The sequence below is a fragment of the Schistocerca cancellata genome, chromosome 1 (genome assembly GCF_023864275.1).
Source record: "Schistocerca cancellata isolate TAMUIC-IGC-003103 chromosome 1, iqSchCanc2.1, whole genome shotgun sequence".
In the NCBI taxonomy this organism is placed as follows: domain Eukaryota; kingdom Metazoa; phylum Arthropoda; class Insecta; order Orthoptera; family Acrididae; genus Schistocerca; species Schistocerca cancellata.
In genome coordinates, this window is record NC_064626.1 from 129678052 (window position 1) to 129750140 (window position 72089).

Sequence of the window (72089 nt, forward strand, 5' to 3'; positions counted from 1 at the left end):
TGTACAGAAACCAGATGGCAGTTATAAGAGTCGAGGGACATGAAAGGGAAGCAGTGGTTGGGAAGGGAGTAAGACAGGGTTGTAGCCTCTCCCCGATGTTATTCAATCTGTATATTGAGCAAGCAGTAAAGGAAACAAAAGAAAAATTCTGAGTAGGTATTAAAATCCATGGAGAAGAAATAAAAACTTTGAGGTTTGCCGATGACATTGTAATTCTGTCAGAGCAAAGGACTTGGAAGAGCAGTTGAATGGAATGGACAGTGTCTTGAGAGGAGTATATAAGATGAACATCAACAAAAGCAAAACGAGGATAATGGAATGTAGTCGAATTAAGTCGGGTGATGCTGACGGAATTACATTAGGAAATGAGACACTTAAAGTAGTAAAGGAGTTTTGCTATTTGGGGAGCAAAATAACTGATGATGGTCGAAGTAGAGAGGATATGAAATGTAGACTGGCAATGGCAAGGAAAGCGTTTCTGAAGAAGAGAAATTTGTTAACATCGAGTATAGATTTAAGTGTCAGGAAGTCTTTTCTGAAAGTATTTGTATGGAGTGTAGCCAGGTATGGAAGTGAAACATGGACGATAAATAGTTTGGACAAGAAGAGAATAGAAGCTTTCGAAATGTGGTGCTACAGAAGAATGCTGAAGATTAGATGGGTAGATCACATAACTAATGAAGAAGTATTGAATAGGATTGGGGAGAAGAGAAGTTTGTGGCACAACTTGACCAGAAGAAGGGATCGGTAGGTAGGACATGTTCTGAGGCATCAAGGGATCACCAATTTAGTATTGGAGGGCAGCGTGGAGGGTAAAAATCGTAGAGGGAGACCAAGAGATGAATACACTAAGCAGATTCAGAAGGATGTAGGTTGCAGTAGGTACTGGGAGATGAAGAACCTTGCCCAGGATAGAGTAGCATGGAGAGCTGCAACAAACCAGTCTCAGGACTGAAGACCACAACAACAACAACCCTGCTTGCAGCCAGCTAGCGACGCCATCAGAGGTGACACACCAAGTCGCTACAACCGTTTACGCGGCGCGTCAACTTTGCAGCGATAAAAAACACACTCAGAATTCACTTAGAAGGGTGAAACTTGTTTTATTCAGAAAACTCCAAATAATTTCATAATGAAAAACCAAAAAACGTTAATTTTGTCATTTTTATCGATCCGGCTCCCCTTAAGCAATCCAATAATCGAGTAATCCAATTATAGCTAGAGTCAAAGAAATGGCGATCGAGTTTAGGCTCGTTCTGCGCATCTACGTCACGTACCCTCCGGCAATAATGTTGTGAGTGCTCTGCCTAAAGCGAGAATTAAAGCTGATAGTAGCGAGTTATTTAGTGAATTTTTTTCCATCTGGTGCGAGTTGTTATGGCTGATGGTGGAGGTGAGCGACAAATTCTACTCAAGAAAGTGTGAGATATAATAAAGCGCGTACTGATAACTGTCGCTGGGAACCGGCAGCAATGCAATCCCCGTTCATTTTTCGATCTGCACAAACCGCTATCGTTCGTAGATCGGGCTATAAAAAGAATGGCATAAATACTTACCAGATGCAGCGTTCAGCGAAAGATAAATACTACTGTCGAACGCAATGTGTGTATCATGTTCAAAATTGTTTGCACTGCGATTGCGCGAACTTGACCATCCAAACTGTGAAGTGCACTGTCAGTTATACGTAGTCAATTGCAGCTAATTTTCAGAAGTCTGTAGTCACATTCAAGGTAATCTTGGAGGAATTTAAATGGAAGTTGTTTCTAGTTAAAAAAAATGAGATCGGCCTATGTTTGTATGAGCATAGGAAGTTGAATAACGTTTCAGGACATGGGTAGGTGAAAATTGTGGTGTCACCGCCAGACACCACACTTGCTAGGTGGTAGCTTAAATCGGCCGCGGTCCATTAGTACATGTCGGACCCGCGTGTCGCCGCCATCAGTACTTGCAGACCTAGCGCCACCACATGGCAGGTCTAGAAAGACGGACTAGCACTCGCCCCAGTTGTACGGACGACATTGCTAGCGACTAGACGTACGAGGCCTTCCTCTCATTTGCCGAGAGACAGACAGAATAGCCTTCAGCTAAGCACATGACTACGACCTAGCAAGGCGCCATTAGCCTTACCTACTTTGAGAGTTATAGTATAAATGTCTCAAGAAGAACGCTGTATTCATCAGAGAATAAAAGTTAAGTATAAAGCAACTACGTACTTTTCTTGCTACCATTCAATAGTTATCCTGTTTCAGACTTCACGCCCGTCTGCATTAGTTAGCGTGCCTTTCGGCTACCTCCGAGTGGTGTGGCTGTCTTGCTACGCCACAACAAAACTGTGTTCCGTTTGAGTTGTTTTTAGGAAGTTCTATAGAGCTCTGTTCGTTATTAAATATTTCCATAATTTTCTATTCTACTGAACTCGGGCATATCGCTAATTGACCGAGAAACTCAGAAAATTGTGGATAACGTTAACATCGGTCGTTCTCTATACATATAAGCCCTGTCCCATAGACAATTCCGCATTCGATATGTGTTTTAATACACATTTCAGTTCAACGTTCTAATTTTGTTTAAGAAATGACGAAATCAACGATGCTGTCCGAGTTCATTAAATAAAAGTCTGCTGATCCTATGTAAAATTGCTAAGGGGGTATAAGGCTTCCATTCAGTCGCCTGTTAACAAGACTGGTGTGGCAGCTGAAGATAGCAAAACGAAAGCCGAAGTTTTAAACTTCACATTCAAGAGATCGTTCACAAAGGAGAATCGTCCCGACGACGCAGCTAATAATCAATGGCATAGGGAAACTGAGAGGACAAGTTACTCTCTCACCTATTCTTCGCATACGGAAAATTATTAAACATTTTATTACATGAAGTTCGTTTTAGTTTAGCACATCAAACCAATCATTCTTGCCGGGATACTACTAGAATTAATCGCAATGTGGGTATCATAAATTAATCATTTTCAGAACAAAATGTAGAGTGCAAAAACTTGTATAAATATGAAGTAAGCAATGTCAGATTCTACTCTACATGTAATTTCGAGATTGGCAGAACATGTGTCTGACCTTTAGATTGCACCCTCCTCGTTTTTTTGACGGTCACAAGTTGGCTGATACTGATTAGCGGCTAGAAACAGAAGTCCTACACTCTAACTGGCTCTTTCAGAACACATTCAGTGGACAATAAAACGGAACTCAACGCATTTACTGTGACTCTTTTCATATCTGCCACACCGGAATGTGCATGTCACCTATTGAAGTGCACACAGCAGTCTGTACTGTACCGGTGATACGCTCGCTGGGCCGTTGACCACTGTGCATATGATATGTATGGCGTATCTGGAATTCTCTGCCTATAGAATGGACACAAATGCCGTCCGCAAAGTCCTACGGCTGAAATAGCTCACTGCAAGACAGGACCGAAGTCAAGATTTCTGTTTGCTCACTAGCCAGGAACAGAAATTCGACACAAGTATTCTCCCATAAAGAAAGACTTCAATCTGCATGAGTCTCCGCAGAGAGCTAAAGAATCATAACTCAAGTATACAGAATAACAACCCTGTCACAGATAAAAGACTTCACGTACTCCTTTTTTCGAACCCAGCACTTTGCAAAATTTAACCACCAGATGCTCCGCTTGGCTCTCGCCAGCAGTTTCTCTAGATCGATCCCTGGAGCAAACTGCCTTCGGTCGATCACAGCAGAGAAGTGCCCTCGATCGATCCCTGGAAGGCAGGGTTCTCTCCACGGTACACCTTGCTCCCTCCTAGACATGCAGTGCCTACGTTTGCAATCAGGCGACGAATCCCTTTGGCCATTACAAAAATATTACTTCCAACTGCATTGGTCATGAGTCTACCAGTCAATCATCTGGAGCTCATACTTCTTTCAGAAGATTTTCTGGAAGTTTCCATTTTCCCTTCCACATGTTTAGCACTCCATCAATCAAAAATGCGTCTCTGCTTTTCAGTGGGAAATGTGCCCTAGCGCTTTCCTTGAGAATATTCTTCAGAGGTCAGCACCCAACCATCGTTTGCGACCCCATTCATTCCTTTACACTAAAAGGCTGTCCTTTTCCCATTGTTCCAACTCAAACGCTTTTTCCCCAGGTATGCTATTTTGAAATTTTTTCCGTCCCACCTGCTCTGTCTGTGATACAGGGTTTCTTCACCCTTCAGCGTTGTAAACCGCCGCCTTTATGCTCTGCTTCCTCCCAGGGCAGTAAATGTCCTCCCCTGCAGAAAACAAATCTCTTCTCAACCCCTCTTTAGCTGATAGCTGCTTCTGAGCAAACCGTGCCAACTTAGCATTTTCTGTCAGTGCTCAACCCTAATTAACTCCCACACATATAATACTACAGAAGTTGTTACTACATGGTGCTAGCCAGTATCAACCAATGAAACGATTAACAGTCCAATAGTGCATTACAAATAGTGATCTAACATAAACACAAATTTTGCCACGTTACATATGTTTTGCTTCCATTGTAATCCAGACATATAGTTTCAGAATTCTCGTCTTCTATTCTCTGTCAGTGTTTTAGTCCTCTGCGGAAACTTTTCTATATCAACGTAATTTTAAAAAACGTTCTACATCTGCATCCTCTTTGTTTCTAGAGTATCTCTAACTTCAGTCATTTCATGCAACGTTCTTTCTTGGGGACCAGCTGTACAAGCAGAAGTTACCAAGTTATTGAATGTGGACATAATTTATAACAAATATCTAATTGCATACTCAATTAGACTGCCTGATGCATCTTAACACTTGCCATGAGCAGGTCTTTGAGACTACGAGTAGCAGACTGAGATACGTCTTTAGTGTGGTGGGTTATTTGCAATGAGCACAGAGTCGTAAACATTCCTAAATGGGTAGGAAAGTTGTTCAGATAATAAAGAAACTGACAGACTGACGTGAAGGCGAAATTCTGTAGTTACTGCTGTTGAGGACAGGAGCAACAAACCAAATCCTTAAGTGTTGGAAGTTTAATCTTTGCTGTTTCAGAAAAACTAATCAACAAAATACGATACTGCATGCATGTCTAAAGCGTCTACAGCCGTTGTGAAATACATTTAATGTATTAGCAATTGCGAATGAGGAAACCATCAGCTGTAGAATGGAATGACGACAATGACAATTTGTGCCGCACCGGGACTCGAACCCAGATTTCCCGCTTATCGCGAACAGTCGTCGCCTTACCTTTTGTCTATCCGCTCCCGATTCGTGGCCAGACCCAAACTTCCATATGTTGTCAACCACACGCATGGCTGACGACGACTGACGACATATGGAAGTGTTCGAGTCCCGCCCGCTTTGGCACAAATTTTCACTGTCATCATTCCATTCAACAGCTGATGGCTGTCCTTATACGCAATTGCGAATCCATTTAATGTTAATGAACAAGATTGAATTATTATCTGGTCCAGCAGTTATCTCCAGCACACAAAGAAGCTAAAGTAAAATGTTATTGATAAGGAAGAAGCAGATGCCGCTTCTATCGGAAAATGAGTCATTGATCTACACTCCTGGAAATGGAAAAAAGGAACACATTGACACCGGTGTGTCAGACCCACCATACTTGCTCCGGACACTGCGAGAGGGCTGTACAAGCAATGATCACACGCACGGCACAGCGGACACACCAGGAACCGCGGTGTTGGCCGTCGAATGGCGCTAGCTGCGCAGCATTTGTGCACCGCCGCCGTCATTGTCAGCCAGTTTGCCGTGGCATACGGGGCTCCATCGCAGTCTTTAACACTGGTAGCATGCAGCGACAGCGTGGACGTGAACCGTATGTGCAGTTGACGGAGTTTGAGCGAGGGCGTATAGTGGGCATGCGGGAGGCCGGGTGGACGTACCGCCGAATTGCTCAACACGTGGGGCGTGAGGTCTCCACAGTACATCGATGTTGTCGCCAGTGGTCGGCGGAAGGTGCACGTGCCCGTCGACCTGGGACCGGACCGCAGCGACGCACGGATGCACGCCAAGACCGTAGGATCCTACGCAGTGCCGTAGGGGACCGCACCGCCACTTCCCAGCAAATTAGGGACACTGTTGCTCCTGGGGTATCGGTGAGGACCATTCGCAACCGTCTCCATGAAGCTGGGCTACGGTCCCGCACACCGTTAGGCCGTCTTCCGCTCACGCCCCAACATCGTGCAGCCCGCCTCCAGTGGTGTCGCGACAGGCGTGAATGGAGGGACGAATGGAGACGTGTCGTCTTCAGCGATGAGAGTCGCTTCTGCCTTGGTGCCAATGATGGTCGTATGCGTGTTTGGCGCCGTGCAGGTGAGCGCCACAATCAGGACTGCATACGACCGAGGCACACAGGGCCAACACCCGGCATCATGGTGTGGGGAGCAATCTCCTACACTGGCCATACACCACTGGTGATCGTCGAGGGGACACTGAATAGTGCACGGTACATCCAAACCGTCATCGAACCCATCGTTCTACCATTCCTAGGCCGGCAAGGGAACTTGCTGTTCCAACAGGACAATGCACGTCCGCATGTATCCCGTGCCACCCAACGTGCTCTAGAAGGTGTAAGTCAACTACCCTGGCCAGCAAGATCTCCGGATCTGTCCCCCATTGAGCATGTTTGGGACTGGATGAAGCGTCGTCTCACGCGGTCTGCACGTCCAGCACGAACGCTGGTCCAACTGAGGCGCCAGGTGGAAATGGCATGGCAAGCCGTTCCACAGGACTACATCCAGCATCTCTACGATCGTCTCCATGGGAGAATAGCAGCCTGCATTGCTGCGAAAGGTGGATATACACTGTACTAGTGCCGACATTGTGCATGCTCTGTTGCCTGTGTCTATGTGCCTGTGGTTCTGTCAGTGTGATCATGTGATGTATCTGACCCCAGGAATGTGTCAATAAAGTTTCCCCTTCCTGGGACAATGAATTCACGGTGTTCTTATTTCAATTTCCAGGAGTGTATTTCACAATGGAGCTAGCAGAACTATTTGAAACATGAATATGTTGTTTCACGTCTACGACTGCCATCTCTAGGAATTACACTGCTAACAGAGAACCTGCTGACGTACTCCAAGTGTTAATTAGTGCTCCCAGGACAAGGAAGAGAAGGATGACGTCTAATTAACGAAGTCTATGGAAATTAAGGAGTGTCGCTCTACTTATCGCGAGCAGGAAACCAGAAACCGAGTGGTCGCGTACTAACGAATTAGCTTGTGTGCCTTGCCTAACGTAGTTGTTTTTTAAAAAAATAGTTAAGCTAATTTGCTTGTGGAAAGTATCGCATGATTATCAACAGATTGGACCTGCAAGCACATTTAAAAAATCTATATAAATGAATAAAATATAAAAGAATTTAAAAACAATGGCTCCTGTAATGCACCAAACCATCTTCAGCCAGAGAAAGCACGTCACATGTTCGTATCGCCTCAACTTACTAACGATTTTTATGCGCTAGGAGACTGAAGAGTTTGTTAAGTTATTTGTATAGTTTTCTTATATTTTGTGTTGAAATGTAGTAAATATGTGACGCCTGATACTCGAGAAAAACTGTCGTGTCAAATCAGCGAGTTTGCTACGTCTAGCCGACCGCTGAATTGCGGCAAAGATGGCAACTACAGAGCAGCTGCACGCTACCAAGGTTTGCCGGCGACTACTAAGGAGAAACACTGTTGATGAGAGAATTAGCGTGATATGTTTGTTCTTGGCTTGTCCTTTTAGAATTTCAGTTCAGTATCCGAGCATTGAGTCTCGAGACAGATTATCTCAAGAGTGTGATGTGACTGACTCTCACGTCCGATACATGAATTAGTCTGCAACGGGTATAGAACTCAAACGTGTTCAAAGCAGTTCTAAGTCGCTTGGAGAGATATTCTGAGAAGATTATCGAATTGTGTAGAAGATGGTTATTTCACCGGTTTTGGTAGAGTGTAGACTCGCCACGTATAGGAAAAGCTCCGATTCATTGAAGAGTGAGGTTAGCTCCTCTGTTTGTGATTAATAGTGCGTTGTGCTGCTTAATACCTACGCGGTGATAACCGAACCGTGTTTCAATATTTTTGTGAGATTTTCCAATGGTTAGTGTATGTAAAGAGACAGGTTCACTCGAAGTCGCTTAGTTATTTTGTGGTTGAGGATTAACGCACGCTCTAAGTGGTAGTAGCGTTGCATTGCATTAGTGTGATACATTTGTAGGCAAACATTGAGGAATAGTGACTTGTAATATTTGGTTAGGATTTATTGTGTAACTTCGGCGTGAGCGTCGTAATACAGTAAATTCCGAAAATCTCGTTGGATGCACTGAATATGTAATCTATATTAAAGAGAACGGTCGTCCTACGTAACAGTTATTTAGTGAGAAATAATCGAAAGTTTATTGAGGATCTGGTAGCTTTTCCCCTTGTCCCTAAAAGACAAATCAAGAACGGTTTATTAGAGAACACACAAATTCTTTCTAAACGAGGTCACCGAATGCTGTGTTTTGACTTTTAAATATTAGTAAATGGCGGAAGCCAACTCCTGTAGTGACTGAGCTACAGTATGTTTGATTATTTAAAGTTCCTATAGGTGGAAAGTGGGTGACACTCAGGTTTTTTGCTTTGTTTATTACCTTTCTGCTTAGTAGGGTTTTGAACAGAGAATAGCACTCGTAAGGTAAAACGCTGACTTGTCCAGTAAACGAATTAATTGCAGGAAATAAAGGATTAATAGTTTTAAACTAAAAAAGTCAGTACCCGATTTATCCTTTATACCTAAACTATTATGCTAAAATATTTAAAAGTTTATTTCAAAGCAGACTAATATCTCGAATATATCTTTTTGAATCAAAGTAAATCCAATGCCCATATCGGTAAAAGCGAAGTTCAAAGAAATTAAAGCCCTAAATAGAAGGTATAGTATTTTTCAGTGAATACCTTGTTACGAAAAGAAAAATAATTAATTTTTATTTAGACAGGAGAATCAAGTTTACGCTGTAAAACGTTGCTACAACAAATATTGCCTATGTTCGTCTGCGAAACTGCACTCGATAAGCAACCTGAGCTATCAGTAAATGGAATCTAACCTGCATAGCACTGTGTGTGTGTTATATGAGTGTCAGTTTCACTGTTCTTTAAGCCCTCAACAGATGGTTAGATGAAAAGCTTAAAACCAACATTTGGATAACCTGACTGCGTCTTTGAATATGAAAACGACAGGAACAAATGAATCTCTAAAAATGAATACCTAAGCTATCTGACTGCGTTTTTGAACAAAAATTTTCAAGTGATACAGAGTCTGACTTGTCCAACGGAATTTACAGGATTAGAGTACATGACATGTTGGGGTGTCTCAGTGTCTCTGTTTTGATCCCAAGTTTTGCACTCACCTCTTTAGATGGCTGCCTTTTTCCATGTGGTTTACAGCAACTCGCAGCAGCACCGGCTAAAGCTTATTATTACTAAGAATGAATTTAATAAAAAGTAGTTCGCTTGGGTCCTGTTAACTACTAAATTACTTGTGAGAAGGGATTTCATAAATTAAGTCTATTTAAAAACTTTAGAATCATCATAACCCATAACTAACAATAGACAATGACAATTACAATGACATAGGTATCGATAATGGCTGAGTGCCAGATTAACAAATTATTTCCAAGTTACGTTAACATTCAGTAACCACAGCATCTATTTATTAATTAGATGTGGAGGTAATTATTATTTTTTGGAGGATAATGAGGCTCCTTTCAAAATGTTCTTATTAAGGAAATCGTTTATTGTTATCGAACCAAAACAGTCGGCTGAATACCTGTTCTAGCTGTGATTGGCCGGTTGGAAAAGATTAAACAAGGAACGCAGATCGGTAAAAGAAGAGTAATGTAACACCGCCACTAATATTGAGTGTGGGAATTACACCGTGCATCTGGACTAGTGACCGGAAATTCACAACTCCCAAAGTTACTCAGGCCTTCTATATGATACTAGTCAGTAGCTCGCTTCCATTTGTCATCGATTTACGGGTCAGCACTCTGTTAACAACTCGCTTTGTACGTTATTGTAATCCCTATACTGCTTTTCAACGACTGCAAAGCCATTGTAAATAACTGCGAAAACAATGTAAATACGACGCTCTGATTTGAACTTTATATTTCTCTTTCAGACAACGGACGGCACTGTTAATTTTATGATATATTGGTTTTCACTGAGATCACATATCGACGGTACGCAATAGGAACCTCGTAACTCCATTCTGTCAAACTTTACAGGTGAAGCAAAAAAAGTTTCTTTAAAAAATACTATAAAGTAATAGAGAAAGCTGGTTCATGTGTAACTGTATAGTAGCAGCCTAGTTGCTGACAAATAAGACAAATCCATGCACTTAGAAATGCCTCTCTGATTACCGAATTGCTGGTTACTGGAATTACGGGTTTTTACAGACACGTGGAGTTACGAGGTGTTCATTACTTACCATCCATATGAAAGAAAGGGTGCATAGATCCAGTTGTCTTGTGCGTAATATCACGTTACATTGGCTTGGAGTATAAGTTAGTAGCGTTTTTCCGTAAAATTAATGAACACAACAGAGACACACAACAGAGACTTTAGTCATCAACAATACATTCTCCGTCACTGTTTACAACAATCTGCCAACACTGGGGTAGCTTTCCGAGTCCGCGACTGCAGAAATCATGTCGTTTTGTGACAAAGAACTCGTTGAGCCATGTTCGAAGCGTATTTTCATTTGGAAAGAAGTTCCTTGAAGGTTGTTCGACAGAGCGGGAAAGGTGGAAAATTGACGGCGCAAGATCAGTTGAATAAGATGGGGGCGGAGTTTACTTCCCAACCTAACTCCTGTATAGTGTTTTTTGTCAGTATAGCAGAATGTGAGCGGGTGATAACGTATAGTAGCATCACTTCAAGCAGTTTTCCTGCGTCTGCAAGAAGTCTCAGTTGTTGACAAAAATGTCAGCAGTGACGGCTAGACCTCGGGAATGCAATTGGTAGTACAACCCACCGTCGATATTCCACGAGGTGCGTAACATCATTTTGGTAGTGGGAGTTTCTGCTTTGTTCGGGATTGACTATTCCTCTTTTTTCCTTATTTTACCATAAAGACACCGTTTTTCGTCAGTAGTAACGATACGGGATAACAATGGTCGGCGTTGTTCACGAGCCAATCGGTGACTAGCGAGTACAAATTCACATATAGCCGCCCGATGAGTTTTGTGATTTTGTCTTTGAGCAAGAGGTACCTATTTACCCGATATGTGACCCTATCCAATTGCTTGCAAATCCCACACGATGGTGGAACGATCACAGTTCATCATATTTGGTAGTTATCGAGTTCACTGACAAGTGTCATTGTGGATCAATGCGTTAAAACGATCTTCATCAAACCTGGAAGGTCTTCCAGAACCTGAAGTGTCACACATTGTCAAAATTATCCTCCTCAAAACGAGTTGCTCTGTCCAGCGGCATCATCTCCACGCACTACACAAATATTTCTGGCTGCCCCCGCTGCTGTCAACCCTCTATTGAACTGAAACAGATGAATACGTCGGAAATATTCCGATTTCTCCTAGTGGCATTCCGTTTTCTAACGTCCACAGCTCCTCTCACTATCTCCAAATCACAGAATGACAATACGTAAATTCAAGTAACAACAGTGAACTACAAATAAAGAATGGCAATCGATAAATAAACCCATAGCAACCGGAACACCAACAGGCAAAACGAAAACGCTACGAATTTATCAACGGTCTTCATATAAAGCAATGACAAAAGGGCATACTTAAATGAAATTCAATATTTGTTTGTTGAACGAAGTAAGTAGATGAAACCTTGGTCTAAATACACGGCGCTTTCAAATGAAAACGCAACAGATGGAAAAATTAAGTAAACCGTGTATTATATCAAATGCAATTTCCATAACTGTAATAACAGGTTATTATGAAAAGGTCAAAAGTCCATAAGACATGATTTTGAGATATTCAAAGAAAACTGTTTTATGCTTCAGTGGTAGAAGATATGAAGTACTCGGACTTTTATACTATGGTGTACTCGAAAACCATTAAATCTACATATTTAAATCATCAATTTTTATTTTCACATTCTTCAAATTAAATTTTTTATCTTGGACTCATGGACTTTTTGAACCAATTTAAAATAAATAATAGTAAAACTATAGAATTTTGAGAATTTATTAATAAACACAAATTAAAAATAGATTTTAACATAATCACTATTACAGATAAGCATTGTTGCAACATTTTCTGTAGGTTTCATGCATTTTCGTCTTCTTCAGCTATTGTAGGCCAAGTGACTAAATCAATATAAAAGTTTTTTGCTCCTCTGGAAAGCACTGTTCCAATTTTTTTATATCCTTTATCTTAACTTTATACGACATTTCACTCCGTGTGCTAAGGTTGTTGGGAGTATGATATTTGCTACGGGTTTTAAAAGTCTGAAAAAGTTTTGAGTCAGTCCATCAATGAATGATCGAGCTACAAATAGTCCTGGGTTGTGGCTGTCATACTCAGACATATTGTACTGTGAAACACTGTTAACTTTCATTGAACTGTCTTCTCTCATTGTTTCCAAACCCTGGGAATTGCATTTAAAAAGATCTGGCCACCAATCCTTACAGTTCATAACAATGTTGTTATCCTCAATATAGTTGATAATGAATGAGTTGTTTTAGAATGAAGAATAAGTTCAATATATTCTTTCACAGTGTAAACTGTATCAGTTTTTCGTAACTTTCTTCTTACACCCCCAAACACACTACCACAAAGTAGGAAAGAGTGCCCCCAGACAGGAAAGCATTGAAATTTTTTTTCAAACATAATGAACTCTTCTCCTCATAATCTAGCCTTCTTTATTATGATGTGTTTGTATTTATCATAATGCTGTATGCCTTTCGATTCTTATGGCTGTTACCTTCTTCATTTCAGTCCACACTCTCTTTTCTTATTAAATTAGCACTACTAATGAAAGATTAGACAACAACCATTCAGTATTTGTCTTACAAAGTGGTGCCAACAATAGATCATGAAATCAGCACTGGTAAAATTTGATTGTTGTTAATGTAGGATCATAAACGGTTGGCTACTTCCGGCGATTTAAAAAAAATATTACATTAAAATAATGAGAAATGTAGTATGGAAACGTCATGAGTCCTGGACTCATGACATTTACATACCATCTAAAAATTTTGGCATAGATTTTCCAGGCTTTAAAGGCAGAAGCTCATGACGTTCTCAACACAGATACATGCGTCTACAAATGGAGAATGCAAAAGTACTGAAATCTGAATTTATGAAAAATTGGACTCATGACCTTTTCATAATAACTGATTCTTTTTATTGCCCCACTGTGAGACTAGAGAGTTAATGTCTTCATGGAATGCTGCTGTCTACCGAATCACGGTTGTACCCAGGTGTGCACTCTTCATTTAGAAATCACATCAGCGGAGATCAGGACTGTATGAAAGATATGCCAGGACTTCTGAGCGAAACTTTTGCAGCGTACTCGAAACAACCTCGGCAATGTGTGGGTGGGATCCCGGTCTCTCCTCATGCAATTTCCACATTTTTGGAGCCCCGAAGTAATACATTCGTGGCCATCGATTCGCTTCGGGTGAAGAGGCGCGCGCCTGGGCGCAATCGAGTTTCTGCAAGGAACTGCAAACAATTTTCCTTGAAGGCGCTGGCTGTCTTGCCTCGCAGTAAGACAAATGCATTAACAATTATGGTGATTACTTTTGAAATAATAAACTGTATACTTATTTGACTCTCCCTTATATTACACAGGGTTCACTACACTTACCTGATGCACCCTGTTGAAAAGATGAACGATAGTTACTGCAGACAAGAAGAGACCGGAAGCTTTTAAAATTTTGGGGTTAGTGGAATAGATCGAGTCAGTAATGAGGTCAGAAAGGAGCCATATGACGATGTAACTAAGGAAGAGATAAGTTGATAGGACAGTTACTGAGGTATCAAGGAATAATTTGTGAATAGAGAGAAGAGTGAGTAGTAAAAATTGTAGAGGAAGACTAAAGCTTGGAAAACAGATTCAGATTGATGTAGGTTGCAGCACTAACGTGAAAAGTCACAAATTTTGTTTGACATGTAAATAAAATTTTACCTTTGTATATTAACACTGAGGATAATTTAAACGTGTTTAAAGCTCTCTTACAATGCTATCATCTTTAGTGAAATTGTCAGCAGCCTTGTAGGAGATCTGGTGGTACTGGACTCATTAGTAAATAGGTTGGCTTGGTTAGTGTGTACGCTTTTCAGCGAAGTTCATGAGTATGCTACCTGTTAAATTTTCGAATAGTACACTGCCGTGGTCTTTCGACAATGTGTGGTCCGCGCAGAATGTCATGACAGAGTGGTAGTGGTGGGGGCTGTAGGCAGGCGCTGTAGGGAAATGCCGAGCACTGGAGTGGAAATGCCGTTCAAAATTGAAGTCTACACTCACAATTTTTGTAAATATTAGGTAGAGCACCTCCGTGTCCACATTTGCATGGTGACCGTTGAAAAAGGTCTGCCACATCTGCTTTGATTAGTATGTAAAGAGAACTCCGCTGAAAATGCAGCTGTTCTTTTTTCACATAGCTTTGTAACTTCCATAGAAGTGTCACGAGTGACGAATTTTCAGAAAAACTTACACATTTCTCTTGTTGCCATGTTAATATTTGCTTCTTTTGGCAACACATAGCGGAGTTTATACAGTCTCACCTCACTAAAATGTTGTGCAGACACGTCTGTGGGAGAATTCTGAAACAGTGGTTTATTAAGTTTATTAAATGCAGAACGGGGGAAAAGTAAGGTCAGTATCTTCTCAAAAAGCACATCCTCAGTACAAAAAAAGCATGGAATGTCTTCATTTATGTTGTTCCAAAACCCATAGCATTTCTTGTTTCTATCGATGGGCCTTAATAATTACATTCTTTCATCGAAAAAATCTGTAGGTAGCGAAATAACACAGTAGATAATGAAGTTTTGCATAATAAGCAAGTGGCAAAATACTCTCCAATTTATGTGCTTTCATTTGCCAAAATGTCATTTCGATATATCAAACCGTTTATGAAATATGAGGAATGTTGCAGATCTTTCACTCTGGTTTTGTCGCTGGCGCGGCGCGATCGCAAATGAGTGTGCTACGTCAGATCAGTTTTCTCGAGATTGGTTACAGGTTGGGCCCTCCACTCATGTCTAAAGAAAAATTCACAACGTCCGCTATTTTTCATTGCAAACTTTCTCGAATTTCGCGCAGTGTCTTACTTCCACTAAATATAACAATAACTATAACCATTAACGAAGTATGGGCACGTCATCAGTGACCTTACATATAGAAGTACAAGCAGAGTAAAAATGAAAGATTTTTACCGAATATTTTTTGTAGAATCGTTTGAGAAAGGTTGCAGGGCGTGCACCTCGAATCTGTCCGAAAGGTGACACTGTCAGCCTCCCCTTCAAAACAGACGAATGAACTCAGCCTGCGCTCTGGACGAAAATTGGTCACTGCGCATTGCCCACCGTATCTTGTGCTGACTCTTACCTCCACGGGCGACGGAAGACCGCGAAATGCAAAAGGCTGCCATCAGTAATGACTGAAAACACGGATGTTGCGGAAATACTGAGAGCTTGCCGTAGAAATGTAAACAAAATTGACTTATGTGACCGATTGTACTAGACGAGGGTATCTTAAACTTCCTTAGCTGGTGTCTTCACCCCTACGTCCCTACCCCTACCATCAGGAACATTAATGCCTAACTACACTTCAAAATAAGAAAAAGTTTCTTTGAACACTTTGCGGCGGCGCGGTTCCTTTTCGTCCTTTCCCTGCACCTACCTGTGAACTCGTTGCAGCAGGTCGCCGGTAGGAAAGCCGAGCAGAAATCTACTGTACTGTAACCCGCACCAAGCTGCATACAACGCAACTATTCCAAAAATTGGGAAAAGGTTTTAATTTTGAATGAAAGGTGGAAGTACTGGCAAAATTTCGGTATATTCTGAAGTTGAGAATTACACGTTCACTGCCAAGCCCACGCTAATCCTAAGTCACGCACAAATCTTTCATTCACATTAGCTAGTTTATGGTAACGTATTTCCCTAAATCTGAACAGCTACTAAGCACGGATTGTTCTCTAATGAAAATGCACGCCACACTATTAAGGTTATCGGTGTCTAATGCACTCAGGTTTCTAGTCACCGATCTGCTCAATATGCCACGCGGAATTACTGTCTTTTCTCATACACAAAATTACTTAAAAAATCCGTATTTTCTAAAAAATAAAATAGAAACACACCGGAATAAACATGCCTTCACTTTAAATCAATTTTGAAGCTTGTAGCACAATTAAAACCGGCAAACCATAACCTTCTTCAGAGCTCATACTACACATGACCGTACCATTGAAAGGCTGGGCTCCGACCCCTTAGACTGCTGTAAGCATTCTCCATCTCCAAGAGCAAAGACGCGCGCGCGAATACTCCGTTCTGATTGGTCCGTTTTCTTTAAACCCAGTAGAAAATCGATATTCTTCCCAATCAACAAATAACACACTTTGGAACTGTACTTTATCCGGAAATAAATATTTAACATCCTGACAGTTTGTTTATACTTCACGTTATTAACTTCTTTCATTTGCACTCGAATTAGCTTTCCTTTTACCACAAACTTACTTAACAAATTATGATACTAAATTCCTCGTCGTCTGCATTCACACTGTCTTAAAATTTTCTCACGCTAGTTCGTACAGCGTTTATCAGTAGAACAATGATCTACATATTTACTTTACACCACATTCACGCATCATTCGCACTACTAAAAGGATATACAAAACGGTACAAACATAAATAAGCAAAAAAGCCTTCAAGAAATGAACTTAACAATTCACAAAAACGTTCTCTTGACCTGTTTCTTGAATGTGTCTCTGCACTACTGGACTCTGGTGGATGAAAATTAGAATTACGTACTCGACTGAACCCCTTTCAGACCATCTGTCACTGTGCACGCATGAGCCATTCTCCCGATATACAGGCTCTAGACAGGAACGATATTAAGGCGCCACGCCTCAACTTTTATTTTCAAAATGAAAGATAGATGATATTCAGTTTCTGTAAGAGTTTTAGTAAGTCACGAACTTAATGAATCAATCAAATATGTGGTACAGATTAGGCTTCACACTGTTTGGGGGGTTTTCTCAATCGGTGCACATTATAAAACATGCTCCAAGTCCATTCAGTTCCTTGTTACTCCATCACTGAACAGATAGCTAACTATCCACAATGAATGTAGACAGTTTCCACTGCACCACTCCTCTCCACTGCCTTAATCCTCACCCCACACTCCAATTTAAATTTCACGAAGTTAAAATGTGTGCACTATACTCACTCTTTGTGGACACTTGATTGCTGTGCTCCTTATTTCTGAATTGGCAGAAAGTAGAAGACGTCTGGTTGCCGTTACTTTGTATCTGACCACTGTCATTAATAATAACAATAATAATTATACTGTGTACACCACTATAGGAATTCTTTCGTAGTTAATGTTGTGCCATGCTGCCACTTAGTTCAGCTATCTCTTTCATAATGAGTAACGAAGAAATTTTTGGTCTATTGCAAGAACTATCTACAACTTGCAGAAGATATTTTCGTGAGATATTTAGCATCTGTCACGTACGTGTCCGCTTTTATGGTTACAGATGCGCGATACAAAGCGCAAAGTGTGTCTATAGTGCGTGGACAGTAAAAGGTGCACGGTGTTCATGCATTTGTCTCACAAACTGTAACCGCCACCATATCAGGCGTTAATGCTAATAATTGAAAAGCTGTTATTATTAATATCTTTTATGATCAGTGTTACAGTGTTACAAAATTCCCGAGACTGGTTTGATGCAGCTCTCCATGCTACTCTATCCTGTGCAAGCTTCTTCATCTCCCAGTACCTACTGCAACCTACATCCTTCTGAATCTGCTTAGTGTATTCATCTCTTGGTCTCCCTCTACGATTTTTACCCTCCACGCAGCCCTCCAATACTGAATTGGTGATCCCTTGATGCCTCAGAACATGTCCTACCAACCGATCCCTTCTTCTGGTCAAGTTGTGCCACAAACTTCTCTTCTCCCCAATCCTATTCAATACTTCCTCATGAGTTATGTGATCTACCCATCTAATCTTCAGCATTCTTCTGTAGCACCACATTTCGAAAGCTTCTATTCTCTTCTTGTCCAACCTATTTACCGTCCATGTTTCACTTCCATACATGGCTACACTCCACACAAATACTTTCAGAAATGACTTCCTGACACTTAAATCTGTACTCGATGTTAACAAATTTCTCTTCTTCAGAAACGCTTTCCTTGCCATTGCCAGTCTACATTTTATATCCTCTCTACTTCGACCATCATCAGTTATTTTGCTCCCCAAATAACAAAACTTCTTTACTACTTTAAGTGTCTCATTTCCTAATCTAATACCCTCAACATCACCCGACTTAATTCGACTACATTCCATTATCCTCGTTTTGCTTTTTTTTTATGTTCATCTTATATCCTCCCTTCAAGACACCATCCATTCCGTTCAACTGCTCTTCCAAGTCCTTTGCTGTCTCTGGCAGAATTACAATGACATCGGCGTACCTCAAAGTTTTTATTTCTTCTCCATGGATTTTAATACCTACTCCGAATTTTTCTTTTGTTTCGTTTACTGCTTGCTCAATATACAGATTGAATAACATCGGGGAGAGGCTACAACCCTGTCTTACTCCCTTCCCAACCACTGTTTCCCTTTCATGTCCCTCGACTCTTATAACTGCCATTTGGTTTCTGTACAAATTGTAAATAGCCTTTCGCTCCCTGTATTTTACCCCTGCCACCTTTAGAATTTGAAAGAGAGTATTCCAGTCAACATTGTCAAAAGCTTTCCCTAAGTCTACAAATGCTAGGAACGTAGGTTTGCCTTATCTTAATCTTTCTTCTAAGATAAGTCGTAAGGTCAGTATTGCCTCACGTGTTCCAGTATTTCTACAGAATCCAAACTGATCTTCCCCGAGGTCGGCTTCTACTAGTTTTTCCATTCGTCTGTAAAGAATTCGTGTTAGTATTTTGCAGCTGTGGCTTATTAAACTGATTGTTCGGTAATTTTCACATCTGTCAACACCTGCTTTCTTTGGCATTGGAATTATTATATTATTCTTGAATTCTGAAGGTATTTCGCCTGTTTCATACATCTTGCTCACCAGATGGTAGAGTTTTGTCATGACTGGCTCTCCCAAGGCCGTCAGTAGTTCCAATGGAATGTTGTCCACTCCGGGGGCCTTGTTTCGACTCAGGTCTTTCAGTGTTCTGTCATACTCTTCACGCAGTATCGTATCTCCCATTTCATCTTCATCTACCTCCTCTTCCATTTCCATAATATTGTTCTCAAGTACATCGCCCTTGCATAGACCCTCTATATACTCCTTCCACCTTTCTGCCTTCCCTTCTTTGCTTAGAACTGGGTTTCCATCTGAGCTCTTGATGTTCATACAAGTGTTTCTCTTATCTCCAAAGGTCTCTTTAATTTTCCGTTTGGCAGTATCTGTCTTACCCCTAGTGAGATAAGCCTCTACATCCCTACATTTGTCCTCTAGCCATGCCTGCTTAGCCATTTTGCACTTCCTGTCGATCTCGTTTTTGAGACGTTTGTATTCCTTTTTGCCTGCTTCATTTACTGCATTTTTATATTTTCTCCTTTCATCAATTAAATTCAATATTTCTTCTGTTACCCAAGGATTTCTACTAGCCCTCGTCTTTTTACCTACTTGATCCTCTGCTGCCTTCACTACTTCATCCCTCAAAGCTACCCATTCTTCTTCTACTGTATTTCTTTCCCCCATTCGTGTCAATTGTTCTCTTATGCTCTCCCTCAAATTCTGTACAACCTCTGGTTCTTTCAGTTTATCATAATACTAATATTCTTTTAAAAATAATTTAGTTTCACAACTGACCCCCAATAATACTAATATTCTTTTAAAAATAATTTAGTTTCACAACTGACCCCCAATTGAATCTATTTGGTTTCTGCCCCTCAGGGGGTAACTAATCGCTGGCTAGGAGGAAGCCTAGGAAAACCGTCTTCAGCTGTAGTTGATCTACTGTGGCCGAGCGGAGTTCGAGTATTACAATAGCGTGCAGTATCCTGTAAGTACGCTGGTGCGAGGAATCACATTGGCCGTATTCTTTTTTAAAGCGATGACGTCACGTACGTGGGGCGTTGGAAAATAAGTTTCCCCTGTCGACTTTGGTCAGAGCTGTGTGTGAAAGGAAAAAAAAAGAGGATGAGACATTGAAGATAAGACATTTCTTTATTTTTCTACATAATTTTCAAGTACAATGAGACATTTGTCATACCGCTTTATAAGCTTCAAAAAACCTTCCAGGAAAAAATCAGGGCGTTGCATACGGATGAAGCGTTGAACGGCTTGTTTGACGTCATCATTGCTGCCAAAGGGCCTTCCGCCGAGAGTCTTCTTCAAAGCATGAAACAGATGGAAGTCACTTGGTGCGAGATCCGGACTGTAAGGCGGATGGTGTAGGCGCTCCTAAGCAAGAGTTGCAATATGATTTTGCGTTGCCGTCGCCGTGTGTGGTCTCGCATTGTCATCCAACAGCAGAACGCCAGATCTGTGAAGGGCAGGACGTTTTTTCGGAATAACCTCTTTCAATTTCGACAGAGGGGAACAGAACCGCGCAGCATTGATGGTTGCATCCTCCAGAAAGTCCAGCAGCAAAACTCCTTTTGCGTCCCAGAAAACGGTGAGTAGCACTTTACCTGCAGACGGAGTGCTTTTGAACTTCTTTCAGATAGGTGATGACGGATGTTTCCACTCCATGGATGCGGCCTTCGATTCGGGCGTGTAATGGTGTACCCACGTTTCATCCCCCATCCGAAACAGAAGGTAATTGCCAGATTCATGGTGACGCACGAGCTGCTCGAGGCTGAACGCCATGCGTTGTTCCATGTGTGTCTGGGTCAATTGGAGGGGCACCCATCGTGCTGACACCTTCCTGTATCGAAGAATGTCGTGGATGATCTTGTAAGCTCGCTCACGTCCGATTCCACGTTCTGCCACTACTCCATCGATGATGATACGCCGGTTCACTTTAATCATGTCATCCACCTCCCCAACATTTGCATCTGTAGTAGCCGTGCGCGTCCGTCCAGGTCTCGGTGTGTCCTGCACTTGCTGACGTCCATCACTGAATTGCTGGCACCATCTCCGCACCATTTGTCTCGAGATCACACCTGACCCATACACCTCAACAACGCGATTATGAATTTCTGTGCCTGATTCTTCACGTGCCCACTCATAGAGGATAACAGCTCTCACATCCGCCTTTGACCACGACTGCAAAATGCACCTTCTCTCCAAAGCTCCAGAACAAAACCGAGTGGGTGGCCTCCGCTTTGCGCAGGCACTACGACAGCGCCATCTGCTTGATCGCGGTCGACCTCTACCCAATGGTGTATCGGTGTCTTTGCACGTGCGCGTTCCCCTGCCGTCTCGTCTTTCGGCCATATCACACAACTCTGCCCACAGTCGACAGGGGAAACTTATTTTCCAACTCCCCCTCGTCTTTTTAAATGCAAAGTAATAGTTGCGAAACTATGGCTGTAAGTGACGGTAGCTGTGAATTACTAGACAATAGACAGTAAAGTATTGAAAATTGTTGTTGTCATAAGAACGGGCCTAGAATTAGAATTACCATTTTTTTAAAATTACGAGCTAGAGACATCTACGCCTATGATCTGAAAACAATTGCGAAGTGCACAGCAGTTAGTACTTCCTACTGAAATGCGTATTATTTTATTTATTTATTTAAACTGAAATATTTAAGGGCATCAGGTTATCCCTTACAAGGGACCAGAGTTTCATAAATAAGGTACCTTCTTCGCATCGTAGTGCCTAAGAAACACCAATTTAAGTATGAGTAATAGTATTAAAATGATATGACTGTCTGAAGTTGAAATGACAGTAAATAATACTGACTATGAGTTAATAAACATAATACTAACGTTACTTGTGCTATTGCACTAACAGTGATAATAGAAGTAATAATAATAATAATAATAATAATAATAATAATAATAATAATGAAAGTAAGAGTAATAATTACGATAGCGGCAGACATACAAAGAATTTATAAGTGTACAAAACAGATGTGTTCTGATATAGCGATTTCTGGGGAAAGTAGTTAAAGAAGATTGCATCAGCTATTATGTTTCCATTCCCATACGGAGCTCGGGAAGTATGATTGATTAAATGCCTCGGTGCACGCTGTAATTAGCCTTATCTTGTTTTGGTAGTCAGTACATTAGCGATACATAGAGGGCTGTAGTATTCCTAGATCTTTCAGATAATACACTCCTGGAAATGGAAAAAAGAACACATTGACACCGGTGTGTCAGACCCACCATACTTGCTCCGGACACTGCGAGAGGGCTGTACAAGCAATGATCACACGCACGGCACAGCGGACACACCAGGAACCACGGTGTTGGCCGTCGAATGGCGCTAGCTGCGCAGCATTTGTGCACCGCCGCCGTCAGTGTCAGCCAGTTTGCCGTGGCATACGGAGCTCCATCGCAGTCTTTAACACTGGTAGCATGCCGCGACAGCGTGGACGTGAACCGTATGTGCAGTTGACGGACTTTGAGCGAGGGCGTATAGTGGGCATGCGGGAGGCCGGGTGGACGTACCGCCGAAATGCTCAACACGTGGGGCGTGAGGTCTCCACAGCACATCGATGTTGTCGCCAGTGGTCGGCGGAAGGTGCACGTGCCCGTCGACCTGGGACCGGACCGCAGCGACGCACGGATGCACGCCAAGACCGTAGGATCCTACGCAGTGCCGTAGGGGACCGCACCGCCACTTCCCAGCAAATTAGGGACACTGTTTATCCTGGGGTATCGGCGAGGACCATTCGCAACCGTCTCCATGAAGCTGGGCTACGGTCCCGCACACCGTTAGGCCGTCTTCCGCTCACGCCCCAACATCGTGCAGCCCGCCTCCAGTGGTGTCGCGACAGGCGTGAATGGAGGGACGAATGGAGACGTGTCGTCTTCAGCGATGAGAGTCGCTTCTGCCTTGGTGCCAATGATGGTCGTATGCGTGTTTGGCGCCGTGCAGGTGAGCGCCACAATCAGGACTGCATACGACCGAGGCACACAGGGCCAACACCCGGCATCATGGTGTGGGGAGCGATCTCCTACACCGGCCGTACACCACTGGTGATCGTCGAGGGGACACTGAATAGTGCACGGTACATCCAAACCGTCATCGAACCCATCGTTCTACCATTCCTAGACCGGCAAGGGAACTTGCTGTTCCAACAGGACAATGCACGTCCGCATGTATCCCGTGCCACCCAACGTGCTCTAGAAGGTGTAAGTCAACTACCCTGGCCAGCAAGATCTCCGGATCTGTTCCCCATTGAGCATGTTTGGGACTGGATGAAGCGTCGTCTCACGCGGTCTGCACGTCCAGCACGAACGCTGGTCCAACTGAGGCGCCAGGTGGAAATGGCATGGCAAGTCGTTCCACAGGACTACATCCAGCATCTCTACGATCGTCTCCATGGGATAATAGCAGCCTGCATTGCTGCGAAAGGTGGATATACACTGTACTAGTGCCGACATTGTGCATGCTCTGTTGCCTGTGTCTATGTGCCTGTGGTTCTGTCAGTTTGATCATGTGATGTATCTGACCCCAGGAATGTGTCAATAAAGTTTCCCCTTCCTGGGACAATGAATTCACGGTGTTCTTATTTCAATTTCCAGGAGTGTAATTGTGCTTCAAGTTTTCAATTGAGGGTCTATAAAGACATTGCGCAGAACTCGGTGCGAGATGCTTTTAATAGCTCCCACAACTCTGGCTTGAAGTATGCCAAAAAAGTATGTAAAGTACACCAGTGGCAAGACACCATCAGTACCTTCAATGTGTGATACCAGTGGTAACACTACTGATGAAAGCGGCACTAAAGCCGTTTTCCGAAATCCCTTCACCAAAGAAGACGCAGTAAGTATTCCAGAAACCGAATCAAGTACATGAGTAACTTAGATATCCTCGGTGTAGAGAAGCAGCTTAAATCACTTAAAAAAGACGACTCCTCCCGTCCATCTAGTATAGCAGTTTGGTGTCTTTCAAAGTGCTAACAAAATAGCCCCATACGTAGCAAATATGTACAACCTATCGCTCGACGAAAGATCCATACCTAAAAACTGGAAAGTTGCACAAGTCTTCCTCAAGAAAGGAAACTGAAGTAATTCGATGAATTAGAGACCCATATCATTAACTTCGATTTGCAGTAGGTTCAAATGGCTCTGAGCACTATGGGACTTAACATATGTGGTCATCAGTCCCCTAGAACTTAGAACTACTTAAACCTAACTAACCTAAGGACATCACACACATCCATGCCCGAGGCAGGATTCGTACCTGCGACCGTAGCGGTCACGCGGTTCCAGACTGAAGCGCCTTGAACCGCACGGCCACAAAGGCCGGCTGATTTGCAGTAGGATTTTGGAACATATACTGTGTTTGAACATTATGAATTATCTCGGAAGTAACGGTTTATTAACACAGAACCAGCACGTATTCAGAAAACATCGATCTTTTGAAACACAAGTAGCTCTTTATTCTCACGAAGTAATGAGTACTGTCGACAGGGGATCTCAACCTGATACTTGATTTGTAGATTTCCAGAGGGCTTTTGATACCGTTTCTCACAAGAGACTTAATCAAATTGAGTACCTACGGCGTGTCGTCTCTGCTGCGCGACTGCATCCGGGATTTTCTGTCAGAAGGGTCATAGTACGTAGCAGGCGACGGAAAGTTGTTGAGTGAAACGGAAGCTATATCTGAAGTTCCCAAAGAGTTGTCTGAGGCCTCCTCCTATATCTAATGTATATAAACGGCTGAGGAAACGATGTGAGCAGCCACCGTAAATTGTTTGCACATGATATTGTCGTTTACCGTCTAGTAACGTCCAAAACCTACTGCAAAATAGCTTAAACACGATATCTGAGCGGTGCGAAAAGTGGCAATTCACTCTGAATAACGAACCATCTGAGGTCATCCAAGTGAGTACTAAAAGCAATCTGTTAAATTTTGATGTATTCATTCCATTCCCTTCCGTTATGGCAGATGCAGGACAGTAGCTAAGCTATTTACATGAGTGAATAGTCTCTGCTGCAACTACGCAATTGTTTTATTAAATCCAATTACGTGTTTCACGCGGTTAGCTCATTGTAATATTGGAACAGTACGGAAATAATTACATCTCAAATGCAGGAACATAGCGAACAGTGGATGTAATATCACTGAAAGGTGAGTAAATTTAAGAAATATAAATAACTTACTTGGTTGGACCTTGAAAGCGCCGACTGTCATGTAAAACTACAGTGGAAAACGCGCGTGGCATGAACTACAAATTAAAGGTGTTGTGGGGAAGGCATACCATACAGCGTTTAATTGACAGAACGGGTATAAAATGCTACAGGTTTACTATACAGACTTCTTACGCTACGCTTGTCCGTCCGGTGCTGGAGTATTACTGTGCGATATGGGAGTCTTAACAGGTAGGACTGACGGAGGATATCGAAGAAGTTCAAATAAGGGGCGCTTGTTTTGTATTAACGTGAAATAGGGGAGAGAGTGTCACGAATACAGTGAGCAAGTTTGGGTGGGAATTAAAACAAACGGTTTTTCCATTGCAGCAACATCTTTTCACGAAATTTCAATCACTAACTTCCTCCTTTGAAAGCGAAAATATTTTATTGTCGCCAACCTACATGGGAAGAAACGATAATCGTAATAAAATTAGAGAAATTAGAGCTTTCATTGAAAAATTTGTTCGTTTTTCCCACACACAGTCAGAGAGTGTAAACGTACCTATACGTGTATAAGAGGTATTGTGACACGCGTGCCGAAAGTTCCGCAAGAAATGGAAATAAGGCATCAATTCCGAACAACAGTGTTTAACGAAAGAATACAGACAGTTATCTACTGATTGTCACCGCAAGGGTTTTGTTAATTGCAACAACGATTGAAAAATAAAAGCGGTAATAAGTTAACGTTTCACTGTAGGTACTAATAATTTTGAGTAATCAATAGGGTGAATAAATTTAGCTTGCAGAATAATTACGGCCTTCAGCTCAAAAACGAGCAAAAGTTAAATTTGGTTCATGTCTGACATGACTTACAAATCATGCATTAACTGGGAGTCAATGAGAAAGCAACAACAGAAGAAAATAAACTCGCATGTGCTTAGTAGTTAAAGATATGTGAAACATAAAATCATGTTAATATGGAATCCACTGATAATATTTATATTTACGAATATCCATAATAGGGAATGCCCAACAACACTTTATGAAACTGTACTGAAATACGTAACTCAAGGAAATGATGTCTGTTTGGAAATTTGTAAAAAATTGACCAAAATTCATTACTGTTCCTTCAAGGCTCCTTCTCAAATTAAGATCGTAAATTATTTCGTTTATAGCAACAGACTTTTGCCAATGGCAATGTTCCTAAGGTATAAGTACATGCCATTATTTGTAAAACCTGCTATAGCGTCAACATACTTTTGTCGTTGAAATATAAATTGTTTTTAAATAACTTCTGGTTTAACGATTGTCTGGAGTAGTGGTGCAACACAGTATGAAGAACTCTGATTATTACGACCTCTGATTCCTACAATTATCTGAATAAAAATTTCACTGTATAACTAATAGCATTTATCATCTTTTCATTATTTCTTTCACCTGTGACTTTCTCGGAAGTTTTGGTGAAGGAATGGGACCCTGCTGATGGTTAATGACTTGGGTCAGTTAGCTTCATTTACTAAGTTTATGATTTGACTCAACAGTACTGTTAATTGTGTGAATGTGCGGTGTCTGTTCTTTCGCGTATGTCTGAGAGAACGGAGACCACGCATTCAATAACTGATTCGCCTCGATGGGCAACCAGTCCACCTTCTTCAGTGCGTTTGCACAATTACGTCAGGCCTCGTGTGGCAATCTCAAAGTAGCGAGCATGGAGGATATGGGCAGGGACTGAGAATAGGTGGCGCTGGATGGGAGTGTGGGGCTGCCTAGAAGCGAGTCGAGATGTCCCTGCAATTGCGGTAAACACATGTTTTCTCGCCGCTCCTGATTCCGCACAATGTCCCGATGCAGCTTATATCAATAGTCCCTTCCCTTTCCTTTCCTTTCCCCTCCCTCCACCTTTAATTTACGTATAACACTATCAGTTCAAAAAATTAACTACTACGCTGGCAAGCCTTGAACACAACTACAAAATAACTGGCTTGACCTAATTTTGCGACGAGTTACTTGTGACGCTACGTAATGATTTTTATGGTATCCATTATTCGCGAAAGGCTCTTCATGGTTAGCAAACAGCTTGAATAACTTAGGCAACAGTAATTTTCCTAAATTACTATATCTCCTTATAACATTGTACTATGCTCATAAATGTGCTCGCTCACTGATATATATTTTTTCCCTACCACATATTACAGCTACGCTCCATTTGGCATTAGCGCTCCAACACATCCCGTTCGTACCTCATTACAGACTATTCGTAATTTCCCACTAGGCCTCCACTGCTACGATGTTATCGTTACATTAAGAGATACACTATGTGATCAAAATTATCCGGACACCCCAAAAACCATACGTTTTCCATATTAGGTGCACTGTGCTGCCGCCTACTGCCAGGTACTCCATATCAGCGACTGTAGTAGTCATTAGACATCGTGAGAGAGCAGAATGGGGCGCTCCGCGGAAATCACGGACTTCGAACGTGGTCAGGTGATTGAGTGTCACTTGTGTCATACATCTGTACGCGAGATTTCCACACTTCTAAACATCTCTCGATCCACTGTTTCCGACGTGACAGTGAAGTGGAAACGTGAAGGGACAAGTACAGCACAAAAGCATACAGGCCGACCTCGTATGTTGACTCAAAGAGCACGCCGACTGTTGAAGAGGGTCGTAATGTCTAATAGGCAGGCATCTACCCAGACCATCACAAAGGAATTCCAAACTGCATGTGGATCCACTGCAAGTACTACGACAGTTAGACGAGAGATGAGAAAACTTGAATTTCATGGTCGAGCAGCTGCTCATAAGCCACACATCACGCCGCTAAATGCCAAACGACGCCTCTCTTGGTGTAAGGAGCATAAACAATTGACGATTCAACAGTGGAAGAACGTCGTGTGGACTGACGAAACACGGTAGGCAATGTGGCGCTCCGATGGGAGGATGTGGGTATTACGAATGCCCGGTGAACGTCATTTGCCAGCGTGTATAGTGCCAACAGTAAAATTCGGAGGCGGTGGTGTTATGGTGTGGTCATGTTCTTCATGTTGTTTTGCGTCGCACTATCATACCACAGGCCTACCTTGATGTATAACCACCTTCTTGCTTCCCACTGTTGAAGAGCAATTCGGGGATGGCGATTGAATCTTTCAACACGAACGAGAACCTGTTCAAAATGCACGGCCCGGAATGGTTACACGACAATAACATCCCTGTAATAGACTGGCATGCTCGGAGTTATGACTTGAATCCTACAGAACACCTTTGGAATGTTTTGGAACGCCGACTTCGTGCCGGGCCTCACCGACCGACATCGATGCCTCTCCTCAGTGCAGCACTCCGTGAAAAATGGGCTGCCATTCCCCAAGAAACCTTCCATTACCTGATTGAGCCTGCGAAAGTGGAAGTTGTCATCAAGGCTGAGGGTGGGCCAACACCATATTGAATTCCAGCCACGAACGTATCCGGATACTTTTGAGCACACAGTGTATACTTCGGGCTCTGTACAGTATGAATTCCTCTCCCATGACCAGCTTGCTTGCTACAAAACTTTCACATAATTATTTATTACTTGTACTTCTAGCATCACATCACAGTTTCATAAACACTATTTACTGACAAAACTCACAAGTGCATATAATCACAAGAAATAGTTTTAAAACCATAGAATCAAGTACTGTAAAATATGTGTCACTGCGCTTTGCGTAACAAGTGGACGGTAGAGAAATAGTCCGAAGGTGTTTCGAAGAACACACTGCCAGGCACTTAAGTGTGAATTGCAGAGTAGTCATGTAAATGTACAGACAGAATTAGTATCCGTCTTCAAATGAGTGACAGTCTAGGTGTTTTGGAAAACGAGGTCAAACCGAGCTGTGACCATTTATTCTAGCGTTAGTTAGTCCTGTTCAGTATAACTTCAACACTCTTGAGAAATATTCTAGGATTGGTCGCACAAGTGTTTTGTAAGAGATCTTCTTTGTAGACTAATTACATTTCTCCAGTGCCCTGTCAATGAACTTTCAGTCTGTCACCTGATTTTCTTACGACGTAATTCCATTTCTCATCCCTACAGATTGTTACATCCAGGTATTTGAAACAGTTTACTTACCTCCCTTGCTTCAGAATGGAAAGGGAATTATGGCAGAGATTAAACAGTATGAGCATCTATCAACATCCAGAAATTATCTAACTCTGGATTCAACAAACGCAGTATTCGTGCAAACTATTTACACTCCTGGAAATTGAAATAAGAACACCGTGAATTCATTGTCCCAGGAAGGGGAAACTTTATTGACACATTCCTGGGGTCAGATACATCACATGATCACACTGACAGAACCACAGGCACATAGACACAGGCAACAGAGCATGCACAATGTCGGCACTAGTACAGTGTATATCCACCTTTCGCAGCAATGCAGGCTGCTATTCTCCCATGGAGACGATCGTAGAGATGCTGGATGTAGTCCTGTGGAACGGCTTGCCATGCCATTTCCACCTGGCGCCTCAGTTGGACCAGCGTTCGTGCTGGACATGCAGACCGCGTGACGCGACGCTTCATCCAGTCCCAAACATGCTCAATGGGGGACAGATCCGGAGATCTTGCTGGCCAGGGTAGTTGACTTACACCTTCTAGAGCACGCTAGGTGGCACGGGATACATGCGGACGTGCATTGTCCTGTTGGAACAGCAAGTTCCCTTGCCGGTCTAGGAATGGTAGAACGATGGGTTCGATGACGGTTTGGATGTACCGTGCACTATTCAGTGTCCCCTCGACGATCACCAGTGGTGTACGGCCAGTGTAGGAGATCGCTCCCCACACCATGATGCTGGATGTTGGCCCTGTGTGCCTCGGTCGTATGCAGTCCTGATTGTGGCGCTCACCTGCACGGCGCCAAACACGCATACGACCATCATTGGCACCAAGGCAGAAGCGACTCTCATCGCTGAAGACGACACGTCTCCATTCGTCCCTCCATTCACGCCTGTCGCGACACCACTGGAGGCGGGCTGCACGATGTTGGGGCGTGAGCGGAAGACGGCCTAACGGTGTGCGGGACCGTAGCCCAGCTTCATGGAGACGGTTGCGAATGGTCCTCGCCGATACCCCAGGAGCAACAGTGTCCCTAATTTGCTGGGAAGTGGCGGTGCGGTCCCCTACGGCACTGCGTAGGATCCTACGGTCTTGGCGTGCATCCGTGCGTCGCTGCGGTCCGGTCCCAGGTCGACGGGCACGTGCACCTTCCGCCGACGACTGGCGACAACATCGATGTACTGTGGAGACCTCACGCCCCACGTGTTGAGCAATTCGGCGGTACGTCCACCCGGCCTCCCGCATGCCCACTATACGCCCTCGCTCAAAGTCCGTCAACTGCACATACGGTTCACGTCCACGCTGTCGCGGCATGCTACCAGTGTTAACGACTGCGATGGAGCTCCGTATGCCACGGCAAACTGGCTGACACTGACGGCGGCGGTGCACAAATGCTGCGCAGCTAGCGCCATTCGACGGCCAACACCGCGGTTCCTGGTGTGTCCGCTGTGCCGTGCGTGTGATCATTGCTCGTACAACCCTCTCGCAGTGTCCGGAGCAAGTATGGTGGGTCTGACACACCGGTGTCAATGTGTTCTTTTTTCCATTTCCAGGAGTGTATATACACAAGGTTTCCCGGGGTATAAGTGCAGATATTGTGATCATAACATGTATCCACCTCAGTGTATTAGTTATTTTTTCTCTGTATCTAACAGTCTTCCCATAAACACGTCCCATAATTTACTACCTGATGTTTGCTACTAGTTTGTAACAGCACCACTAAGTGAACTACTCCCGTCAATAGACTGACCGTTTTGGCTCCAAGCCCCCACACTAACACCTGACTCGCTGCACAGGGGAAAATACGTATTAATGGCTTGCTCTTGTCACATGTACTTAGAGGTTCTAACCGACCTAAAAAACTCCTAATAGAAAAACACCTAATAGTTATTCTTTATTCTACAAATAAAGTGAATACTGATGTGATGTTGTTCTGTACACTGGCCTTAGTCACCCTGTATGATTATTGTATTTGAAATCAAACACAGAGAAGAAGTGAGCTTCAGCCATAGATGAAAACTGTATGCATTTCGAAAAACGTATATCGTGTATAGTAGTAATGTGAACTACTCTAAGCTCTTCGTGGCTTTAAGGCAAAACGTTCGTTTGATATTCGGCGAAACGATACCTGCAGTCAGTTACCTCTGCCACTGACAGAGTATGACATTAATTTTCCGATTGCACAACCGCTTAAATTCTGTTTCAGATACAGGGTGAGTCTTGTCCTGATTATAACAATTTATTACAGAATAACCGTTTGACATAAAAATTTACATTTGATGCCGTTACATAGGTTCGTGTTACTAGTTTTTTTAACACCACTTGCGTTAGTAAACCTCAGTGTGTGCTCCTTTGGTAGCTCGGAGAATGTCGAGGCGGTATTCCAGTTACCGCCAGGTGTTTCGTAACATGTGTCCTGTCACAGTACCAACAGCAGCTTGTATCCTAGCCTTCAGTTCGTCGACGTCGGCATTCAGGAAATCACGCACTATCAAAGCCCAGTGCGGGGGCGGGGGGGGGGGGGGGCTGTGCTCCATCTTGATAGAAAATTATCCATGGCCGATATTCTTCTAACTGTGGGGCAATGAACTGTTGCAAACTGTCTAAGTAAATGTTAGCTGTAATGGATTTCTCTGCGAAGAAAAACGGTCTAAAAACCTTGGTATGCATGACACCGCACCAAACATTCACTTTTTCGCTGCCTCGCTGTAACTGCACAGTAGCATGTGGAGACTCTGAATCCCATATACGGACATTATGCCTATTTACCATCCCAGTGACACGAAAGGTGGATTCATCAGTAAAGCATATACGATTTAAGTAATCGTTAGCACCATCAATCCTGTTGAGAATCTCAGTTGCAAATTCAGCACGTGTCAGAAAATCATTCGGTTGCAAGGCCTGCACAATTTGCGCTTCGTAAGCAAGCCACCTAAGGCTTTCATGAAGAATCTTCACCACGCTTGCTTGCGGTATTTGAAGTTGATTTAGACGGACTCTGGTCAAACGATTGCCGAACACGATCAACAGTTGCATCACTCACACGAGGCCTGCCACTTCGAGGACGATCTTCAACGCTGCCTGTTTCGTTAAGCATTGCAAACCATCGCTTTATTCATTTAACGTCAGGAGGGCTGCGTCCATAAGAAGCCCGAAATTTACGCTGATGGGCGATCTCGTTTCGTGAAACCAAAGCACACATTGCGCTTTCTCCTGCTTCGACGCCATTTCACCAGCAACTAACGTGACCTAACAGACCGCGTCGGTGTTGTGGAGCACTAGCACCATCCATTGGTCACAACAACTATTAACAGTAACCTATGTAACGGCATCAAATGTAACTTACTATATCAAACGGTTATTATGTTATAAATATTTATAATCAGGGCAATACTTTGTGCTCACCCTGTACATCTTCCGCCATTTTTTCCTCGAACTGAGCTATGTCCGTACTGCGATATTGCCACCGCGCTGGACATCCATGAAGGCTATCTACGGCTTTCTTCAGCAGCACACAACACCAAATATGATTTTGGGGAAGCAACCCCATGTCGACTGGTGATCGCTGTGTGCTCCTTATTTTACCACTTACATACAGTTTGCCTGTTACCTTACGGTCAATGGGGCAAAGTATGCTTACACGGGATTCACCTTGCAGACACACCTTGCGTGTCGCCTGTGGTGTTATGGACATGGACGAACATCGCCTGGTGTGTGAATCGGCGATAGGTGTGTGGTTCTCGGTGCTACAGACGCTGGTCCTAACTACCCGAACGACTCCTCATCTGATACCTCCTCACCTGCTCCTCTTTCCAGCCTCGGGGTACTTCCCACAAACGAAGACGAATTCCGTAAAATGGATCTGTGGGCACGCAGTTCACTACTTGTTTGCTGACAGCGAAAAAATGTAATTGATTTTTGGTACATCCTTAACGAACGCCATTGTGCACTTGTCCATAATTCCAAATACAATTTTTCTCCAATTTCCTTTGTAGTGTCTTCCCTAACCAACACAAGAGCTGGTGTGTTTCCCCCACTCTTAGCACTGGTATATTGTCTGGTCATCGGAATATTCTTTTCGAAAAAAACTACCATATGCGTCGATAGTCTCTCTGTGTCTGGCGTCTTACCGCTACGTCGGTTTCCTCCTATTCTCAATGGTATGAATGATGATTAAAAAAAAAAAAAAAAAAACAGAAATATAATAAAAACAAAATGAAAAAGGTAAAATAATAGATAAATCATTTATGATATTTGTACGTCTAATCCACGTTTCCTACGTTTTCCTTGGTTCCTGGGAGGTGGGAATGGGAGATGAAGACCAGGCCTCGGGTCCTTGGGTTGAGACCTAGTTTCCGTATAGTTTGAAGGCCACAGGAAGTGCTTAATATGCAAATATGCCATTGCACTGTTTTAATACGGAAAAAACACTCACTGGAACGCCATTACAAGATCAGCCCGAAAGATGATATGATGCACTTGTCTTCTGACGAACTAGAATGGATGATGGCTGAACTGAGGGCAGCCTTCGAGGAAAACAACTACATTAATGATAGGTACAGTACAGACAAAAGCTTTTATGATCGACATGATTAATTACTTGAATTCAGCAAGTCTCTTAATGAAGAAATTATTCTCATGTGGCGAGGGCCTCCCTGCGGGTAGACCCGATCGCTGGGTGCATGTCTTTCGAAGTGACGCCACTTCGGCGATTTACGCGTCGATGAGAATGATAAAGATGACACAAACTGCCAGTCCCTGAGTGGAGAAAATCTGCAACCCAGGTGGGAATCGAACCCGAGCCCCCGGCATAACAAGCCAGTGCGTTGTCCACTCAGCTACCGTGGCAGACAGTCTTAATGCAAGGGGAGAATCATTTGGTAGCTGGTATGGTATAAAAAATTGATGCTGTCAAACAAAAATTAATTTTTTGGAAAAGTCGTCCTCGGTTTCAGGATGTGGAAAGTTCCCGAAAACCAGGCGTAATTGATTACGTTTCAGTATTTTAAACATTTCATCATGAGATTTCATCGAGACTCCAGTACACAGCATGACTGAAGACTGACTTCTCTTTATTTATCAGACCGTTTTCGGTTTTTATTGCTGATTTATCTCATTTCTTCCATTTCAAGCTGAACCACGTACAGTGTAGCAGAACAGTATGTTCGAATGCACACACGCGATTCTAAGCTTATTTCAAAGTTCGATTCCGCGTAGATATGCCGACTTTTTTTTTTGTCTCTTTATGAAACTGTCCAAACTATCCAACTTTCGAGTTCAACCAACTTTAATTTACGTAGCTGCATGTGTTTGACTGTATCACGAGCGATAGTTCGGAATTGTTACGAATTTTAAAACTGAAATGTATATAAATTTACATAAAAAAACAAATTAGAGTTAAAGCCCTGTATGAAAAGTTTTGTGTTGTGCTACTTACCATATTAGCAGCGTCTAATGTACTTATTTCAGAAAATAATACAGAAATTGCTTTGAAAGAAAAGCAGAAAGCCATAACTAAACATTAGTGACAAAATTTTACTTCTAAAGGTACGCTGCTGTATCCGCGTCTTACTGTTGAAGCAATCACACCACAGTCTAACATAACAGTCGCGAAACTCCGTCTCTTTTTTCGTACGCATTGCGATTCCAGCGCGCCAAGCGGCCAGGAATTTATACTGTTGAGTTCGGCGAGATCTTACGAAAGCGAAAGCAATTGTTTATATTGGTCTGTAGAATGGTTTTCACTCACGGTAGCACAGTTAATTTCTGCAACAACAAGAAGAACACACCACATTAGTCTTTTTTTAGTTTCCTAACGACCCTAGTAGATACGAACCGCTACCGCTACATTACAGAACAGTTTATCTGCGATAGTGAACAGAAGAAGGCCTGATCTTTTGCAGAAAGGCGTCGTATACATACACAAAAACGTGAAGTTCTCTTCACTACACTTTCTGTCAAAACGGTGAATGTAGAACATAGGAAACGTGTTTAGTATGCAGTGGCTATATTATTTAACGTATCAGATAAGCTACCACAACTGTAGCTGACGGAAAAACCACATAGACGTGACGATAAAAAAAACAAAGGCAATAAAACTGTTTTCCAACACAGAAAACACTAGTACCACAACTGTTGCTGTGTTTGTGCCAGAAACGGTAAGAATTCTCAACACATTCGCTTTTGATGCGAGGGTAATTACATATAAAAAAGGATTCATGTATTAGTAAGTCGACTGAAGTGTAAGACTGTGCGAAACGTTAAGCTTCCTACAAAGTTGTTACGCGTAAATCAAAATGCCTGTCGTAATAAGGACAGACAACAAGAGAAATATATTCTCCTCGTGCATGAAGCATGTGTTTACATTTTCTTGTTTTCTGCGAAGGAGGCTGCAATTATACAAATATTCTAAATTATTTCTGCGTTATTAAGGCATAGCTTGTGTCACTGAATTCCTAATTCGGCTTGTTTTAGATGTATATCATGATCACACACGTCTCTTGATAATTTACTTACGCTTCGAACGCAAAAATGTAATAACTATTTCATTAATTAACTAGAAAAATAATTAAAAACAAACTTTAACTTTGCGGCTGCTTTCTCGGCGCTTGGGGCGCTAGTGTCGCACCATCTGACGGACAGTGACAATTTTCAGAACAAGGAGCGTCGCAGCTGTACATGTAAGACAGGTCGCACTGTGTTGCAAACACGCCTTCCTAAGTTTACCGAGCGAGTGGCCTTCAGCATACAGCCGTCTCACTGCTCGGATCAACGCAGTGGGGTGGGAAGCCGGAGTGTTTGAGCGTGTTCGGCTACGCTCGTGGACCGTAAATCTTGGGCACGTCTATTCTACTCAGATTCCTTCACTGTTGTATCTGTCCCGTAACAGAGACGAGGGCATCTCCTTTCTCGTCATACAAGCTTAGAATTGCCCCTTTCTATCCGTATACGTCGACGCAGGACGTCTCGGAAAGTCTCGGAGAAACCTTAACCTCATTTTCTAGAGAGGATATCAAAAAGGAAACTTAGCTGTTCGCCTGTTCTCTGCAGCGGAGCGTCATAAAAATTCGCTGCGAGTGATATCGAAAATTTCTCCATCTATTTCCTCGCCGCCCATCGCCCCCCCCCTCCCTCTTCTTCCTCTCCCACCACCATGTCTCTGTGGAAGGCTCTGACAAATCGCTTGTGAACGGGCTGAAGAAATGGAAACTATTGGAAAGAGAAGTGAATTCAGTTTCCAGTTTGTGAGACTTTCACCTACTTATGATGATACCCACCGCGCATAATGTGCAAAGTAAACTGACGCCTCTGATGTAACTCAACTTGTGGGAAACGCTGCTTGCATTCGTTTTACTACGTCGCATTCAAAGCCATCGTTTTACTACGTCAAAGCCAAAGGTTAAAAAAAAAAGCACAGTACTCAAAATTGCACGTCGCGTAGGAGAAACCCCCACAGCGGAGCAGTCAACTCTAAACTTACTTACGAAATTACTTTACCACTTCTCGAGCATTCCATGTCACAGGGTACTGCGTATGAAGCAAATCTCTGATACCTGCCGTGCAAGTACTTTTGCGGTCTCCTTTACATCTGCATCTCCATAGCTGTTCTGCAATTCAAACTTAACTGCTTGGCAAAAGGTCAACAGACCCGCTTTCAGACTTTACGTCGACCATCCCACTCTGGAATATCAGGTAGGAAAATGAACACATATCTTTCCGTGCAAGCTGTGATTTCCTGTATTTTATCGCGATGGTGAAAGACAACAAAATATTTTCGCATTCAGAGGTGAAAGTTGGTGACTGAAATTTCGTGAGAAAATCTCGCCGCAGCGAAAAACACGTTTGTTTTAATGATTGCCACCCCAATTCGCTCATCATATCCGCGACACTCTCTAATCTGTTCCGCTGTAATACAAAACCAGACAGTCTTCTCTGAACCTTTTCAGTGTCCTCTGACAATCCTATAGGCTTAGGATTTTACGCTGTACAGCAGTAATCTGTAAGAAGACGGACAACTGCAGTGCAGGCTGTCTCTTCAATATGTTTCCTGCATCTCCAAAATGTTCTACCAGTAGAACGCAGTCTTTGATTCCTATTCCCTACAACATTTTCTATGTGCTGGTTCCAGTTTAAGTTGTTCTTAATTACAATTCTTATGTTTTAAGTTGAACTGACAGCTATTATATTTGTGTGACTTGTGTTTAACAGGGGAGAGGGTTCTATCTTGCAATGCGTTACAGAGTTTTGCCTCTAGCCAGCTCTGTAAAAGAAGCCTAATATTAATAAAACATTGTCGGGTTTCAAGCCGCGAACTTTGCACACGGCTTTGCAGGAGCCGTGTCCAAGGCGATGTCTTCGGAATTCTCCATAAAGAGCAAAGGCGAGCTGTTTTTTATCACTACGTCGACGAGACCTTCGTCATTTGACCAGATGGACAAGAAAAATTAGAAGAGTTCCTGGAGCACCTCAACAGCATCCACGACCACATCAACTTCACAATAGAAGTAGAGAAGGAGGGTTCCCTGCCGTTCTTGGACGTGCTTGTCCGCCGTAAACCCAATGGGTCTCTAGGATGGCGTTTACTGCAAGCCCACCCACGCGGATCGGTATCTGCACGCCACCAGCTTCCATCACCCAGCACAGAAACAGTCAGTTCTGAGGACCTTAGAACATCGTGCTGAAACCGTCTCAGACACTGAAAACTTGTCGACAGAAATGAGCCACTTAATTAATGTTTTTAAGGAAAACGGTTACAACAATAAACAGATCTCACAAGCAGTGTCATCCAAGCCTCAAAGGAAAAAGACCTGTGAAGATGACACCAAGCAGGTTGCATTCTTACCATATTCTGGTTCGACAACAGGGAAGATTAGTCGGCTCCTGAAGAGGCATAAAATGGACATAATGTTCAGGCCTCCGATAAAGATCCGGCAACTAATGAAATCTGTGAAAGGCGATGTAGGCCTCAGAACGCCAAGAATTTACAAGATACCGTGTGGATGTGGGCAGTTCTATGTCGGCCAGACTGTTCGCACTATTGAACAGCGCTGCATAGAACGTGAAAGGTGTTACCGTCTGCGCTATCCCGAAAAGTCAGCTGTAGCAGAACATACTCTGGAAAACGGACACCGAAATGCATTCGATGAGACGTCTATTACTAAAAGGACTAATGGTTTCTGGGATAGCGTGATAAACGAGGCCATAGAGATTTCTGACAACACCTTCAATAGGGACGGTGGACTGCAGCTGAGTACAGCGTCGGATCCGGTGTTGAGGGAGTTGAAGTGGGCCTGACGGTCGCGCGGCTAAAAGAAATGGTGCCGGACCGAGTACTAGTGACGTCACGAGCAACGGCGCGGCTATATAAGCACGGCAGTTACAACCACACGACAGTCATACACTTGACAATGGCAGAGGAGATCTCTGCCGAAAGCTCGTGGACGGTAAACCACTTGACGCGGCTTGAAACCCGAGAACATTTCACTAACGGATATCGCCGCGAAAGCATGCATTCGTACAAGCATTCTTATTCAATTTTTGTGAAAATTACCAAACTATCAGTTTAATAAGTCACAGCTGCAAAACACTAACGCGAATTCTTTACAGACGAATGGAAAAACTGGTAGAAGCCGACTTCGGGGAAGGTCAGTTTGGATTCCGTAGAAATATTGGAACACGTGAGGCAATACTGACCCTACGACTTATCTTAGAAGAAAGATTAAAGAAAAGCTAAGCTACGTTTCTAGCATTTGTAGACTTGGAGAAAGCTTTTGACAATGTTGACTGGAATACTCACTTTCAAATTCTGAACGTGGCGGGGGTAAAATACAGGGAGCGAAAGGCTATTTACAATTTGTACAGAAACCAGATGGCAGTTATAAGAGTCGAGGGGCATGAAAGGGAAGCAGTGGTTGGGGAGAGAGTGAGACAGGGTTGTAGCCTCTTCCCGATGTTATTCAATCTGTATATTGAACAAGCAGTAAAGGAAACAAAAGAAAAGTTCGGAGTAGGTACTAAAATCCATGGAGAAGAAATAAAAACTTAGAGGTTCGCCGATGACATTGTAATTCTGTCAGAGACAGCAAAGGACTTGGAAGAGCAATTGAACGGAATAGACAGTGTCTTGAAAGGAGGGTACAAGGTGAACATCAACAAAAGCAAAACGGGGATAATGGAATGCAGTCGAATTAAGTGGGGTGATGCTGAGGAAATTAGATTAGGAAATGAGGTGCTTAAAGTAGTAAAGAAGTTTTGGTATTTGGGGAGCAAAATAACTGATGATGGTCGAAGTAGAGAGGATATCAAATGTAGACTGGCAATGGCAAGGAAAGCGTTTCTGAAGTAGAGAAATTTGTTAACTTCGAGTATAGGTTCAAGTGTCAGGAAGTTGTTTATGGAAGTATTTGTATGGAGTGTAGCCATGTATAGAAGTGAAACATGGACGATAAATAGTTTACACAAGAAGAGAACAGAAGCTTTCGAAATGTGGTGCTACGGAAGAATGCTGATGATTAGATGGGTAGCTCACATAACTAATGAGGAGGTATTGAATAGGATTGGGGAGAAGAGGAGTTTGTGGCACAACTTGACCAGAAGAAGGGATCTGTTGGTAGGACATGTTCTGAGGCATCAAGGGATCACCAATTTAGTACTGGAGGGCAGCGTGGAGGGTAAAAATCGTAGAGGGAGACCAAGAGATGAATACGCTAAGCAGATTCAGAAGGATGTAGGCTGCAGTAGGTACTAGGAGATGAAGAAGCTTGCACAGGATAGAGTAGCATGGAGAGCTGCATCAAACCAGTCTCAGGACTGAAGACAACAACAACAACAACAGCATTCATTTTTACGTGCTGTAGTCTTTTGATGAAATTACAAACATTACCTGCAAAAACTAAGGTGCTTCCTAATGTGTATACATTTCCAAGGTATAACAGGGCCATGTACCTAGGAACAAATATTCTGTTGAAATTTAAAAGCGTTGCAAATGAGTGTATCAACCTCCTGGGCTCACGGGTTTTAATTAGAGATGGGGGATCCGCTCTTGAACTAACTCATAGAGTTGAATCTTTCAAAGGAGTGAACAATCAGCGATTCAGAAAAAAAGAACGGTACTTCCAAACGTTTCCCACGGCAGAGAGAGAGAGAGAGAGAGAGAGAGAGAGAGAGAGAGAGATGGAGCATATCAGCAGCGCCTCTGCTGGTCAGAGCACAATGCATGCCACACAACACAGCCCGCGCCGGCCTCTGCCCTGCTTCTACCTTGGCTGCCTGCATCATGCAGTACCCCATTGGATTTTGTGTTTCACATATGCCGTGCCGTCTCTGTGCGTCCTCTGCCGCGTGCAGTAAGTGTCAGGCGCAGCTTAACTTCGCATCGCACTCTGTAGGCGATCGTTTCAGTCGCATGTGCTGCCCTCTGGGCAGTTGATGCGAGCAACAGGACAGAGAGCCACCTAGCGAATAACATAGGAACTACTTGCAACAACCTGCTCGCAAGGGAACGGACGATTTGTCTCGGAACGGGTGAGTTCACCGCTCCCCCCACCCTCGGAACTCGCCCGCTCCACGCTCACCCCACCGTCTCGACTCTAGCCAGAGTGTTGAGCAAAGCGACTCAGGTGTCACTCTGGTCTCTGCGGTCTCAGCTCACGCAGTAATACACCTCGCGGCTCGACCTGCTCGACTCAGCGCCTCTGCATCGGAGTTTGTCCCTACTGGATATTGTTCTTCGTAGTAATACCGCTATGTATATTACATTATTATGTTATGTATACATCAATTGTTTTTATTTTATTTTTATTTGTTTAAACTGATTAGATTAGGTTCCTGACGACTCCTATTACTATAGGAGTTTTATTATGGACACTCGAATTTACGCTTAAATTACGAGCGAAACGATAAACGTATCGAAAAATGTGATACACCAATATTTTCCTTGTTTTATTCTGCGTAAGGCTATATGCAGCACTTTCGTTTTACAGTCAAATTTATATTATTTTTTTCTTATTCTGGTACAGATTTTGCGATTTTAGGCGTCTTCGGAAGGAAACGTTCACTTTAAAAATATATGGCTTGCGATGTATTTGTATGAGGTTAATGAAATTTTAATACATTATAGCCTAATAGATTGTTAATGTAAATCTCAAGTTACAACATTTTCCGATCACCCAAAAAACCACGATAATGCAAAATAAATCAATAATCAAAAACTTTGTCATATCGTGGAAATTTCAATAAACAATTCAAAATTTTTACTCATTATCCGTGTTACTTCAAAATAGGATCAAATAAGATCAAAATACAGGTATAGTACTGGAATAAACCAAGTTTAAAGGGCAATGTGCCTCCTATTTATTTTCTATTGTAAATGAGTGGTGAGTCATGAAAAAGAGCTAATTCATTTCAGGGAGTGAACAGTTCTGATCCAATCTCTGAAAAGAACAGTTTTGCCCATCTCTATTTTTAATACGTCAGAACGACCGAGGGGTGGTGTTTGGGAGTGAGGGATAACTCACGCCGAAGCGCACAGAGAAGCGCCGGCAAGTGTGTCACTTTATTGCATTGAAGGTGTACATAGCGGTCGTTCTGCTGATCCTGGTGGCGGCGCCGCACGGCTTGCGTGCGTGGATCTGTGCCAGTGCCAATGCCGCAATCTGCTGTGTCTGCGTCCTGCCCCCCAGCCTTGCAGACGTAGCACCCCCACTCGTGCCACGGCTAAGTGACCTCCGCACGCCCTGGCTGTTCCAAGACAGCTCGGTCAGCGACCGCAGACCGCTCTGCACCTGGGAGGCTGCGACTCCGCGCTCCGGCCCGCTCCTGTGGAGAGCAGCTTGCAGTCCGCCGGACGATGTCGAACAGAGAGCGGAGGCCAGCAGCTCTGTCGCTCCTAGCGCCACTCAGCCACGGCTATGGCGTGTCCGTGCAGTGGAGGATGGCGGTGGTTTCAGCAGGCCGGTTCACCGACTATATTCATCAGCAAGTCATTGTGATTGGCCTGCAACTTAAGGGGGGTAGGACGTCAAACGGGCCGACTTGGAGCGGGAGAGACACCACAGGGCATTTTAATTTCCACTACCTATACTTTCACAAATAAGTTCATAAATCTATGTCAGCATCACCGGGAAGGATTCAGACTTCACACTCATAGCAGTGGAAGTTCCGAAAACATAAAAAAGTAATTTTTTTTTTTACATGTGAAATTTCATTATTTTTTTCACTTACTAATGGCGGCACTTGTTGCTATAGGTACACTTTTCTTCATAACTAAGAGAGATGGTTCGATGAATTTTGCACAGCATACAAACCATACTTAAAGTTGTATGAAACTCTAGAATTTTGCAAATCTATTAAAAACTGAGGTGAAAATTGCGCTAATTAATTACAAAATTTGTGTTTTTTTCTAAACATGAAGTTTAAAATACAACAGATCATTCGTTTTTCCGTAAATTAAATTAATTCTGGAGTTCCATACACTTGTAAGTATGGTATGTATGCTGTGCAAAATTCATCGAAGAATCTCTCTAACTTATGAAGAAAAGTGTACCTATAGCAACAAATGCCGCCATTAGTAAGTGAATAAATGATGAAATTTCACGCGTAAAAAAAATTATTTTGTTATGTTTTCGAACTTCCACTGCAATAAGTGTGAATCCTCAATCCTTCCTGGTGATACTGACAAAGTTTTATGAATTTATTTGTAAACGTATAGACACTGGAAATTAAAATGTCCTGTGATGCCTCTCCTGCTCCAAGTCGGCCCATTTGACGTCCTACCCCCCTTAAACAATCGTCATTCTCTCCAGCTCTAGACGCGCACAGAATGGCGACACGACTGCCTCCAGGCTCTCTTATTTATACGTCTCTGCCGTAGTTCCTTTGGAGGGGATAAGTGGAGCGCTCTCGAACAAATTTATCCAAACCTTGTTCACAACTATACCGATCCGGCCTGGCTACTTTGGCAACTAAAAGTAACATTGCCGACGATATTAACTTTAATATTCAAAGAGAATCCCGGTGAAGAGAGAATGTACAAATCGATCGACACAATTCTAGACGTTGAAGAAGGTGTGAAGTTCGCACAGAATTACCAAACTCTGCAAGTAGCAGGAATGCCATTACACTGCCTTCGATTTAAAATTGAATCTCCTATCATACTACTCAGAAATCTAAACTCACAAAAACTAAGTAATGGAAAGTGGATGATTATCAAACAGCTATCGAATAACAAGCCCGACTTATGACAGAAACGTACAGAATACGCACACTGTTTATCCCCAGAATACCACTGATCTCTACTGAATTGTCATTCCAATTTAAAAGACTGCACTTCACAATCAAATTAGGCTACAGTTTTATAATCAACAAAGAGCAATGTCAAAAACATTGCGGCATCAGTCTGAACGACTCCTGCTTCTCTCACAGTCAACTATACGTAGCCTGCTCACGAGTAGAAAATTCGAAAAACTTGTGCATATCTACCACGGATAACTAAATGAAAAATAATAATATAAGTAGGTTTACAAATTTCATTTCAGAAAAAGGAATTCTTTTGTTCAAAAACAGAAATTGGAGGCCTGAAAACAAAATATAGTAAAATTAACAGGGTCCCATACTTCAAATACCTTGGACAATTCATCGAACCGACAGGAACTGAAAAAAATATCACAGTAACATCGCCTCCAAAAAATTAAAAAAGGGTTAGGGTTAACATTTATAACAAAAAAAATGTCGAAATGGGCAAAAACACGACACTACAATACCGTCATAAAATCAGCAATCCTCTATGCAAGTTAACAGAAAACAATAATTCGAAGACATCAAAAACAAGAGAAGTAGATCATCAGGAAAATTCTAGGACATACCCAAGACAATCAATTAAAACAAGAGAAAAGTTTTCAAACATAGAAATTGACATTAGGAAAAGGCGAATGACATTTTTTGCCCATCTCAGCCGACTACCAAAAAATCGATTGACGAAGAGAATAATAGATTATGTAACCTCACTTACTGATTCCACACCTTGGCCAGATGCTATTGGAAACGACCTAAATATTGCAAGCCTAAGACCAGCCGACATTCTAGAAACAGGTACCATCGGACACAAAGTAGACAAATGGGAAGTTATATCAGAGCAACCAAAAGAAAAACAGTTCAGACCAGAGTGGTCGGATGAGCGTAGACAAGTCTTTTCGAAAGGAATAAAAATGTAATGGAAGAACAAGAAGAACTCAAAGAAAAACATCGAATTATTTGCTTAACGTCTTCCATTTCTGGGGAGAGTTCACCAATAATAATAAGTATAATTATAATAACAGTAATATAATCGTCATTACGCGGAAACAAATGTTTCAAATGGCTCTAAGCACTATGGTACTTAACATCTGGCGTCATGAGTCCCCTAGACTTTAGAACTACTTAAACCTAACTAACCTAAGGACATCACTCACACCCATGCCCGAGGCACGATTCGAACCTGCGACCGCAGCAGCATCGCGTTTCCGGACTGAAGCGCCTAGAACCGCTCGGCCACAAAGCATTACGTACAGGGTAGACGGAAAAAGCTTGTAAAGTTGTGACATTGTTGTAGGGTAGGTTGTGCTGAAAGAAAAATCGTTAAGAAAGAATTCGATACGTTGCGCCGTTTACGAATTAATTAACATTTAAGTTAGCCAATCAGGCCTTTGCGCGCAGTTTCAAGAAGGCCGCCAGATACAATTAGTGTAAGTTTTCTCATAGCGTAGATGATAGCGCTCGAGACTGCTCAGCCTTTAGCTCGAGTTCGATCCTTGCTACCGTCTCATGTCCAGTTTTTGTTCCGCTCCCTTATTCGGTTTTAGGAAAACAAACAAAGAAAACGTTCGCGACAGCGTCTCTGGCATGCCGCTCGAATTTGCGCGCGCAGATGCCTGATTAGCCAACTTCAAACTCGGCAACTGCGCAACGCATCGAATTTTTTTCTTAAAAATTATTTCTCAGCACTACCCGCCCAGCAAAAATTCCTCAAAAGCTTTTCAGATTGTTTCTTACCACCCTGAATACATTGTTTAGTGCTGTCTGAGTCTTATTTGAAAGGCTATTGTCGTTTTATTTCAGTGAGGAGGGCATGTACGTACATTTTTGAAGTGGAGATAAATTTATGGTAGAGAAGTGGCTTGGGTGCGAGAGCACCGAGTAAAATGTCTGTACTTCATGCTTATTGTGCTATTTCTCGAATCCGTCAATTTTTTAGTTCTTCAATCTTTGATGTGTTAAATTTAGTCACTCCACAATCATTATTACGGTTATTTGTTCAGAACTGACGTAGCTGACATCCAGTCTACTTCTACCTTACCTATAAGTTTCAAGACACGCGACTTTCTACCTCTCATGCTCTAGCTGGTCGTGATCATTCACAAGGTATCTTATTTGTAATACTTCTTTATTCGATTTTAACAAATTCTAGAAAGAAAAGTGGCGAAGGTGCAAAGAATATACACAAAGCAAGTCAGCTTTGTGTGTAGCAATCTGCTGCTCGGCATATTGGGTGATGTGAAACTTACTAGGTCATAGAAGATGAAGCACGAACACACTGCACTCACTGTTCAGAGCACAAAGCGGAAGCGGCCGCCAGAGATAACCTAATCACCCTGCGACTCTCGACTCAAAGAGCAAAGACCATCAGCGTCCCAGTCGTCATTCCGCCACAGATTTAGAGAAGCAGCAGCTCATTACGTCTCAGATTCGTGCATTGTTGTACACTTTCAGCGGTGATGAAGGGAGGAGAAAGAAATCGACTAATGCAGGATGAGCGTGTACTTGTCATTGAATTGTGGAATAATTGATCGACATAATTGATCTACATAGCAGATCTACATAAATGCTCCAGAAAACTCCACGTAGCTTGTAGATGGTACATCATACCAATGTTATCGATCAACTTTCCTATTGATTCGTGTGCTGCGCCAGGGAAAATAACTGTCTAGATGCCTTTGTACTCGAGCCAAACTGTGTGTTACATTTTTTTCATGACACTTATGCGAGATGTACGTTGCTGTCATCACAACTGTCACATAGTTTTGCTCAGTCGCAACTTCACCAAGTGTATACAGAAAGGTTTCTTATGAGGACTGTTATTTAGGTTCGCCGGGCACTTAGGTTCCTACTTAGGTTCGCCCAGCACTTCCGATACAGTTTCGCAAGAGTTACACTGCACTGTTAACGACCCTAGCACATCGTCTCTGCTATGCCTGTTGTCACTCCTACCTTATTGGACCCCAAAGACTGGGACAGTATTTTGGAACTGGTTGCACTAACGTCTATCATGCGATTTCCCTGCACTTTCCCAGAACTCCTCCAACAAATCTAAATCTGTTGTTAGCATCCCGCAAAACTGATTTTACGTGATCGCCCCATAGCAGAATATCTCAAGAGTATTACGATGTAATGTGCTAGAGAGGTTCACTAGCAGTGATCTTGTAATCTGATACTGTACGCTTCTTTGTAATCCATGCAGGCATTATCTTACATTTATCCACATTCAATAAGATCTGTCATTCATTACATCAAGTACACGTGTTCTACTACTCTCTCTGAACCTCCTTACTACAGACCGGAATTTCTGCGGAATGCCTTTTTAAATGTGTCAAAATCCATCGCCCAATTCAACGGAAATCTATACGATTTATAGCTTCAGGACGGAAACGCCGACCAAGTTTTCTGCTGACTTTTCTGCCTTTCTAGAGTTCGTACATCAGTCGGCAAAAACGAAACACTTACAGTGTGTGTGTCAGGCCGTTAAGATCCCTTTCTCTAAGGAACGGGTAGAGATATAGTTGAAATTTATGCCGATTACCAAGGTCTGTGGTCCCATGGCGGTGTAGAAATTCAAGATTATAATTCAGTGCAGTCAAAAGATACGAACATGATGGTGATGATGTTTGGTTCTCAACTGCTGGATCACCAGAGCCCGAGATACGAACATACACTACTGGCCATTAAAATTGCTACACCAAGAAGAAATTCAGATGATAAACGGGTATTCATTGGACAAATATATTATACTAGAACTAACATGTGATTACATTTTCACACAATTTGGGTGCATAGATCCTGAGAAATCAGTACCCAGAACAACCACCTCTGGCCATAATAACGGCCGTCATACGCCTGGGCATTGAGTCAAACAGAGCTTGGATGGCGTCTACAGGTACAGCTGCCCATGCAGCTTCAACACGATACCACAGTTCATCAACAGTAGTGACTGGCGTATTGTGACGAGCCAGTTGCTCGGCCACCATTGACCATACGTTTTCAGTTGGTTTGAGATCTGGATAATGTGCTGGCCAGGGCAGCAGTCGAACATTTTCTGTTTCCAGAAAGGCCCGTACAGTACCTGCTACATGCGGTCGTGCATTATCCAGCTGAAATGTAGGGTTTCGCAGGGATCGAATGAAGGGTAGAGCCACGGGTCGTAACACATCTGAAATGTAACGTCCACTGTTCAAAGTGACGTCAACCGAGACGTGTAACCAATGGCAGCCCATACCATCACACCGGGTGATACGCCAGTATGGCGATGACGAACACACGCTTCCAATGTGCGTTCACTGCGACCCTCATGATGCTGTAAACAGAACCAGGATTCATCCGGAAAAAATGACGTTTTGCCATTCGTGCACCCAGGTTCGTCGTTGAGTACACCGTCGTAGGCGCTCCTGTCTGTGATGCAGCTTCAAGGGTAGCCGCAGCCATGGTCTCCGAGCTGATAGTCCATGCTGCTGCAAACGTCGTCGGACTGTTCGTGCAGATGCTTGTTGTCTTGCAAGCGTCCCCATCTGTTGACTTAGGGATCGAGACGTGGTTGCACGATCCGTTACAGCCATGCGGATAAGATGCCTGTCATCTCGACTGCTAGTGATACGAGGCCGTTGGGATCCAGCACGGCGTTCCGTATTACCCCCCTGAACCCACCGATTCCATTTTCTGCTAACAGTCATTGGATCTCGACCAACGCGAGTAGCAATGTCGCGATACGATAAACCGCAATCCCGGTAGGCTACAACCCGACCTTTATCAAAGTCGGAAACGTGATGGTACGCATTTCTCCTCCTTACACGAGGCATCACAACAACGTTTCAGCAGGCAACTCGGGTCAACTGCTGTTTGTGTATGAGAAATCGGTTGGAAACTTTCCTTATGTCAGCACGTTGTAGGTGTCGCCACCGGCGCCAACCTTGTGTGAGTGCTCTGAATAGCTAATCATTTGCAATCACAGCATCTTCTTCCTGTCGTTTAAATTTGGCGAGTGTAGCACGTCATCTTCGTGGTGTAGCAATGTTAATGACCAGTGGTGTATATGCCACTTATTATGATACTCGCCAACTCACTTCTTAAAACCTAGAGATTAAATATATACATACATATATGAAATTTTCCTGGCGTATTTCTTCTTCTACCTATTTTAGGGTGTGCAGCCGTATGCCATCGACATTCTGCCGCGATATTTCGGCTCAGAGACGTCCGGCCATCTTCATGTGAGTAGACAACTACTGAAGAGCCCAGGTGCAGTCACTTACATAGGACAGAACATACGACTCGGTTGTCCTTCGTATGTCATCACTTGACGCATGCCCCGAAAAGTGCCAGTACATTTCGCATGCGCGAGATTCGGCATACATACCGTTAATGCACCAGGGTTCTGCAGCAGTTATCTACTCACTTGAAGATAGCCGGACGTCTCTGGGCCGAAATACCGTTGCAGAATGTCGACGGGATATGGCTGTACGCCTGAAAAATATTACATGTACTTACACACCCTTCGCGAATGGCGGTAAAGTGCGCGCAGGGAGACGATGAAGTTCCGGGATCGAATCTCGCCCAGAGCATGGATTTTTCAGTATTGTTTTAACGCAACCTTTCTCTCTCTGCGATGTGAGAAGTCTCACTATTTCCGCGGCTGGATAAGTGGGTTTGCTTAGGGACACACGAGTCGTCGAAGTGGCACCCAATACGAAAAAAAAGTATGCGCGAGGCCGTTGAGTCCCACGAAGTAGTTTTCTACATACATATTTCAGTTTGTACGAAACCCTCAGGATATGAATTCCACTCGCTCTTTCACGGGTTTCTATATAAGTGTCTACCTGCCGAAATAAAATAATGATTTTTGTTGCCTTTCTGACTATTGTTTATCTGGTACTGAGCGCCGCAGGTTTCGAATGCGCGCCAGACGGCATGGAACTCGATGACCAATAGCGCAGACTGCGCGCGCTCCCGGCCCCGAGAAGTGAGGGCGCCACTGTGGAGCACGTGGTCCCAGCGGCCAATAGCGATATACCCTGTTGTGTATTTAGGCGGCTACCTCTCACTCAGCGAGACACACCACCTTCTGAACTTAACACTCCCATCACTACACAGGACATCAGCCTCACACTCCGCACTAAACGCAACACTGCTCCAGGCCACGACTGCATTGAGGCCGGTTCCCACTAGGGCTGCCGCGCGTCAAAACCGCGCGTCAGCGGCGTGGTTGCCATGGAAACGGCGTCACCGGCACGGCACGGCGGGCTCTGCGTCGCGGTTTGACCATGTCGAACCGCTTCCGCTGCCGCGTGCCGCGCTCCAGGTGCGCGCCGCCAATCACAGAACGCGCTGAGCGTGACGTCAGGGACGGAACCCCGGGCCACACAAACTTTCGCCGAACCGCTGCCGCGGACGCGGCGGCAGCTATGAAATACTTATTATCCGATTCCAAGGAAACTATTCGGTAGGAAAACTTGATTCTTTGGCATGTTACAGCCTTATATCTTCTCTCGATAAAGGACCGAATTTCGTTTCGTTGTTCGTCGTGGTTACTTGCTGTATCGCATTTACGTAAACCTTTACACGAAATTTTAATGAGTGTGCAGAGGTAAAAACGCATTGCGTGGACTTTGCGTACAGTTCGTTTTAGGTAATACATTATTGTGTATGAAGTGTAGTCCACATATCGAAATTATTTTTAAAGCTGAGAGCAGAATGATAGCTATCACCGTTCTCAAGATATTGAATGATATGTTGGCGGATGGGCTGTGCGGTGACCGCGCGCCGGTCGCTCGCTACGCGACCGATACTTCGTCCTGCTCGTCGTAAACCATGTGGTTGTATCAACTGCAAATTTAGTAAACGGTTCAAGAAATCGAAAAGTGTTTTTTTGCAAACGATAACTTGTAAAAAGCCATGTATTTCGCCACAAGATAAGTATCCTAAATCTGTTTATCTACCGAGATATGAAAGAAACTACAGTTTTTCGGAAGGGATAGATGAATTTTTCTAAACGGCATTTAATAGCATGTGGAATGAGAAGTTAAACCGAAACTAATTTACTGGTATGTGATAAGATGTAATTTGCTAAGTATCTACATCTATTGATTATTTGTTTTTCTTTATCCAGTGCACTTTATTGGTTCAAGACTCGTTTCACCTTTTACTTTAAGGCATCTTCGGTGGAATCTAGAATGGTTCAGTTTTGTTTTGATATGTGATACTTGCAGATCATAAAACAGTTCACATCTTTTTTTACGTGAATGATTACTTACAGTGAATCGAGTTTTTGGCGGACATCTGCGTATCCCCTCACCTGGTCACATGCTGGAGGTTGAACTAAAACTTAGATTATGGAACATAAGCACATTTTCATGTTCGCTCTTTTTTCTTCTGTCACTAGCTGTAGACCTTTTACCGAAAACACTGATTTGAAGTCGTAACTACAGTGTGTTCACCTCATGTCCCTTCTTGTATGGTTTGTTTATGTACATGTTGCCAACCTAAAGAATTATGTGCTGAAAACTAATGTTTGTTCATTTCTGTTCTCCTTATATCTGCATGTGTTTGTGGCTAGCCAGTGATAGTTATAGAAAGTTGAAAGTGAATGCAGTAGTTGTCAGACAGTGGTTGAAAGATATGGTGTTCAGCTGATTTCAGTTTCGGTTTAAATGTTTTGTGGAGGAGTGCATGGAAGAGTAAATTCACTGCTTACATTAATATATAAAACAGTAGAATAGCATTTCAACAGATGATTATTATCAGAATACTATCACCTAACCCCTTTGTCCTCACTCTTTGACCGCCTCATAATATGTGCTGTCAACTTACCCATCTTGTAGTCAAATTTGTGACATAATTTCCTCTTCCTCCTTTGTTTAATTCCGTACCTCTTCTTTACTTACACGATCCTCATATCTAATCTTCAGCATTCTTATTGATCACCACGATTTGAAAGCGTCCATTGTCTTCTTGACAGAACTGTTCATCGCCGACGTTTCACTTACATACAAGGCTGCACTCCACACAAATACCGCACTCCACACAAATACCTTTGTAAAATACTACCCAATCATTAGAATTTATATTCGATGTGAGCAAATTTTCTTTTTCAGAACGCTTTTCTTGCTATTCACAGTCTTCATTTTATATCCTCTCTACTTCTGCCTTCTCAATTACTGCTTCCCTTTCAAGTCACTGAAGTCTTGGAAATGCAGTTTGGTTTCTGTACAAGTTGTAGATAATCTTGTGGCCCTGTGTTTTATCGGTGACATCTCCAGAGCTTCAAGGAATGTTTTAATTATGGTTGTCAAAACCTTTCTCTAAACATGGAAACGGTAGAAACGCCGTTTCGTAGTTCTTCAGTGCGTCTACTTAGCCAAGTGGTAGGATCAGTATTGCCTTGCGTGTTCAGACATCTCACAGGAATCTAACATTGTGCTTATGTTAGTTTGTACAACCCCTCCCCCTCTCCTCTCTACATATTCCTACCACTTTCTAGCCTTCTCTTATTTGCTTAGTTCTGGCTTGCCAAATGAGTTCTTGACAGTTGCTTCTCCTTTGAGCAAAGTTTTCTTTGTTCTTTCTCATTTTCATTCCCTTATGTTTTCCAAGTGCAAAATCGCGTTGCAATTCTGGACTTTCTGTCAACATCATGTTTAGACATTTCTATTTCCCATGGCCTACTTTATTTGCTGCATTTTTATATTTTTCCCTCTTGTCAAATTTAATATATCACGTTTTATCTAACGATTTCTACTGTACCTTCTTCCCGTTCCCATACTCTGCTGCATTCACCACTTCTTCTCTCAAAGATATCCATTCGTATTCTAGCTGATTCCTTCCTCTGTTTCAGTCAGTCGTTGCATTACGGTAACTTTAAGATTATCTAAAAACTGTGGGTCTTGACTTATTCAAGTTCCATTTTCTTAATTTGCTACCGTTTACTGTCTCTTTAGTTGTAAACTGCTGCTCATAACCAATAAAGTATTGTAGGTTTGCGTCTGCACCGGGAAATGTCTTATGATCTGGTTTCGAAAACTTTGTTCCAAATTTGTATTATTCTTTCATGATTCTTAAGCAAGGTGCTGGCGATGATTACATTATGCTCTGTGCGAAATTCTATCAGGTGGCTTCCACTTTCATCCCTTCCCCCAAGCCTTTGTGTTCTTACTGTTTTCCTATACCTGCTACCGTATCACATTTCAAATTTTTGTCTCGCTTAACTATCTGAATAATCTCTTTTGTAGTACATTGTTTCAATGTGTTAGGAGATAGTGAACAATCATGAACGGTAGTCATGAAATCTGTTTATGGTGAATTGAGAAAACATGAATAACGAAATATGTGAAAGAGTACATTGTACAGAAAATGAAAAATTGGTATGTCTTCACCCAACTTCGTCTTTCCTTGATATAGGCGTAAGATATAGTTAATCAAACGCACCGGGCGTTTCAGTGTGTCCTGCCCCATACCTCAGTGGCTGTCCGTCATTGGCTACCGCTAGCGTCTGCCGCTTCCAGGTGGGAATGCCAATTCCGCGAGCCACCGCGTCAAAGCGGAAAACGCTTGCCGCTGCCGTTGCCGCACGACGCGCTGCCACACTCTAGTGGGAACCGGCCTTTACCTACCGCCACCTCAAACACTGCCCTCCCTCCTTCCTTTCAGTCCTTGCCACCCTCTACAATGTCATCCTTGCCACTGACTTCTATCCCGACCTGTGGAAAACCTCCCGTATCCTGATGTTCTCCAAACCCAACAAGCCTCCATCTGATGCTTCTTCCTATCGTCCTATCTGTCTCACATCAATGTTCAGCAAGCTCTTGGAATCCATCCTTTCCCGGCGCATCCATCACCACCTCCGCCAAAAAGACCTCCTCCCCAACACCCAATGTGGCTTTCGACCTTCCTTCTCTGCCGATGACCAACTCCTCCGCCTCACTCATCTCCTCTCCCTCCAGCTTAACTCCCGTCGCTCCGCCATTTTTGTCTCCCTTGACCTCGAAAAGGCCTACGACCGTGTCTGGCATCCCGGTCTCCTGTTTAAGCTCCAAACCTACACCCTTCCTGTCAACTACATCTGTCTCATAGCCTCCTTCCTCTCCCACCGCCCCTCCTATGTTACCATCCATAATGCCAATTTCCACACCTTCTACCCCTCTGCAGGTATGCCCCAGGGCTCTGTCCTCTCCCCTCTCCTCTTCCTCCTGTACACGGCAGATATGTCCCAACCCCTCCCCCCCCTCCAGTACACCTGCAATATGCCGATGAGACCGCATTCCTCGCCCTCGCTCCTACCCTCCAACGGTCCCAACGCCTTCTCCAGAATCACCTTGACCTTTGCTGCATGGTGTAACCAGTGGCTCCAGAAAATCAATCCCTCCAAGACCCAGGCAATCATCGTAGGTCGTACCACTCGCTCCTCCCAGCTCCTGGATTTCTCCCTTACTGTCTGCACCCGTCCTGTCTGCCTCATCCCCACCCTCACCTACCTTGGCCTCACCATTGACCGTCACCTCACCTGGACCCTCATCTCCGCTCCATCCAATCCAAAGCCCACAACCGCCTTCGACTCCTCAAACTCCTCTCTGGCCGGACATGGGGGTAGCACCCCTCTACCATCCTCCACACCTACAAATCCTTAATCCGTCCCATCCTCTGTTATGCCAGTCCTGCCTGGATATCTGCCCCCCCTCCGAAATTCTATAAGTCCCTCCAGATCCTCAAGCATCATGCACTCCACCTCGCCTTCTGTATACGCCTCCCGTCCCCAACGTGGATCCTCTATGATCTCATTCCTTTCCCCCATCTGCTCCTATTCCTCGAACATATCCGCATCCTCTACACCTCCCGCCGTCTTGGTCCCCCTCACCCCCTTGTTGCTCCTCTTCTCTCCCATCTGTGCCCCCTGCCACGTCATCACTGTTGTGTTCCCCCTACCCTCCATCTCTACCCCCTTCATCTCCTTTCCCAAGGTGGCTTCCATCAACTCCCCCTCCCGGATGATGCCCTCTCTCCCTCCATTTATCCGTCCTATCAACTCTGATCCTCACTCCCCCTCTTTTCCTCTGTCCTTTTCCTGGGCTCCCTCTCCCCCCCCTTCCATCCTCTTTTTTCCCCACCTCCCCTCTCTCTCCCCTGAGTCCTTTTGCATTTCCCTCCTCTGCCTCCTCTCATTCCCTCTCGCGTCTGCCCTGCCCCTCTCCCCTTTTATTAGTCCTCTCCCTCCTTGGTTCCCCCCCCTTTTCGTTTTTGTTTCCTTCCTCCCTCCTTGTTCTTCCCCCTCCACCAGGTCCCCCCCCCCATCAGCCTTTGGCTCGGGGGTGTTTTTGTGCCGCCATTTTCGTGCAGTGTTTTACAGTGAGTGTTCCGTGTTGTGTTTTTTGGGAAGTGTTGCGAACGGTCATCATTCTGTCGCTGGGTGTGCTTTTTATCTCTTTTTATCTTTTGCGAACAGAAACCTGACTGTCGCCATGTTTTTTTTTTAATTGTGTGTGTACTATATTACTTGTCTGATTCCTGTGTCTTTTATTAACATTGCCAACTCCTTTTGCTTTCTGTTTTAACTTTCCGCATTTTTCCGCCATTTTACACTTTACGTCACAGTTTTATCGCCTGGTTTTCTTGTTTCTTTTCTTCTTCCGTTCTAAAAAAAAAGTCTGTAGGCTGCAGAGCAGCGTACGAAGCTGCCGCCAGCCCGCCCCCTTCGGGGGGAATTGAAAATCAATGAAGGGGAAAAAAAACCTCAGCGAGGCAGTATGATATTCGCGTTGAGTCAGTTGAAATCTCGCTTACAGACATCGTGTTTGCGTTGCATGTTCTTACTTCCCGTTTACGAGTGGACGTTGTGTTGATTTCGTGAGGTTCTGTCTTCATCATTAAAAACAACTATGATTGTTGCTGTAAAAATAAGTAACAGTAGGTAAGACTTTTAATTACCGCTAGTGTTTTCTTGGCTTCCCGTTGGATCACACCTCCTTCAAAAGTAAAAATGGTTCCGCAAATAAAACGGTGTTTCACTGTTTTCTAAATTTCTCTTCCTTTCAGTCTTCATAGCGACGTTGTTTGCAAAATGCCGAAATTCAGAATTCCCTTATGCAATAAACTACACAATTACAATAAATCAATGGTGTGCAAAACGTAAGAACGAGCTTTCGCATGATGTACTGCTGCTAAGTACCAAAGCTCGATGAAATTTGGGCCATACATAGAAAAAAAATGCTACATTATAGTCCAGCAGTTATCTGTAAGAAATACGCAGTGAGACGAACAGAAATGGCATTTTTATTCAAAAACATTAATTTCACTGATGTCATAGCGAATAGTGGTGGGTCCCTGGACTTAACGAAGGGCGGAACTTGGTTCTTAATGCGGTGTGTGATCAGCACAGACGGCATTGCATCCTTTGCAACTTGCTCCCATGCTACTTACAAGTTAGTAACGAGTCCTTGTGGTAGGGCGTTCCACTCCTCCAACAGCTCAGTTGACTACTGCTGAATGGTCGTTGCTGCATTTGAACTTGCTGCAGCACGTCTCCCCAACACATCTTGCAGGTACTCGATGTGATGTAACTCGGGGTAACTGGCAGCCCAATCCATTTGCCGAATATCCTCACGCTCCAAGGATTCTTCCTCTTCACATTGTTATTCATCGAAATAAAGTCGGGGCCGAAAGTATTCCTCACATACTTCATATGGGGAAGAGTATAGTGCCAAGTAGCGTTGACAACTCAGTGTACTGTTTTCTAAGACTGGGATATAAAGACGCTCAGGCAACATTATGCCTCCCCACGCCATAATAGCTGGACCACCAAAACAATCATGTTCGACACTGCTGGGCCTACCCTCATAGTACAAGTTGTGGGACAGTTAAGTCACCCACGAACATCGTCGAACATGATCGTTTCGGTGGTCCAGGTATTTTGTAGTCGGAAGGCATAAGGATGCGTGGACGTACTGATCTCCAACTCTTTGAGCGCCTTACACTCGCCAGTCAATTTTATTTTGACACTGTGCTCCTTCCCCATATGAGTCTCTTCAGGGGTGCATTTTGCCTTGACTTTGTTTTTACGAATGACAGTGCACCACCGGAACAAACAGCACAGGCTGAAGAGCTTTTGGAAGGAGACGATATTCGGCGAATGGACCGGCCTGCCCTTTCCCCTTACTTAAATCCCATCGGGCGTGTGTGGCATGCAGCTAGGAGGTGTATTGCAGCATGTCCAAATGCACCTACGACCATCTAGGAATTGTCAGCAGCGCTGATGGAGTAACAGAACGCCCTACCACAAGAACCCCTTACTAAACCTTGTGGGCAGCATGGGAACACGTTACGTTCAAATGGCTCTGACCACTATGGGACTTAACTTCTGAGGCCATCAGTCCCCTAGAACTTAGAACTACTGAAAACTAACTAACCTAAGGACATCACACACATCCATGCCCGAGGCATGATTCGATCCTGCGACCGTAGCAGTCGCACGGTTCCAGACTGTAGCGCCTAGAACCGCTCGGCCACCCCCGCCGGTGAACACATTACGTCCCTGTTGATTACAGATCCTATTAAGAACTATGTCCCTCCTTTTGTTATGACTAGTGGACCATCATGAACCACGGTGACGTCAATGAAAATACTATCATTGAAGACAGGTGTCATTTCTTTTCGTCTCATTCCATATTTCTTTCACTTCTCTTCTGTACTACACTGTAGTTGTTCTTTCTATGTTTGGTTCGAGTTTCATCGAGCTTTGTGACAGTGACACAACTGCAAATTTACTTTCGGCCTAAAGTTTTGCTCTTCCTTCACTGTAAGGAGAAGTCGCATTTGCCAATGAGGTAACCCTGTTGTCCAGATCTAAGGAAGAACTGGAGCTCGGGGGTGGCAGCGCGCAGAACCGGTCTCCTTGTAAATGAATCGAAGACCGAGTATCTGGTGATGACCGGGACTCATGACTGTTCAAGAGACCCACTCCAGCCTCTGGTAGTCGGAACACGATCGTACAAATGAGGTTCATAACTTGAAATATTTCGGGGAAATCTTTACAGAGGACGTTTTGTGTAAGGCAGAAATAAAAGTGAGGATACAAGCCGCAAACCGACTTTGAGTTAGCTTTTTAAATCTCGCAGTCTCTCAAGGAATTTCAAACTCCAGCTGTACAAAACAATGATCCAACCGGTAGAGCCGTAAGGCTGCGAAACTTGAGGAGCGTTCAGAAAAAAAGACTGTAAGTGAGTGGCGTGTGTGGTGTCGTAAATACAAATCTGGGAATGTGAACTGATAATCTAAATATGCTGATCTCAAAGCCATATCACTTACATGAAATTGAAAAGAACCCTGTAGGTCCAGAGGACTGTTCCAGCTACAATGTTCCTACTGGAATCTCTTTTGCGCCTTTTATCGCCTATGACGATATGTAGCAAGTCCTCGTGGAGTCCATCACTAACTTTTTTTTTTTTTTGTCTTCCTACTTACCTTCCGCAGGGAGTAAAATCCATCTATACGAAAGGACATCGGTGTTGCATGTCCTGCCCATACTACCTGCCTTTTTTTCATCAAGTCTGCAATGTTTGGTCGTATATTTCATTGGCTCACGTTTACGCAGGATCCTCATTTCTCCTGTGTTCTCATCTTGTACCGGACCATAGATCTTCATTAAGACTTTTAGATTAAATGAATTTTCGTATTAGAGTTTATAATTGTTTTCTTTGATAAGTTCCTTCCTAACTGAAACTTCAGAAGTTAAGGTTGAGTCAGCCGGCCGCTGTGACAGAGCTGTTTTCCAGGCGCTTCAGTCCGGAACCGCGCTGCTGCTACGTTCGCAGGTTCGAATCGTGCCTCGGGGACGGATGTGTGTGATGTCCTTAGGTTAGTTAGGTTTAAGTAGTTCTAAGTGCAGGGGGCTAATGACCTCAGATGTTAAGTCCCATAGTGCTTAGAGCCATTTGAATTAAGGTTGAGTCATGTGTTTCATTGGCTTCTGTGTCAAGATTTATTTATTTATTTATTTATTTACATGTCAAGTTCCGTAGGACCAAACTGAGGAGAAAATGGAACGTGTCAGTACATGAACTTACAACATAAAAGTAATAACAGATAAAAATAAATGTTCATGAACCTGAAAGAAAATCAATCCAGAAGTTTAAGCAAACGCTATCAGCACTACAATGAGAATCAGCCTAGTTTTTCAAGGAACTCCTCGACAGAGTAGTGACCCATGAGGAAACTCTTCAGTTTCGATTTGAAAGCGCGTGGATTACTGCTAAGATTTTCGAATTCGAGTTGCAGCTTATTGAAAATGGATGCAGCAGTATACTGCACACCTTTCTGCACAAGAGTTAAGGAAGTCCGATCCAAATGGAGGTTTGATTTCTGCCGGGTATTAACCGAGTGAGAGCTGCTTATTGTTGGAAATAAACTAATATTGGTAACAAGAAACGACAATAAGGAATATACATATTGAGAGGCCAATGTCAAAATACCCAGACTCGTGAACAGAGGTCGACAAGAGGTTCGTGAACTCACACCACTTATTGCCCGAACCGCCCGTTTCTGAGCCAAAAATATCCTTCTAGAATGGGAAGAGTTACCCAAAACATAATACCATACGACATAAGTGAATGAGAATATGCAAAGTAGACTAATTTACGTGTCGAAGTATCACTCACTTTCGATACCGTTCGAATAGTGAAAATGGCAGTATTAAGTCTAAAAAAGGTGCAGCTCTAACACCAACTACTACAGGAATTTTTCCATGAGTGATACCACTACCACCACCACCACCACCCACTACACTGTCACCTATAAGCTTAGCCAGCCTCCCCTTCCCATACCTATTGAGGTGCAGGCCATGCCTAGTGAAACATCATCTACTGATAGACCCAACTGGCACCACTGAGATGTGATCCATGCCCTCCGCCATCAGTGCCCTCCCCAGCCCCACATTAACGCGCCTAACAGCCGCATTAAGGTGAGGCCGATCATGACGCTGAAACAGTTGCAGGAAATGCACATTAGTGCCACCAGTTTGAGTAGCTATCTTAACGAAGTCACCACTGACATCATATTCCCCGTCCCTATCGAGACTGTTCCCTGCTCCACCCACTATCACTACCTGATCCTCTTTCGTAAAATTCTTACATAACTCCTCTATGCTTTCAGTCACCTGAGCCAATCCTGCACTAGGCTTCACAATGCTGGTGACCTGGTACTCACTCCCCAACACTTCCTGCAACTGCTGGCCCACACCTCTACCGTGGGAACTACCTAGCAGCAGAACCTTCTTTCTGCTAGACTTTGCAACTAATCTAGGCCTCCTAATTGCTGAGGACTGCTGCAAGTTACCTACATCTACGGCTACACGAGGCTCCTCTCCACTCAACTCTGACAGTTGGTCGTATCTATTGCATGTAGGCAAAGTAAAACTGTCTGAATACCCCCTCTTCCTAGCTACCTTCTTGCCAACTGCCAGTTCCCATTCCCCACCACCCTTCACCCTCCTCAACCTACCTAGTTCCTCCTTTGCGCATTGTAAATGCACCTGAAGGGCACAGATCTTGCGCTGCTGCTCCTCTATTAACTTATTTCTACTACATATTCTACATTCCCAGGAGAGGACCTCCCTAAAATGACCACTGGCTTCCCCACTGCATTCCCCCCAATGAAAATACTTTGAACAAATCCCACACCGTAATCCACTACTCACAAACCTACGACAGAGCCCACACTTTTCACACATGGTAAAAACTTTACAGTTACTCAAAAAAACCATACGTCTACATTACCAAAGTTAGTTACACCAGTAGGACTATTTAAGGACTAACAATAATGGTCTCGAAATTCTCTGTATACGAAGAAAGCAGCTACTTGTATTAATACTACTACAACACAGCCGATACCAATACCAGCAAAACTTGACAAAATTATTAGCTGAAACCAAAAAATTAAAACGACCACTGTAACACTAAGCGAAGTTAAAACACTAAACTAAAATTTTACTGAAATATTTCACTAGAAAGAATAATAACGTCAGTTGAAAATTAAAGCACGAAATTTACTAACGACTTCAACACACTGAAAACTATAAAACACAGCGAGCGAACGATTACAAAAGTTTATTAAGTCGTTATTTCGCCACAAACGGCACGCAACACCTCAGAAATCTATTAAATTTAATAACTGTGTTACAGAGCACAAATAAGTTTATCAGTACTTAGCCTATATCCGCTACAGCTGCAGTGCACGCCGCCAAATGAACCCAATTTCCATGGACCAACTGTAGTTAGTTTGTAGCAGTACTTTTTTTTACTTTTTGCGGAGTCTTCTTATGTTGCTGTTTCTGCCAGTGATTGTTTCGTTTCCTTTGCGCAATGTAGGTTGTGACAGTTTTTTTGCTTTATCAAGGCCATGTATCAGTGCAGAGATTTTCATGTTTTTCAGGTTACATTCTTATACAGATTGACATTATCGTTTGGTTTTTTATACAGTTACGTTTTTTTCAAACACTTCATACTGACCAAGTCTCCTGAGCGTGGAACTATTGGCTTGCTTGTGTATTTGCGTATGAATGAGATCGGTTTTCAGGCATACAGGGTTCTTTTCATGTTCTTTTCAGTTCATGTAAGTGATATGGCATTGAGATCAGTAGCATATTTACATTGTCAGTTCACATTCCCAGATTTGTATTTACAATAACACAAGTAAAGGCCACTTACAGTCTTCTTTCTGAACGCTCCTCAAGTTTCGCAACCTCACGGCTCTACCGGTGGGATCAGTGTCCCGTACAGCCGGAGTTCGAGATTCCTTGAGAGACTGCAAGATTTAAAAAGCTGACTCAAAGTCGGTTTGCGGCTTGGAGCCTCAGTTTTATATCTGCCTTACACGATACGTCCTCTGTAAAGATTTCCCCGAGATATTTAAAGTTATGAACCCCATTTGTATGGTAGGGTTCCGACTACCCAAGGATGGAGTGGGTCTCTTGAACAGTCATGAGTCCTGGTCATCACCAGATACTCGGTTTTCGATTCATTTACAAGGAGACCGCTTCTGCGGCTTCCACCTCCAAGTTCCAGTTCTTTCTTAGATCTGGACAACAGGGTTACATCATCGGCAAATGCGACTTGTCTGATTTGCTCAGTCTCTACGTCGACTCCTCGAAGTTTTTATGCACTACGTTTATATGTGACAATCTTCCGGAAGACGAGAACCGAACTTTGGCAACCGTTTTCGCTGTCATGTATACATGTTAAGGTCTGAAGTGGATTTGCTATCCCAGTTAAATACGGAGCCTTGAAAATAACTGATACAGTTCATGATTTAGTCAGTACAATCGCTTAGACGACGTGTAAACAGTTTCAGTCTAATATTTCTAGTTAACCTTCACTGTACAAAAAGCCACTCCGTCCATATTAGCTGAAATTTTTTAAAAACAAGACGAAACCTGACAGCCCAAGCACGTTCCAAAACCGATTGCGTTTCCATGCGATTGGAAAACTGGCAACCAGAAGCTGATTTCCAGAATCGATTTTAACACGGCCATTATCTTTTCGAGCGCCAGGTTTGAGAATATCGGTGACACACCATCTCCTTGTCTCAGCCCTGTGTGTCTAAAAGTTCACCGTGACTTGGTTCCCGAGTTCCACATTGGAATCACTGATACAAGCTCGAACTAGGCTGACAAGTGTTTTGGGTATTTGAAAAGCCGTTAGGCAGTTCATAAGACTCTAGTGGTGGATGCACTCATACACCTTCTAATCTCTGAAGCGCACCTGTAGATCTTGGCCCTGTACCCATATTTTTTTCGGCGAGCTATCACTGCGCACAGATATTGTCGACAGTCGAACGGTCCTTTCTGAAAACCTCTTTGGCATTCACCAGTCACCTCTTCTGCAAACGGCTGGATTCTATCCAGGACACTGGAATCGCATTATGGAGAACAACGGTTCAAACCTGCATCTGGCGATCCTGATTTAGGTTTTCCCTGATTTCCCTAAATCACCTCAGGCAAATGCCGGGCTGGTTCCTTTGAAAGGACACGGCCGATTTCCTTCCCCATCCTTCTCTCATCCGATGGGATCGCTGTTTGGTCCCCTCCCCCAAACCAACCAACTAACAACTATTCAGGATACAGTTGCACATCTTACAGCGGGCGTTGAGGAGGGATATTCTGCTTTAATTGTGAAACGTCCCCTTAGAAAAATTATGAATCACTGGGCTGGTAAACTTCTACGTTATTTAATTTTTCAAACAGCTGAGCAAAACTGAACGTATTCAGACATTCTTTTAGCGCAACGCAGTCTGACTTTCAAAAATCCCTACAAAAGAATGGCCCTGACCAACAATAAGCTATACCTTTCATGAATCACTTACAAAAATCATCGTTACTCGAACTACTGCAATACAGCGAGCGCCAATACTGCCCGCTAAATAAAAGATTCTAACTAGTGAAGGCACTAACTACTGATAGAGACAGTTAGCAAATGAAAAATTTTGATAGAGAACAATGTATTTAACTTTAATAGTGTTCAAACGTAATTATTCATGACCTTCATCTTTACAAATTTCCTTTTTCTGATGGATGCACGTCTACATCGTCCGCTTATAGCAACCTCTCAAAATTCTGACATCTCTCCACATCCACCACTGCTGGCGGCTCACCTCCAACTGCCCAACGCTACGCGCTGTTCACATCCAACTGCCCAACACTACGATAGCGAGTATTCCAACAATGCCAACCAGCCACTGACTGCACACAGCACAGTCAGTGATTTTCATACAGAGCGCTACGTGGCGTTACCAACATAAAAACCTTGTGTAGAGAGCACACCTAAGTCTCACACACCAGTACATGTTTGGTGTGTTGATTTTTCCACCCTGTATACTGAAAATATAGGTCACACTTCCACCTTTTTTTTTTTTTTTTTTTTTTTTTTGTCATCAGTCTACTGACTGGTTTGATGCGGCCCGCCACGAATTCCTTTCCTGTGCTAACCTCTCCATCTCAGAGTAGTACTTGCAACCTACGTCCTCAATTATTTGCTTGATGTATTCCAATCTCTGTCTTCCTCTACAGTTTTTGCCCTCTACAGCTCCCTCTAGTACCATGGAAGTCATTCCCATGGTACTAGCAGATGTCCTATCATCCTGTCCCTTCTCCTTATCAGTGTTTTCCACATATTCCTTTCCTCTCCGATTCTGCGTAGAACCTCCTCATTCCTTACCTTATCAGTCCACCTAATTTTCAACATTCGTCTATAGCACCACATCTCAAATGCTTCGATTCTCTTCTGTTCCGGTTTTCCCACAGTCCATGTTTCACTACCATACAATGCTGTACTCCAGACGTACATCCTCAGAACTTTCTTCCTCAAATTAAGGCCTGTATTTGATATTAGTAGACTTCTCTTGGCCAGAAATGCCTTTTTTGCCATAGCGAGTCTGCTTTTGATGTCCTCCTTGCTCCGTCCGTCATTGATTATTTTACTGCCTAGGTAGCAGAATTCCTTAACTTCATTGACTTCGTGACCAGCAGTCCTGACGTTAAGTTTCTCGCTGTTCTCATTTCTACAACTTCTCATTACCTTCGTCTTTCTCCGATTTACGCTCAAGCCATACTGTGTACTCATTAGACTGTTCATTCCGTTCAGCAGATCATTTAATTCTCCTTCACTTTCACTCAGGATAGCAATGTCATCAGCGAATCGTATCATTGATATCCTTTCACCTTGTATTTTAATACAACTCCTGAACCTTTCTTTTATATTCATCATTGCTTCCTCGATGTACAGATTGAAGAGTAGGGGCGAAAGGTTACAGCCTTGTCTTACACCCTTCTTAATACGAGCACTTCGTTCTTGATCGTCCACTCTTATTATTCCCTCTTGGTTGTTGTACATATTGTATATGACCCATCTCTCCCTATAGCTTACCTCTACTTTTTTTCAGAATCTCGAACAGCTTGCACCATTTTATATTGTAGAACGCTTTTTCCAGGTCGACAAACCCTATGAAAGTTGTCTTGATTTTTCTTTAGCCTTGCTTCCTTTATTAGCCGTAACGTCAGAATTGCCTCTCTCGTCCCTTTACTTTTCCTAAAGCCAAACTGATCGTCACCTAGCGCATTCTCAATTTTCTTTTCCATTCTTCTGTATATTATTCTTGTAAGCAGCTTCGATGCATGAGTTATTAAGCTGATTGTGCGATAATTCTCGCACTTGTCAGCTCTTGTCGTCTTCGGAATTGTGTGGATGATGCTTTTCCGAAAGTCAGATGGTATATCGCCAGACTCATATATTCTACACACTGACGTGAATAGTCGTTTTGTTGCCACTTCCCCCAATGATTTTAGAAATTCTGATGGAATGTTATCTATCCCTTCTGCCTTATTTGACGGAAGTCCTCCAAAGCTGTTTTAAATTCCGATTCTAATACTGGATCCCCTATCTCTTCTAAATCGACTCCTGTTTCTTCTTCTATCACATCAGACAAATCTTCACCCTCATAGAGGCTTTCAATGTATTTTTTCCACCTATCTGCTCTCTTCTCTGCATTTAACAATGGAATTCCCGTTGCACTCTTAATGTTACCATGCTTTTAATGTCACCAAAGGTTGTTTTGATTTTCCTGTATGCTGAGTCTGTCCTTTCGACAATCATATCTTTTTCGATGTCTTCACATTTTTCCTGCAGCCATTTCGTCTTAGCTTCCCTGCACTTCCTATTTATTTCATTCCTCAGCGACTTGTATTTTTGTATTCCTGATTTTCCCTAACATGTTTGTACTTCCTCCTTTCGTCAATCAACTGAAGTATTTCTTCTGTTACCCATGGTTTCTTCGCAGCTACCTTCTTTGTACCTATGTTTTCCTTCCCAACTTCTGTGATGGCCCTTTTTAGAGATGTCCATTCCTCTTCAACTGTACTGCCTACTGCGCTATTCCTTATTGCTGTATCTATAGCGTTAGAGAACTTCAAACGTATCTCGTCATTCCTTAGTACTTCCGTATCCCACTTCTTTGCGTATTATTTCTTCCTGACTTATATCTTGAACATCAGCCTACTCTTCATCACTACTATATTGTGATCTGAGTCTATATCTGCTCCTGGGTACGCCTTACAATCCAGTATCTGATTTCGGAATCTGTGTCTGACCATGATGTAATCCAATTGAAATCTACCTGTATCTCCCTGCCTTTTCCAAGTATACCTCCTCCTCTTGTGATTCTTGAACAGGGTATTCGCTATTACTAGCTGAAACTTGTTACAGAACTCAACTAGTCTTTCTCCTCTTTCATTCCTTGTCCCTAGCCCATATTCTCCTGTAGCCTTTTCTTCTACTCCTTCCCCTACAACTGCATTCCAGTCGCCAATGACTATTAGATTTTCGTCCCCCTTTACATACTGCATTACCCTTTCAGTATCCTCATACACTTTCTCTATCTGTTCATCTTCAGCTTGCGACGTCGGCATGTATACCTGAACTATCGTTGTCGGTGTTGGTCTGCTGTCGATTCTGATTAGAACAACCCGGTCACTGAACTATTCACAGTAACACACCCTCCGCCATACCTTCCTATTCATAACGAATCCTACACCTGTTATACCATTTTCTGCTGCTGTTGATATTACCCGATACTCATCTGACCAGAAATCCTTGTCTTCCTTCCACTTCACTTCACTGACCCCTACTATATCTAGATTGACCCTTTGCATTTCCCTTTTCAGATTTTCTAGTTTCCCTACCACGTTCAAGCTTCTGACAGTCCACGCCCTGACTCGTAGAACGTTATCCTTTCGTTGATTATTCAATATTTTTCTCATGGTAACCTCCCCCTTAGCAGTCCCCTCCCGGAGATCCGAATGGGGGACTATTCCGGAATCTTTTGCCAATGGAGAGATCTCATGACACTTCTTCAAATACAGGCCACATGTCCTGTGGATACACGTTACGTGTCTTTAATGCAGTGGTTTCCATTGCCTTCTGCATCCTCATGTCGTTGATCATTGCTGATTCTTCCGCCTTTAGGGGCAATTTCCCACCCCTAGGACAAGAGAGTGCCCTGAACCTCTATCCGCTACTCCGCACTCTTTGACAAGGCCGTTGGCAGAATGAGGCTGACTTCTGATGCCGGAAGTCTTCGGCCGCCAATGCTGATTATTTATCAAAGTTTAGGCAGTGGCGGGGATCGAACCCAGGACCGAAGACGTTTTTATTATCAATCAAAGACGCTACCCCTAGACCACGGGTACCTTCCACCTTATAATCAGACAAATAGCATACGAGCTTTCACGATGCTGTTAGTGCGGATGTCCTTGAAGTATCGGCGCGCCGAGAACCTCGACCGCTACGGCAGTCCGTATCCAGCCAGCAGACTTCCCAGCGCTGTACAATGCATGCGGACATCTATGACGTGTCTACCGCAACACAAGGGAGCGCGCTGCAGCCCCAGGATTCCACCGTCTCGGCGCTTCGTCAATATGGCGCTGCGCGCGGTGACAGGTGCGTGGCGGCGGTTGGTAGCGGCAGGCACTGACGGAGTGCCGACCTGTGGCGCTCTGGCCGGCTCCAAAGGTTAATAGAGCCGTACATCACGCCATTATGGCGCTAAGTGATCAATCACCGCGCCGTCGCGGCCTATCTGTGTCCTCCAGATTCCCCCCTCCTTCCCTTTCAACCCCACTCCCCCACACCCCTACCTCTCCAATCCCTCACAGTGCATAGCCAGCCCACCCCTTCCAGGCATGCAGACGGCGCAAAAGGGCGAGAAATTGATTTAACATTCGTAACATCGTTCAGTTTGCATATTCATGTGAACGGCGAGACCCGAATTGGCAACAATTCATCATGGAATTAAACATGAAGTTTCGTAAGGTCAGGTATAACTGAATAATGATAGTAATCACTCCCATTCCACTACACGGTAAATCCCAGCCGCGAGAAATCAACCAGGTTTCCTGTCAAGCGGAGTTTGCGGTCATTAATGACGATTCTAATGCAAATTACGATGTAACTAAATTCGTAAAGGATTGAGGGAAAGCCATCTGTGTGAAAGCGTGCTGTACTCACAGGGCAAATCTGACAACTTGTAATCGTGGCTGAACAATTAGGTTCCTTCATTATATAGAAATGCCAGAACAATCTTCGGTGGAATTAAGAGGAAGGATAGGAATATTCAGAGTGCAATGGCAATTCCACTGTTGAATGCAGAGGAGAAAGCGGGTAGATGGAAAGAGCAGACTGAAGGCGTCTATGAGAGGGAGGAATTGTCTGATGGCTTGATACTGGAAGACATTGGAGTCGATATGGAACGGATAGGAGATCCAGTATTGGAATTTAAATACTTCTAGAAAATCTGAAATGAAATAAGGCAGAATGGATAGATGACAAAAATGGCTCTGAGCACTATGGGACTTAACAGCTATGGTCATCAGTCCCCTAGAACTTAGAACTACTTAAACCTAACTAACCTATGGACATCATATAACACCTAGTCATCACGAGGCAGAGAAAATCCCTGACCCCACCGGGAATGGAACCCGGGCGCGGGAAATGGATAGACAACGTTCCATCGGAATTTCTAAAACCTTTGGGGGATGGCCACAAAACGACTATTCATGTTGGTGTGTAGAATCTATGTGACCACCGACATACCATCAGGCTTCCGTGAAAAATATCATTCTCACGATCCCGAAAGTTATCAACAGTTGGTATTTGCGGGAGCTATCGGAGAATCAGATTAATCGCTCATGTAACCATGTTGCTGACAACAATAATACGTAGAAGAACAGGAAAGAAAATTGTGGGTCTGTTAACTGAGGATCAACTTGGCTTTCGGAAAGATAAGACCACTAAAGAGGTAGTTATGACGCTGCTGTTGGTAGTGTATGGAAGACTTGAGCAAATTGAAGACATGTCCGCAGCAGTACTTAATTTCTAAACAGTTTGGTGCCGTAAAGCATCTCTTCATCGAAACAACCTCCCTGTCCTCCCCCCATCCCTCCAGCAATAAAAATAACATGTTTCGATGTTTGAAAACTAAGATAAAACTTACAACGAGAACTCATTTTTTACAAAACGCTGTTCTGAAATTGAGGGTTGTGAAAGATAGTTTCTTATAATGAAAACAATAAAACCACGAGAGTTAATACAAACGACAGGCGCTACAGATTGTCCCCATAGCTGTGTCGCTTTGCTCCCTAGTTCTCCTCGATATATATATATGCACAAATCGATGGCCTTCGTGACTATGACGTCATGTTTTCAGCTGCTGCCAGTCGCAACATTCAAACAGTTGCATTGTATCAACAATGCGCAGTTCTGCAAAGCAACGTAAAATTGGGACCCAGTTACCAGTGCCTAACGAAGAAAGGAAGCAAAAACCTGCTAGCAGACGGCATTTCCTGATGTAGCCGAAAAACAAAGCAGAAATTATCATAAGCAAAAACCAATACTTCGTTAACGAGTTGTTTTTAGATCTAGAAAACAAATCAAATAGGAAATATCTTGAATTCCAGACCACCGGTGATGCTTTGCTTCAATAAAGAGAAATACGTCTAGCAACAAAAAGAAACACTCTCTTGTGGTTGTAACGATGGTCTAAAAATACTCTTCACTTCATTCGTTTGTACGAGGGCTATTCGGAAACTAAAATCCGATTGGGCGCGAAATGGAAACTAAAATGAAAATCTGATGATGCTTTCCACAGATGTGGTGGGCTGTGTCTCTGGTATGCCCGTCGATCACGACACGTCGACCTTTCTAGTTCTGATCGCTCAATGAGCACGAAAGGATGCCTGGAAATTATTGTCTGTGCTAAGTATGTGTCTTCTGCAAGTAAGAGGGCCTGCTGAGAGAGTTCGTCTGAGATCATACAGCCCCCATAACATAACTGTCGTGCGTTTCTTTCCATTCCAATTCTCGGCCGCACTCTACAGGGACAAGGAAGATGCTCCTGCAGCGTTTTCGATGGAACATGTTTGATCACCTATAGCACCACCCATAATTGGCTTTCCCTGAGTATCATCTCTTCCTACATGAGGTGCTGTAGACCAGCGCAGAGAACTGGCGGAAAGCACATGCGGCTGTCTCGTATAACGAGGGTATTGAAAATCTGATACAACACTACGACAGATGTCTAAGTCGGAGCAGCGACTGTGTAAAGAAGTAGCTGGGAGGATTTACTTTCCGAATAGCCCTCGTAAGTCGCCCTGGTTTCCAAAAGAATGGGCATGCTGTCATGCCGCAGATCAAAAGAAAGTGTATTGTTGTCAAGTTGGCTATGAGGCGTTGTGGAATGAAGTTTTCCATCACAGTCTTCTTAATGTAATCAACAATAGCTAAACACAGCCCTTCGTGGAGCATTGTTTTGCGGTACGTGCGGTATCATATCCACTCTGCTATGCATTAAAACTTTTTCTCTGCATTATTACGTTCTAGGGAGATTAGTCAAAAGGCTATTTTGACTGGTTATTTTTGTTTACAACCAACAGAATTCTCACTTCAGATTATTTCCTACTTCAGAATTTTCTACATTCAGTATCAATAAACATTATCAGAAAACGAATAAAAATACCTTTTCTAAATATTTTGCTGCTTTATTTCCTAGCTCATTGACGATTTTGTTAGATACATTTAAAATATGATCCTAAAAGAACATAATTTTAGGTCCTCAGCCCCAAAAAGTTAACATTTACAGTCGTTTTAGTAATACTCTGAGGGTAATTTTGAGTTTTGCTTACCTTTTAAGTGTCAAAGTAATGTATCTTTAACAAATATACATACTGAGTGAATAATAATCAATTCCGTGGAATATAGAAAAGTTATGTCACATACCCAATTCAGTCCTTGTGAGACGACACGTCTCAAAACTGATCAAGTAATCTATATCAAAACTGACAGTGTTAAATTTTAGAATCTTGCCCCTCCCCTTCTGGAAAAATGTCTATTGGGGCCTCTAGTACAATAGTAAACAAAGTATTTAGTGATGAATGACAATGAAGATATTCCTAGCCGATCGGGGTAGCGTACAATTCGACTTACCGAAGAGCTAGAAAAAAAACCATGATGTGATATGGGACACGGAGGTAGATGTTAAGTAAATGCTTTAAATGTCATTTGCCGTCTACTCATTGAACTGAATCACAAATAAGTTCCAACTGATTATTGCAAATAAGAAACTTATTTGAACATGAATGTCGCAATAATATGTCAACCATTGCCACATTCACTGGTGCCAGTGCAGCAGCAAATTATAGTTACGTTACGAGTTAATAAATGTGTAATATTTTTAATCTCCGGTACCGACTCGTTCTTGTGATTTCAAAAAAAAAATTAACTGCGAGTTCTCGGAACGACTTTCCGGCCCAAATTAAGCTCTAGTACATAGGATTTGGGGATGTAGAAAAAGCATTCGTTTATGTAAAATGGAGCAACATCTTTGAAATTTTGAGATAAATAGATGTGGGCTATAGCAGAAGACGGGTAATATTTGCTATTATGTGAAGAAAAGTCATTGTTTGATGTTACGAAAAATCTAGAAAAGTACTCGACCAATTAACTTCAAAGTTTTACACGATTCTCTAATAAACTTTCAGGCGGACACTGGCTACATATTGTTTTAAAGAAGCAACATTATTAGAAAAAATCTGGAAATATTCCTGACCCATTTACTTCAGATTTTATACGATACTCAGGTAAACCTTTGGACAGACGTAGGCTACATATTTTTAATATATATTGAATATAAATTTATATTTAAAGTCGATAATGCTACATAAAAATAAGTCGATTTTCGACGTTGTTACAAAAAATCTCAAAAAGTTCTTCAAAACTAGACATAGTTGTCTCACTGGGAATTCCGCGATCGTTCAATAAGTAAAATATGGAGTTTCAGTCTTCGATCGCTATTCTTTATTTTCAATTACCGGTTTCGGGCTAGCTGCCCATCTTCAGATCTGTTAGACAATGTTAAAAATGTAATTAATAAGAGAGATACAGTTAGTGAAAAACTATCTTAGTTTACAAAATGAAATTTTGGAACATATAAAATGCCAACATACCATATGTTGTAGTTACAGAGTAACTTGTCCGTACAGAACACCCTGTTCACTGTCATAAGTAAAGTAAATTTCAATCTGTTAAAACATTATATCGCAGTATTTAAGAGTAATCTGATTGGTAACAGTAAAAAGTGCCCTCTACCTATAACAACTGTGCATCTGTTATTATTTCGCTGTAAATATTATTGGCGAATATTCTTTTTAATAAAACAATTTTTAAGGTAATAACAAATGAATAATCTTTTTGAGTGGACTATGAAACGAAAAATTTTTACATTAATTTAAAATTTCTTTATAAAGAAACATAAAATATAATTAAAATGTAGATA